The sequence below is a fragment of the Rhincodon typus genome, chromosome 21 (assembly GCF_021869965.1).
Source record: "Rhincodon typus isolate 14 chromosome 21, sRhiTyp1.1, whole genome shotgun sequence".
Classification (NCBI taxonomy): domain Eukaryota; kingdom Metazoa; phylum Chordata; class Chondrichthyes; order Orectolobiformes; family Rhincodontidae; genus Rhincodon; species Rhincodon typus.
The window spans coordinates 9649455-9721543 of NC_063352.1; positions in this window are offsets into that span (position 1 = coordinate 9649455).

Below are 72089 nucleotides of genomic sequence, written 5' to 3' on the forward strand. Positions count from 1 at the left end.
TTAAACTATGTCCTCTAGCTTTACTACTTTCACAGTTTGATTCAGGATAGTACTACAAAGAAAGAAACTTGTGTGACGATACAGAGGATATGGGAAGAATTTTAAATGTTTATTTTTGTCTTCGTATTCATAAAGGAAAGGAATGATATAGATATAGTAATCCATGAGGAGCAGTGTGAAATATTGGACAAAATAATCATAATGAGAGATGAACAGTAAGAGGAGTTGGATTCCTTGAAAGTGGATAGGTTGCCAGGCCCAGATAGATTTTTCCCTAGGACTGTGAAGGAGTCAAAGAGGAAATAGCAGATTAGGATTATTTTTCCAAACTTCACTAGACACAAGTGAGGTGCTGGAAGGTTAGAGGAATGCAAATGTGGCCCTGTTGCTTAAGCACAGTACAAAGGAAATGCCAAACAATTATAGGCCAGTTGGTCTTACTATAGTGGTGGGCAAATTGTTAGAATCAATTCTGACAGATTGAATAAACTGTCATTGATAAAGGCTTGGACTAGTCAGGGATAGTCAGCATGGCTTTGTTAAAGAAAGGTCATGCCTTAACAAATTTGATTTAATACTTTGAGGAAGGGATAAGGAGGATCAATGAGGGTAGTGCAGTGGATGTTGTCTACATGGAGTTTAGTAAGGCATTGACAATGTCCCACATGGCAGACTGGTCAAAAAAAGTCATAGCCATAGGATACAGGGTTAAATGTTGAATTGGATGCAAAACTGGATTAATAACAGGAAACAAAGGATAATGGTCAATGGCTGCCTTTGCAAATGGAAAATTTTTTCATGTGGTGTTCCACACAGCTCAGAGCTGGGACCCCTGTTGTTTGTTTTATACGTTAATAATTTGGACTTGAACATGGGGGACACAATTGGGAAATTTGCAACAACATAAAAAATGGCTGTGTAGTGGATAGTGTAGAGGATAGCTGTAAGTTCCAAAATGATACAGATAGCTTGGTGGAATGGGCAGAAAAGTGGTAGGTGGAGTTCCACTCTAATGAGTGTGATGTTATGCATTTAGGGAGGTTAAACAGTAAAAGGGAATACACAATAAATGGAAATATGCTAAGAGGGGTAGATGAAGTGAGAGATCTTGGTGTTCAAATGCCCAGGTCCCGAAATGTAGCCGTACAGGTAGATTACATTGTAACTAAGGCATATGGAATGCTCTCCTTCATTGGTAGAGATATAGAATACAAAAGTAGGGATATCATGATGAAATTGTATAAGACACTGGTGAGGCCATAACTTGAATATTGTGTGCTGTTAAACCAGATTTTTAGACTTAGCTTTAGAATTTGCTATTTAAATTATAAATTTAACTCAGAAAACCCACATTTTGCGAACTGAAAAATCAAAATCCTAAACTCACAACAAAATATATTAAGAATATATAAAGCACATAGTCTACCTTACATCCTGCTTACCAAGAATTCATCCAATCTGCTTTAAAACTATTCAAAAACTCTGCTTCCACCATCTTTCGTGGAAGAGAGTCCCAGTCACTTGTAACCCTGGTGAGAGAAGAAGTCACATAATTTCTGTTTTGAATGGGCAAAGCCAATTCTTAAGCAGTAATCTCCAGTTTTAGGTTTCATTCCCTGCAAATCCAGTCTGTTGAGATCCCTCAGGATTTCATATGTTTTAATCAAGTTACCTCTGAATTTTCTAAACACCAATAGATATAACCCTGGCTTGTTCAACCTTTCCTGTTAAGGTAGCCTGGCCACTCTATGTATTCAGCTGGTAAGTTCCTCTGAACTGCTTTCAATGATCATTCCTTGAATTAGCTGATGAATACTAAGCACAGTTCTCCAGATATGCTCTTGTTATAATTCATTCACAGGATGAGGGTGTTACTGCTTAGACAGCATTTATTGCCCAGAGAGCAGTTAAAAGCCAACCACATTGTTGCAGGTCTAGAGTCACATGTAGGTCAGACGGCAGATTTCCTTCCCTAGGCACCATTAGTGAGCCAGATGGGTTTCTCCCAACAAAGGTTTCATGGTCATCATTAGATTCTTAATTCTAGATTTTTTATTCAATTCAAATTCCACCATCTGCCATAGCAAGATTTGAACCCACGTCCCCAGGAAATGACCTGGGTGTCTGCATTAATAGTCCAACAACAATACCACAAGGCCATCACCAGTGCCCTGTACAACAGAAGCATAATCTTTTGTCTTCAGTTCCCCTCACAATAAAAGATAGAATTTGATTAACTTTCCTAATGAATTGCTGAAGCTGTATGCTAGCCATTTGCAATTCAGATTTGTCCAATCACTTAACCTTTCTATATATTTTTGTTGCCTCATTATCTTCTCTTCATAGCTTATTTTGCCACTCATATTTTATATTGGTAAACGATGGGATCTTCTTCTGCTTCATCTAGGTAATTTGTATAAATTGCGAACATAGAGTCATGGAGTCTTGGAGATGTACAGCATGGAAACAGACCCTTTGTTCCAACTCATCCATGCCAACCAGATATCCTAAATTCATCTAGTCCCATTTGTCAGCATTTGGCCCATATCCCTCTAAATCCATCCTAGTCATTTACCCATCCAGATGCCTTTTAAATGTTGTAATTGTACCAGCCTCCACCACTTCTTCTGGCAGCTCATTTCATAAACACACCACCCTCCGCATGAAAAAGTTGCCCCTTGGATCCCTTTTGTATCTTTCTCCTCTCACCTTAAACTGATGCTCTCTAGGTTTATACTCCCCTACCCTGAGGTACAGACCTTTGCTATTCACCCTATCCATGCCCCTCAAGATTTTATAAACCTCCATAAGGTCAGCCCCTCAGCCTCTGACAATCCAGGGAAAATAGCCCCAGCCTATTCAACCTCTTCCTATAGCTCAAACCCTCCAAACCTGGCAACAGCCTTGTAAATCTTTTTTGCACCCTTTCAAGTTTCACAACATCTTTCCTATAGCAGGGAGACCAGAATTGAATGCAGTATTCTAAAACTGGCCTAGCAAGTGTATAGCCAGATGAGGTGCCAGCACTGATTCTAATGACAAACCTGTTCTATATTTTTCTGTTTTCTGTTAGCTGGCCAGTCTTCAATCCATGCTAAAATGCTAATTCCCTCCAACATGAGCTTTTAATTTGCATGATAACTTCTGATTTGACACTTTATCAAATGCTGTCTGAAAATGTAAATATAGTATGTTGATATTTCTCCCTGGCAGAATCACAGAATTGTTAAGGTGCAGAAACAGGCCATTCAGCCCATTGTGCCTCTACCATCTCTTCAATTCAACATCATTGCCTACACTAATCCTCTGTTCTTTCCCCATTCACTTGCATACTATTTCGATCCGAGTATCCAATGCCCTCTTGAATGCCCCAGTTGAACGTGCCTCCATCGTATTTATCCACAGCACACGTTACCTCCTCAAAGAACTGCAATAATTTGGTGAAATGTGATTTTCCTTTCACCAAACCATGTTGACTCAGCCTGATAACTTTGAGCTTATCTAAGTACCGAGCTATAAATTCTCCAATAGGAGCTTCTAGCATTTTCCCTGCTGAGCTTCCTTCTCCCCACCTGCTGCTGGGCAGAGAGCAGCAAGCAAACGGGAAGCAGTCCTTAATTAGTCCAATAAAGTTGCCCATTTAAATGCATCATGTGGGAAAAGATCAAACATGATGGCCCTTGGCCTCTTTAGCACCCTCACAAAATCAGGCAGAGTTTAGAGGCAGGCAGAGATATGGCAGGATGGCTGCCTGTGGAATTTAACAGGCATTTTAATCCTCTGCATGAAAATGTTGCCCCTTATATCTCTTTTGTATCTTTCCCCTCTCATCTTAAACCAATGCCCTCTAATTTTGCACTCCCCTACCCTGGAGTAATAATCTGACCAACACTTATGCTTTGATTTTTCATCCAAACCTACATTTGGTCATCCTCTGACAAATCCGATTGATATACTTTTGTCTCCAAACAATCTGATTCAATTTTCCTGTCCTCATTAAGAACACAGTTTGAGCAACTGCTAGTTTGTTACACTCTGCTGGATTCATACAAAACCTTAAATCTATAGTGCAGAATACAATGGATTCATCACAAAGGGCATTGCTCAGGAATTTGTCAGACCATAGATCATGTATAGTCATTGTTCAGCTTCTGAAAGTAATTTTATATAACAGGAATCTCAAGATTTTATCGACTACTTCCATTTGTAATAGAAGAAAGAAAGTTGAACTGTTTGGCAGCTCATCAATAAAAATGTATGCTATGTAATTACTCAATGCCAATTTGCTTGACATAATGTTCTGTGACACAAATTAATATTGAACGACACAACATAAAATGGATTTCAGAAGTGAGATTGACCTTAGTTTGTGAGTTGAATACATTCTTTGCTCTGCTCAATATTTATATTCTGTTTCCACTATCGGAGTGCAACTTATGTGTTTAATGAAGTTTGCATTATCTAACATTTGCCTCTCATGATAACTATTATGATCACAGAGAGGGTATCAATCAGTCACTTATGTTGTGGAGTCATAGAGATGTACAGCACGGAAACAGATCCTTCAGTCCCGACTCATCCATGCTGACCAGATATCATAAGACATAAGACATAAGAACTAGGAGCAGGAATAGGCCGTCTGGCCCTTCGAGCCTGCTCCGCCATTCAATAAGATCATGGCTGATCCTTTTGTGGACTCAGATCCACTTACACGCGTTCTCACCGTATCCCTTAATTCCTTTATTGTTCAAAAAAAATCTACCTTTTTTTTAAAAGCGTTTACTGAAGTAGCGTCAACTACTTCACTGGGCAAGGAATTCCATAGATTAACAACCCTCTGGGTGAAGAAATTCCTTCTCAGTTCAGTCCTAAATCTGCTCCCTCTAATCTTGAGGCTATGCCCTCTTGTCCTAGCTTCACCTGCCAGTGGAACCATCCTCTCTACTTCTATCTTATCTATTCCCTTCATAATTTTATATGTTTCTGTAAGATCGCCCCTCAATCTTCTGAATTCCAATGAATATAATCCCAATCTACTCAGTCTCTCCTCATAAGCCAACTCCCTCAACTCCGGAATCAACCTAGTGAACCTCTTTTGCACCCCCTCCGGTGCCAGTACATCCTTTCTCAAGTAAGGAGACCAAAACTGCACACAGTACTCCAGGTGTGGCCTCACCAGCACCTTGTACAGCTGCAACATAACCTCTCTGCTTTTTATTTCAATCCCTTTAGCAATGTAGGACAAAATTCCATTTGCCTTCCTAATTACTTGTTGTACCTGCAGACCTACCTTCTGTGATTCATGCACAAGGACACCCAGGTCCCTCTGCATAGCAGCATGCTGCAACTTTTTACCATTCAAGTAATAATCCTTTTCACTATTACTCCTACCAAAATGTATAATTTCACATTTATTTACATTGTATTCCATCTGCCAGACCTTTGCCCACTCACTCAATGTATCTATGTTCCTCTGCAAAGTCCTCTGCACACTTTGCTTTGCCACTCATCTTAGTGTCATCTGCAAACTTTGACACCCTACACGTGGTCCCCAACTCCAAATCATCTATATAAATTGTAAATAATTGCGGTCCCAACACCGATCCCTGAGGCACACCACTAGTCACTGACTGCCAGCTTGAATAGCACTCATTTATCCCCACTCTTTGCTTCCTGTTAGTCAACCAATCCTCTATCCATGCTAATACTTTACCCTTAATGCCATGCATCCTTATCTTATGCAGTAGCCTCTTGTGCGGCACCTTGTCAAAGGCCTTTTGGAAGTCTAGGTACACCACATCCACTGGGTCCCCATTGTCCACCTCGCTCGTAATGTCTTCATAGAATTCCAGAAGATTTGTCAAGCATGACCTGCCCTTCATGAACCCATGCTGCGTCTGCCCAACGGGACAATTTCTATCAAGATGCCTTGCTATTTCTTCCTTGATAATAGACTCAAGCATCTTTCCCACTACAGAGGTTAAGCTAACTGGTCTATAATTCCCCTTCTTTTGTCTACTTCCCTTTTTAAACAGTGGCGTCACATTTGCTGTTTTCCATTCTGCTGGGACTGCCCCAGAGTCCAGCGAATTTTGGAAAATTACTGCCAGTGCACCTGCTATTTCTCCCACCATCTCTTTTAGTACCCTGGGATGCATTCCATCAGGGCCAGGAGACTTATCAATCCTTAGCTCCATTAGCTTGCCCAACACTACCTCTTCCGTTATCATGATTGTTTCCAGGTCCTCACCTACCTTTGTCTCTTTGTCTATTACTGGCATGTTATTAGTGTCCTCCACTGTGAAGACCGATACAAAATACCTGTTCAATGCCTCGGCCATTTCATCATATCCCATAACTAAATTCCCCTTCTCATGCTCTAAAGGGCCAACGTTTACTTTAGCCACTCTTCTTCGTTTTATATATTTATAGAAACTTTTCCTATCTGTCTTTATACTCTGTGCTAGTTTTTTCTCATGTTCTATCTTACTTTCCTTATAGCTCTTTTTGTGGCTTTCTGTTGACCTTTAAAGTTTTCCCAATCTTCTAGTTTCATGCTGTTTTTGGCCACTTTGTATGCCTTCTCTTTCAATTTGATAGCCTCCCTTATTTCTTTAGACACCCATGGCAGATTACCCCTTTTCTTACGGTCCTTCCTTTTCATTGAAATATACTTTTGCTGAGCACTTTGAAAGATTGCTTTGAAAGTCCTCCACTGCTCGTCAACTGTCCCACCATAAAATCTTTGTTTCCAGCTTACTTTAGCCAAGTCCTCCCTCATTCTATTGTAGTTCCCCTTGTTCAAGCACAGGACCCTTGTATTGGATTTTATCTTCATACTCTCCATCTGTATTCTAAATTCAACCATACTGTGATCACTCCTTCCAAGAGGATCCCTAACTATGAGGTCATTAATTATTCCTGTCTCATTACACAGGACCAGGTCTAGGATAGCTTGCTCCCACGTTGGTTCCATTACATACTGTTCAAGAAAACTATCACGGATACACTCAATGAACTCCTCCTCAAGGCCACCCTGACTGAGCTGGTTCGACCAATCTACATGTAGTTTAAAATCCCCCATGATAATTGCCGTACCATTTTTACAGGCTTTAGTTATTTCTTTGTTTATTGCCCGCCCCAATGTGATGTTATTATTTGGTGGCCTATAGACTATGCCTATCAGTGACTTTTTCCTCTTAGAATTTCTAATTTCCACCCAAATGGATTCAACCTCATTCTCCATAGAACCTATATCATCTCTCAGCACCGCCCTGATGGCGTCCTTGAATATCAGAGCTCCACCACCTCCCTTACCTTCCTGTCTGTCCTTCCGAATAGTCTGGTACCCTTGGATATTTAACTCCCAGTCGTGACCATCCTGTAACCATGTCTCCGTAATGGCTACCAAATCATATTCATTCGCAATTATTTGTGCCGTTAACACATCAACCTTGTTACGAATGCTACGAGCATTCAGGTAAAGTGCCTTTATGCTAGCTTTCTTACCCTCATGATTTCCAACATCTCTAATAATATCTCCTGAGTTATCCTTCCTTTTTGCTTCTTTCATAGTCTGCCTTGAACTTAAACCCTCCTGCACACATGCTAACCTGCTGCTTACCTTTTTATTTACCATCATACTCCCTGTTGTTTTCCCTTTCCCTTCCCCCCCAACTCACTAGTTGAAAGTCCTAGTGACCACCCTATTTATCCTTTTCGCAAGAACACTGGTTCCAGATCGGTTCAGGTGGAGACCGTCCCATCGGTACAGATCCCTCCGGTTCCAAAACTGATGCCGATGCCCCATGAAATGGAACCCCTCTTTCCCACACCACTCCCTTAGCAACGTGTTTACTTCCCTAATTTTCTTATCCCTCAGCCAATTTGCACGTGGCTCGGGCAGTAATCCGGAGATTATGACCCTCGAGGACCTGTTCCTTAATTTCGTTCCTAGTGCTTGATAATCCCCAAACAGGTCCTCCATCCTAGCCTTGCCTATGTTGTTAGTCCCAGCGTGGACCACAACAACTGGATCCTCCCCCTCCCGCTCCAATATCCTTTCAAGCCGGTCAGAGATGTCCTGCACGCTGGCACCGGGCAGGCAACACACCAGGACTCCCGATCCGGCTTGCAAAGGATACTATCTATCCCCCTAACGATAGAATCCCCTATAACTACCACTTGTCTATTTGCTCCCCCCTCTTGAATGGCCTTCTGCACCATGGTGCCGCAGTGATCTGGCTCATCCTCCCCGCAGCCCTTTTCCTCATCCACACAGGGAGCAAGTATCTCGTACCTGTTGGATAAGGTCAAAAGCTGAGCCGCTGCCCAAATATATTCCCGGCAGCCCCCTGGTCCTCGCTGTCGCCTCTCTCTCTGCTGCTGGAAAATGAAGGCCGCTAACGCTCGAGGTAAGTCCTTTTAAGAGGGAAAGCTTACCTTCCCGGCAGCCCCCTGGTCCTCACTGTCACCTCTCTCTCTGCTGCTGGAAAAATATCCTAAATAAATCTAGCCCCATTTGCCAGCATTTGGCCCATATCCCTCTAAACCCTTCCTATTCATATACCCATCCAGATGCCTTCTAAATGTTGTCATTGTACCAGCCTCCACCACTTCCTCTGGCAGCTCATTCCATACACGCACCACCCTCTGTGTGAAAATTTCCGGCAAGTTGGCAGCAGGGTAAGTTGCTCCGTTCAGAGCTGCCCTCTGCTCGTCAGTTCCCTTTCTCTTTCTTTCTTTGTCCGTCATTTTTTTTTCCCTCCCTTCTCTCTCCCTCTGTGATAGTTCTATCCCCTCCACCCCTTTTAATGACCTACCTAAGGAGTCGGCAAGGAGCCTGGTCACAACAGGGAATCAATGTGGCGGGAGCTGAACACGCGGGTTATGTCCGACAGCGACAGTGGCGGATCAAGAGTGGGTCGGTGAGAGTGTGCCGGTGAGAGTGCGCCGGTGAGAGTGGGTCGGTGAGAGCGGGCTATTGAGGCAGCCCAGAGCAGGATGTTAGCAGCACCATGGCGAGGGTTGGAAAGACCGGAGTGGGACAATGGCATTGGAAAGGAAAGTAGACTCTCTTAAGTTATCTTTTCTTTTCTTATGCTAAGTTAATGTGAATGGCGCCATGTATGTACGGCAAAGTTACACACTGTTCACTGCATTTTTATATTGAATACATGTGACAATAAATGATTTAATTCAATTCAAAAAGTTGCCCTGTAGGTCCCTTTTACATCTTTCCCCCTTACCTTAAACCTATGCCCTCTTGTTTTGGACTCCCCTACTCAGTGGAAAAGAGGTTGGCAATTCACTCTATCCATGCCCCTAATGATTTTATAAACCTCTATGAGGTCACCCCTCAGCCTCCGACACTGCAGGGAAAATAGCCCCAGCCTATTCAGCGTCTCCTTACAGTTCAAACCCTCCAACCCTGGCAACATCCTTGTAAATCTTTTCTGAAACCTTTCAAGTTTCACAATTTCCTTCCTGCATCAGGAAGACCAGAATTGCATGCAGTATTCCAAAAGTGGTCTAACCAATGCCCTGTACAGCTGCAACATGACCTCCCAACTCCTATACTCAATGCACTGACCAATAAAGGCAAGCATACCAAACACCTTCTTCAGTATCCTATCTACCTGCAACTCCACTTTCAAGGAAATATGAACCTACATTCCAAGGTCTCTTTGTTCAGCAACACTCCCGAGGACCTTGCCATTAAGTGTATAAGTCCTGCCCTGATTTGCTTTTCCAAAATGCAGCGCTCACATTTAGCTAAATTAAACTCTACCTGCCACTCCTTAGCCCATTGGCCCATCTGATCAAGGTGCCATTGTACTCTGAGGTAACCTTCTTCACTGTCCACTACACCTCCAACTTTGGTGTTATCTGCAAACTTATCTCCTTCTGTAGATGGCTGTAGAATAAAATCCTACAGGAATTGTGAAGGAAGGCAGATGAAATTATGCAATTAGGTGCGATAGTTTCCTCTACTGTTCAAACACTTCCCTAACTTTTTTTTAACTTGAATTCTTAAATCACATCAGATAAGTGGCACTCGGCAAAAAAAATTCACATTTCACTGAAACTGAACAATACTTTTAAGCGTGTTTCCCATCATTACAGGTTAAAATCTTTGATTTGATTTGATTTATTATTGTCAGGTGTTCCGGAGTACAGTGAAAAGTGTTGTTCTTACGTGCTTTTCAGGCAGATTGTACTATCCAAGTGCATCAAGGTAACAGAATACAGTGCAGGATACAATGTTACAGCTGCCAAGGAGATACAGATGAGAGAGGTCAACATTAGTATTAAAGAGGTCCTTTCAAAAGTCTGATAACAGTGGAGAAGCAGCTGTTCTTGCATCTGTTCGTATGTGTACGCAAACTTTCATATCTTCAGCCTGATGGTAGAGGTGGAAGAGAGTATAACCGACGTGGGAGGGGTACAGAAATTTCTGACGTATGTGCTTATGCAAGTCTAGGTGTTGTTGTTAGAGATTCCTTATTTATTTCTTGTGATGTGCTTTTGCAGTCTTTGCAAGTAGGTTTGGTACGGAAATGATGCTGACAATGTGATTCTGGGTAAGTTGCTGACTAGTTCTATAGTTACAAGGGAAAATATGTTTAGAGCTGGTCCATTGATGAGCAACTGGGTCAACATTGTGGTAAGGGGTAACTGGTACTGTGCAGCCTGATTGGCATTCAATGCTTCATTTTAGAAACGTGAAGTCTCATTTCCTCAGAAATAAAAGTAGTACGGAAATGTTTAATTGGATAAAAATTACACCATTTGTTTTCTGCCCTTCTCAATATTTATTTTGCTTTCCTCATGCTATTTATATCTCATTTACATTTCTAACTTTATGCTTCCTTGTTGAAACTTTGCATACGGCATGGTGGCTCAGTGGTTAGTGTCGTTGCCTTATAGTGGCAGGGATTCTAGTTTGATTCCAAATTTGATTTGGGTGACAGTCTGTGTGGAGTTTGCATGTTCTCTTTGTGTCTGCATGGGTTTCCTCTGGTTGCTCTGATTTTCTCCCAGTGTCCAAAGATGTGCAGGTTAAATGAATTGGCCATGCCAAATTGCCCATATCATCTAAGGATGTACAGTCTAGCTGGGTCAGCCATGGTAAATGCAGGGTACCAGGGATAGGGTAGTGGGGTGGGATGCTCTTTGGGGGGTTAGCATGACTGGATGGTCTGAATGGCCTGCTTCCATACTGGAGGCATTCTATGATTGAGTGAGGATCCTTCATTCTGATTAGTTGAAGTGACTTGCGATATTTTTCTTAGCTCAGCAAATTCACTGTTCCCCTGTGGGGTGTACTTTGCAGAAACACATTAGAATGGGGCAAATCCCAGCTCTAGCATGTATGGAAAGTTGTCTTCATCAGGAACAGTGAGTGCTATTCACTCCCAATGACTACAAAAGGTGAGCCGATGAGATTTTTAGTACATTACACACCAAGTTGAGAAAGGTGCAGGTAGTTTATTCAACAGTGTTTGTAAATGTAGTACAAACTGGATTTTAATCCGATACAGCTGAGAAAACATGTTGCAAAGATCCAGATCAACTTTTATTGTTACCTCATCAACTTTCATGCATTTATAGTTACCTTAATTTCATTGAAACAAATGAACTGCGAGAAGTACACTTTGTTCTGTCAGTGTTTTTATGGAGTGCCTTGGTTGTTCGTTGCCGTTATTGCTGCTTTGGGATTTGGTAATTGGCTCCTGACGATCTGTAGTCTTTGTGTAAATAGTAAAATAATAGTAGTCGCTTTCCTTTCCACAAATCTTTGATTAACATTCGGATCTATGTTAAACCTGTCTCTCAAAAGTTATTAATAAAGGTTATTTGACCAAAAGATATTTGTCCAAAGGCTTTTTTAACTAAATTTGGAAGGGCTTCAAAGTAAGAGCAGGAATTTGGACAAGAAGTATTTAATTGGTGATAAGCATTGATGCTTACGGTTTTGCTTTTGAAATAAATGAATGGTTTTCTGGGCCCCTGTTTTGTTTAAGTAGACTCTGTAAATAGTCTTTGTTGGTTTTGCTGTTCATTCAATAAATGGGCTTTGCTGAAAAATTAACTGTTCACTGTGAGTCCTGTTCTCTGAGCTTTTTCCAGCTCATTCACTGATCTGGTAGTGTCAATAGGAACTCTGCAAAATGGATGTTAGGTCCCATATTTGAAGAAGCACAACAACTAATTACTAAGGGATAGATTCCTCAAGAGTCATAGAATCCCTGCAGTGTGGAAACAGGCCATTCAGCCCATCAAATCCACCCCAACAAGCATTCCACACAGATCTATTCCCCCCTGTATTTCCCACATCCAATTCATCTAGGCTGCACACTATGGGCAATTTAAGCATGGCCAATCTACATAGTCTGAAGATGTTTGGGCTGTGGGAGAAAGCCACACAGACATGAGGAGAATGCGTAAACTCCACCCAGACAGTCGCCCAAGGGTAGAATTGAAACTGGGTCCCTGGTCCTACAAGGCAGCAAGGCTAACCACTGAGCCCTGCGTCTAGGTAACTTTCTTCACTTCCACAGTACGTTATGTGAAGGCCATCTGGCAGGATGCGTATTTGAACTTCCTGCCCACAATGATGTTTGTAGGAGGGGAGGCTTGTTCCTTGAAACAAGGGAAAATGCATAGAACTGAGGATTCTTCATGCAATATTTTCCACTTGTTTCCATTTGCTATCTCCACTAAATAAATCCATAAAAGCTATCTTGTGACACATTTTGAACAAGGATGAGCAGAGAAGCATTGAATCTGATTCATAATTACACATCATAGCTGGATTTTATTCAGTAAAAATAATGATGTTTTGAAGTTTCAAGACAATGTATGACACAGTTTGACGACAATATATCCCTCGTGATTTTTAAATATTTTTCAACAGATATTGCAGTTTAGAAACAGACTAAAATGTAATATTAATGAATTTGCCCATGTGTCAAAACCCCGCTAATGTGGTGAAAGTAGTGCTAATGTAGACGTATAGGAAGGATGTAATTCCCAGGGTCTTTATATGATTGCTGTCACATCTCTGTTCCCTAATCAAACTAGGCCACATGACTTGTTACAACTTCAACACTCACACAAAGGAAGGATCTTCTTCTGCTCTTCACAGATATGCAAGTCAACTTGGCATTGAAAATGAAACTGGAGAGAAACATATCATAAGCAGATGATCCAACATTGCCCACTTTACACTATTGCCAGAAGTCAAAATGATCCCGCACAATGTGCCTTCTCAAAATAGGGTATATATACGGTTTCAAAATTGGGTTAAATTTGAATTTGTCCTGCTGTGTCACTTTGGATAAATTTAGATTTGAAATTTGCCTTGCTGCAGCCTGTGCCGAATGATGAAAATTTGCAAGTTCTCATGTAACAAGTGATTTAAACACACACCCTGTGATGAAACGAGGATTTCTTTTTGAAAAAAGCAGCAAGAGGAGGCCATTTGGCCCTTCAAGCCTGCTGCACCATTCCATATGATCATGGCTGATTGTCCACCTCTCTACCCTCTTCCAGTTTCTGCCCGTTCCCTTTGACCCATTTAGCTTGAAGAACTATATTTATACCATTCTTGAAGTATTCAAAATTTTGGCCTTTCTGTGGCAGAGAATTCCACAGGTTCAGCACTCTTTGGGTGAAGAAATTTATCTTCATTCTAAATGTCTACCCTGTTTCTTCAACTGATGGTCATTGGGAAAATCCTTTCTGTGTTTGCATGGTCTAGTCCTGTTTTACTTGTAAAGGTTTCTGCAAGACTCCCCCCTCATTCTTCTAATCTCCGGTGAATTAGACCTAACCGATCCAATGTCTCTTCACAGGTCACTCCTATTCCCATTCTTTATTCCAGGTGGGTGAGATGTTGGTGTGACAAGTAGGCAGGGTGTTGGAATGGCAGGATAAGGTGGTGCATAAGTGGGTGAGAGTGTAGGGTAGATTAGAGAATGGGGAGACAACACAGTGTGCAGCTGGAGGAACACAGTAGGCCAGGCAGCATCAGAGGAGCAGGAGAGTCGACATTTCGGGCCTGGACCTGATGAAGGATCTAGGCCCGAAACATCGACTCTCCTGCTCTTCTGATGCTGCCTGGCCTGCTGTGTTCCTCCAGCACCACACTGTATTGACTTTGACTCCAGCATCTGCAGTTCTTGCTATCTTCTACAGAATGGGGAGCTTGGCTTCATGGGTTTTGGAAAAATTGAGTATGAGAGGGACAGAGTGGGATTGAGGGGTGGGGGTCAGGAATGGAAATTGGGTCAGGTGTGGGGGAGGTTTGGGAGGTTCAGCAGGTGTCATAATTGTTCAACATCCAGAAAGGGATCAAGGGAGTTGGGACTCATCTTGGGCAGTGGGGGGAGGCGCTGTGGGGAGGGTGGGAGAAGTTGACCTAGGCTTGGCAGGGTGAGCGGGCAGTGCTCGGGTGTCTGTGGGGTCTTGATAAAGACATTTAGTGATAAGTCGGAATGGGATTTAATAGCTGTGGGAAGTTCAGTACAGATTCCAGCATCTGCAGCCATTTGCTCCTGGAAGGACAGCACCTCATTTTCTGCTTGAGAACCCTGCAGTCTTCTGGGCTTAACATCAAGTTCAACAATTTTAGGGCTTCAGTACCTTTTCCCACACTTTCCGTCTTGGCATTACGTAGGCTGCTACCACACACTACCCATTGCCAGTTTTCGTTCTAGATTTCCAGCATCCGTTGTCCTTTTGGCTGGAATTTCTGCTGTATCAGAAAAGAGACCACTTTTTTCTCAGTTTAAAACTCACCTGCCCTTTTAAACTTGAACTTGTGCTTTGTAGTTTACAGTTTCCAATATGTGCTGGTTTTTAATAGGATGTGGTTGGGTGCTATTCATTAATGAAGGAGTATTGATTTTAAATATATGTTTCAAACAGAATGTCAGATTGGGCTGGGTGACATTTTGTGCAGCAGTATTATCAGAACAAGAACGATCTATGATCTTTTTTTACAAAGTTATTGACTGACATGCTTTTATTATAGAGCAGACCCACACTCCTGCCTCATGAAATGACATTCTGTTGATGTTTTTGCAGAAAGCATCGATCCACTGGAAAAAAATGAGAAACTTCCAAAAGTTTTCTCTGTAACACCATGTGCTGGACGGACTTTGATTTGGACTGGAGAAGAAAGATTAGGCTGGCATGATGGCTCAGTTGTTAGCACTGCTACCTCATAGCAACAGGGGCACAGGTTCAATTCTATCCTCAGTCCATAGCATGAAGTTTACATATTCTTCCCATGTCTGTGTGGGTTTCCTCCAGGTGCCCCAGTTTCCTCCCACAGTCCAAAGATGTGCAGGTTAAGTGGATTGGCCATGCTAAATTGTCTGTAGAGTTCAGAGATGTGCTAGATTGATTAGCCATGCTAAATGTGCTGGGATGGGGGCCTGGGTCTGGATGGGATGCTCTTCAGAGGGTCAATGTGGAATTGATAGGCACAATGGCCTCTTTCTACAATGTAGGGATTCAATAATTCTGACACAGTGAATGGCTGGTTCTGGTGGAGGCATCAGAGATATTCTTACACTTCCCCTATTTGAATGATCTGATTTTTGAGCTCTTTTCAAAGTCTGACTAATTAACCAAGAGTGCATAATCCATCCAAACAAACCTTAATACTATGTAATAATATTCAGCAAGTTATTCTCACTGAAGTGCCACATCCACTGATAACAGTGATTTTGGTTGGCTGTTTTTTGTTTCTGAAGCAATAATTTTTTTCCCAAGTTCTTCCATTTTGGGGAAATGTACATTTATGATTTGCTTTACAGACCTCAGGAGTTTTTATTTATTTATTTATTTATTGGATGTAGGCACTATTGGTAGACCAGAATTTATGGTCCCATTCCTAATTGCCCAATGGGTAGTTAAGAGCCAACCACATTGTTGTGGAATACGATGTAGCTCAGATGGATAAGGATGGACAACTCCCTTCCCTAAAGGGAACTAGATGGGTTTTTAACCAAAATCATAACTATGTTTGCCATTAGCCAGCATTTTTAAAAGATTTTTTTTTTAAAATTCAAGTTTCACCATCTGCAATGGTGAGATTCGAACCCATGTTGAAACTTCTCAGATTTTCAGATGAATCACTGTTCCAGGTGGTCAGTTTCCTCTTTTCAGGGCTAGAGGGCTGGGCATCTCCAGCCTGCTATCAGAGGGATGGTTGTGGGTGTTGTCAGTCACTTAAGCTCCATTGAGTAGACATGGTGGAACCCATGGTTTCAAAGCTTGCATTTCTTGCAAAGAGAAAGAGAGAAAGGAAACTGACCTTCTAAGTTTCAAAGGAAGTTAAGAGTGAAACTGAGATTGGAAAGAAAAGATTCTGGGGAGACTGAAATTGGTTGAAACCAGTAAAATGATGTAGTGTACAGATGATGATCTAGCCCAGGCTGAGGTCATACCCAGAAGTTGAGAACAGGGAAATGTACAGTTGCTGTATCTGTTTCCATTATCTGACAATGACAATGGTGAGATGATGCCGTCCAGATTATTGTAAGCAACATTGAGAAAGTTCTGCAGACATGTGCCACTTTTGGTGCAGACCATGCAGTGGTGGAAGTGAGGTTGGTTATGCAATATATAAAAACTGAAAGAAGGGTCACCGGACTCGAAACGTTAACTCTGACTTCTCTTCACAGATGCTGTCAGACCTGTTGAGCTTTTCCAACAACTTCTGTTTTTGGTTATATATTACTTTGACTGGGGATCAGGCTAAATCCTTGAAGAAGAAAAGAATCAAATTCTTTATGTGGAAGACAGTTTTGAAGGATTTTGTGGCTGATATTCTCATCACATATGTTGAGTGAAATGCCCAGTCTATTCATAACATCTGTCGTATTTGTATCTGCCACTTAATGTACAACTTACAGTTTATAATCAACCATTATTTGCCTGTTAATTCATGTGTTAACTGATGTAATGCAGAGTTTTAGAGTATTGGTGATTAACCAAGATAGTACATTAATTAGAGTTTGCTTTGTCTAACTGTAATTTAATGAAAATTCCTTCTTTTTAAATCATGGAATCTTGAGCTTACTTCTTTTGGTAATAATTAAAATTATAGATTTCTTTATTGTACTTATCTTGACTGAGCTCAAAACAGGTAAGTGGATAAAATTGGAACTCTGGAGTTGTGAAAATGGGGGAAAGTTCTTGTTTCTCTATATTGTTGCAATTACTTGCCAGGCACATAGAATCATGGAAACAGACCCTTTGGTCCGACCCGTCCATGCCAACCAGATATCCTAAATAATCTTGTCCCATTTGCCAGCATGTGGCCCATATCCCTCTAAACCCTTCCTATTCGTATACACATCCAGATGCCTTTTAAATGTTGTAATTGTACCAGCCTTCACCACTTCCTCTGGCATCTTGTTCCATACATGCACCACCCTCTGCGTGAGAAAGTTGCCCCTTAGGTCTCTTTTAAATCTTTCCCCTCTCACTTTAAACCTATGCCCTCTGGTTCTGGACTCCTAATATTGTGTCCTATCTCAATTTTACTTTGTGTCATAAGTAAAACTGAAATGTGAAAGATAGAGGTTTGCATTTATATATCATCTTCTGTGACCTCACGATGTGTCGAACTGTTTTCCAACCAATGAAGTATTTTTAAAAGTGTAATCACTGTTATAGTTTAGGAAACAGGGCTGTCAATTAGCTCCTACAACCAATGGGGGCGGCACGGTGCCTCAGTGGTTAGCACTGCTGCCTCATAGTGCCAGGAACCTGGGTTCAATTCCACCCTCGGGTGACTGTCTGTGTGGAGTTTGCACATTCTCCCCATGTCTGCATGGGTTTCCTCCCACAGTCCAACAATGTGCAGGGTAGGTGGATTGGCCATGCTAAATTGCCCACAGTGTTCAGGGATGTGTAGATGGGTGACAGGGAAAAGGGTAATGGTTCTTGGTGGGGTGCTCTGAGTGTCAGTGTGGACTTGTTGGGCTGAAGGGCCTGTTTCCACACTGCAGGGATTCTATGGAACTTGATAATTGCTTTATCTAGTGCTTTAAGCCAATTCTGCTAATTACACATGGAGATTCGCCAATGGTGTCAGTTCAGTTCCTGTACCATGAAGTTCCCACCATCTCAATTCTGCCCCTTGCCAGAGGCGTGGAGGCCCTCAGGCTAAACTAATTACCAGTCTTCTCTCTTTCTCAAATGAGTGGGCAGTCCTATGGTCTGGTAGATGATGGCAACTTTACCTTTCATGGAGACATTGGTCTGGAGTATCCCTGGACTATGGGTACATATAAATGCACTGTCCCTGAGGCTACTGTCTCCTTATCTCTAAATTAGGCTCTTCAACTCCTTGTGTACTGAAACACTCCTTTATTTGCATTGCTTTATGGCAGGTCATAGAGTCATAGGGATGTACAGCACAGAAACAGATCTTTTGGTCTAACTTGTCAATGCCTACCAGATATCCTAAACTGATCTAATCCCATTTGCCAGCGTTTGGCCCATATCCCTCTAAATTCTTCCTATTCGTGTACTGTGAAAAAGTTACCCCTTCGGTCCCTTTTAAATCTTTCCCTCTCACCTTAAACCCATGCCCTCTACTTTTGGACTCCCCTATCCTGGGGAAAATACCTTGGCTATTCACCCTATCTATGCCCCTCATGATTTTATAGACTTCTGTCTTCACAAGCTCATTCTCTTTATGTCAAAGATGTGTCATCAGTTTCATCACACTGAATTCTATAAATCTCTCTGTACCAATATAACCTGTTTTAGTGATGTTGACTGTGGTATAAATATTGGACGGATCTATGGGGATAATGCCTTGTTCTTCCTCAAAGTAGTGCTCTTAAAATGTTTACATCCAATAGGATGGACAAAGCCTTAGTTTAATGTTTATCAAAAGATTGCACCTCTGCCAGTGCAGCACTCCCTCAGTACTAACCTAAAGTATCAGTCCAGGTTCATTGTTTGAGGAAGCTTAAATAATGTCTTCGCATGATGCAAGATTTACAAGTCAATTGCAACAATAATGATTACTTAATGCACCTTCCAGAATAAAAGATCAGCTTCCAATGCTGAAACTTAGTGCACTTCAGAATGCAGAAAAATCCACCAAAACATGTAAAAACGTTAACATTTTTATGGATAAAGTGTCCCCAGGGACTCCCTTAGGAAATACCCGCAGCGCTAAATGTCTAAATTGTTTTCCAGGGGAGTGATGAAATATGGAAGTGATTTGCAGGTACAACAGGCAGGGAACAGAGAGATACACACCACGTGCAGACAGATGGACTTAGTTTAGAATGGCATCATGAACAGCATGGAAATGGTGGGCCGAAGGATCCATTCCTGTACTGTACTGTTCTATGCTCAATTTTCCATTTTCTATTAGTAAAGTAAGAACTTGGGAATGATATCAGAAACAATGAGTGATTGAAAGCTATGGGAAGGACCTTATTGGAGTCTAGCTGGACAATCAAAGGAATTGGTTTATCTAATCCAGATTTGTCTTGAGAAATTAAAAGTCAAAACCATAGCCTAGGACCTGAGATTAGCCTTTCAGCTCCTCAAGCCTGCTACTTAATTAGAATGTGGCTGATCTGTATCTCCACTTCCTTTTGCCCTCTTTACTTTCCCACTTGACTGGTTTTGGAACGTTTTAGTCTCTGCTCTTAGAAGGTAAGAGTTCCTCTGAAGTCTGGTCGATTTGGAATTGCAGGGGGACCTTGTAAACTGTTCCCAGGCATGGTTCCTTGAGTTAGAAATGAGGAGAAGCTGGAAGATTAGCCCTCAAATTCCTCACTATCTCCTTCAAGTTGTATCTGAGAAAAAATGGGGTAGAATCTGGGTTCTACACCCAATTTCCTCTTATCTCCATCTTTGTGATCTGGGTAGGGATTTCAACACAAGTGTCACCATTTCATATTGACAATTTTAATCAAAGTCAACCATGTCTAAGTGCAAATGATGTTTGACAAAGAGGTATGATGAATAGTTCAATGTAGAGAAATATACCTGCAAAACAATCTAGCTGAAGCATATTTTGCAACATTGCTGAGACGGATCCCTGGGCAAGGCTCCCCATTTTCTTGTATGGAATGAGGTCCCCCAAATCATCAGACTCCTGGGTCAGGAGGGTTCAACTTGCTCCCCTTTGTTATTCACTCACCCTCCCTCGGTTGGTCACAATAAGGTTAATTTACAAAGGACCCCTTCCCTTGTGGATACATCTCCCCCAGAAAAAATGAATTTAAGAGGAGCCAAATTAATTTAGCTTTCTTGAATCAATAAATAAGTGAAGTAATAATTCTACACTCATATAACAGACAGATTTGAGTTGAGAGGTGAGTCGGAAAAAAAAACAAGTTATAACAGATATACAGCCCAGTCTCTGGGTTTATGAAGAGTAAACAATTATATGGTAATCCTGATGATACCAGTAGCAATGATATTAGTAGGAGACCTGACAGAAAAACAGAAATTGCTGGAAAGGCTCAGCAGGTGGGACAGCATCTATGGCCAGTGACTCTTCTTCAGAGCTTGGTGACTAGGAAAGACTTTGGTAGGAGAGCTGTTGAGTTCAAGGTGCTTGGCTTTGCAGGTCAGTGGAAAAGACCTTTGTCCTGTTTCCTTTCGATTGCAGTCCTACATACTTTTTGGCTTCCATCAAAGAGAAAGAATTACTTTCTTCTTCCCTTCAGTGCAAGGATGACTGGGTGTTTTCTCAGTCATGTCCCTCCTAGCACTCACCCTCAACTACTAGCACACACAGATTCTGGTTAAAACTGGCTTCTATTCTCTCTTCGTGCTCATTATTGAAAGGGGAAAACACAAACATATTTCTCATCCAGGCTGCTGTTGTTGCTCCTATTGTGCTCACAGTCTGAGATAAGTTCCTGGAGATTATAATTCAGTTGGCAGTACATTTCTGCTTTGAAGTACTTCTCTTTGAAGCTTTCTTGACACTCATCAGGTGTGACAGTCTATGTGCTCATTTAAGGCTGAGGAAAATTCACACACCCCTTGCAGACAATCACTGAATGGTATTGCTCAGAGCATATCACAGTTATTTTGGCTGTGCATCCTCTTTTCTTTAAAATAAAAGTATTGTTATTAAAAGTTCAATATCTGTAGGTGATCCAGGATTATGATCTGTGGTCATGACAGCAGAAACTACAAAATGACCAGGGCAAGTGTGTTCAATGCACATGAATAGTAACATAGACAACCAGATCAGAAACTTATAGGCATGAATGAGTGGATAGTTGACAATGGGTAGACAACGGCAAGAAGTGAAAACACCATGGTCGGATCTCAGGAGTTACTTGATCAGTCCAATGATTCCTGATGGGAAAAGAATGAGTGGTCTGTAAAATAAACCACATGACAGTGAGCTAGTAATAGCAATAACCTTTGGGGCACTGTGGTTACATTTAAACATCATCCTTATGGATCATTTAAAGAATGGAAATCCATTTTGAGTGGCATTATGGCAGTGTTTTAAAAAAAAATGCTTATTCCTAGCTTTGAGTTGACGTTGATAAGCTCTTTCTTCTGTGGAGATAGCACTGACCTGGAAAATTCATGGTGAGGGAGGATTTTAAATTATGCCCATGGAATCATAATAACATATAGTGCTCTGCAAGTGTAATCCAGTAAATCCCACTGCAAATATTTTCCCTTCAATACCTTTTGCAAGCCATGATTGAATCTACCTCCAGTACCTTGTCAGCTGGTGCATTCTGGATCATAATCACTTGCTGCACAAAACAAAAAGATTTTCCCTTCAAGTGGCCTTTGATTCTTTTGTCTTAACTGTGTGCCCTCTGATTCTAAAGGTCTCTCTCTATCTTTATCTAGATCGTTAAAGGTTTTGAACACCTCGAACAAATCTCCCCCCATCTTCTCTGCTCAAAGGAGAACAACAACAATTTCTCAATCTGCTCACATGGTTGAAGTCCCGTATCCCTGGAGCCACATTTTCCTTCACTATCTCTCAGGCTTTGCAGTGTTTTTGAAAGATTTACCATACAATTGAATACAAGCTGCATATGTTCAACCTGCCCTCATAATTTAACCTTTAGACCCTTGCATCGTTTAGGTGAATGCACTCTCTAATGGGATTTGATATGGAAACTTAGAGAGGGAAAAAATACAGTAAACAGTAATAGTTGGAAATGAACAAATCGCCCTTCCTTTTGAACCATAAAGGACAATTCAAATTATAACGTAGGTGCAGGAGCAAATTACTCTGGATGCTGGAATCACAGTGTAAACTGAAGAAATAACATCTCATCTTCAGATTAGGCTCTTTACAACCTTCTGGACTTAATATTGAGTTCAACACCTTCAAGTTGTGAAACCGCTCCCATTCCTTCCCTTTCTTTTACTTGTTACATTGTCTGTCACTATGTCCTCTCTTCCCTCTCCCTACCTCAGTGGGACTGTCTGTTCTATCCAGTCTAGCAGTTAGACACACAAATTGTTCTGCTATTCTCACATTCTAATCACTTCATCTGAACTGTCAACATCACTTCTCCCCCAGGACTCCAACCTTCTCACCCACACCCTCACCCCCACTATTGCATAAATGCTGTCCCCTCCACATTTCACATCAGCTCTGATGAAGAGTCATCTAGATTTGAAACGTTAGCTTGCTTTCTCTCCATGGATGCTGCCTGACCCACTGTGATCGCCAGCATTTTGTGTTTTCAGCATTATGGAGGTGCCTTTAATTTAATTTCAGACGTTCAGCATTTCCCACAAGAGGAGTAGAATGATTGAGTGGGCAAAACTAGAATGTAACCCACTAGAGAGCAACTAAATGATATATTAAGTGATTCTTCAATGTCATATCATTGCAGTACTGTGTTTCTCCATTGTTATACCCATCCAACTGCTCTGATCCATACCTTTTTGAACCATTGTATGTAAGTAGCTGCATTCCATTTCAGTAACACTGAAGGCATGACCTGCATCCAATTGACTGCCCAATAATGGCTGAAGCAAGTTGAACCTAATGGTACTGACATTAGGCACATTTTAGTATCTGCCTTTATTGTGCTTTCAGTATTCTGACTTCTAAAACAGTCCAAGGTTGAAATGCTCAATTAATCTTTTAGCCCTGTCTCTCTGAACTCTTTCAGCAAGCACTGCTGAGTCAGCCACCTCGGCCATGAATAATGGAGTTTTAGGTCATTGAGTAATTCCACTCACAGAATCTTTCAAACGCAGCATTTCTGAAGATGTTTTTCATTGGATTATGACCTGTGGCTCCATGTCTGTAAATGTGTGTGCAAGTTCTATAATCTGAAGCAAAGTGTCTTCAATTTTAAAGTACTACATTGAGCTGTGTGTAACTCAGGCCATTCCAAAACTCCCAGGCTACTTCTAAACCTATCAAGACCTATTAACGCTGAAACCTGGCATCAATGATCTTGTGCCAATGGTTGGGAGTGATTAAGTAGGAAATGTACAGGAACCAGCAGTGTGTATGTGTGGAGAAGCTTATGGGGCTAAGAGAAGAAAAATAACAAGTTATATAAAGTAAAAATTTTAAATAAAAATGAAAACGCACATTCGATCCAGTTTCAAAACAATCTGGCACCATGTCCTTTCATTTTGTTAAGGCTACTCCATTTTGGGGATTCTAATGAATGGGGCATACCTCATGCACATCACAACTGTGTAATGGACAATGAACATTTGATTTGATGTGATTTGATTTATTCTAGACACATGTACCTAAGTACAGTGAAAAGCTTTATTTGTGAGCAGTACAGGCAGATCATAGCAAACAAGGACATACAGTTCATGGGGTGCTTAGACAGAGCGAGGCATATAGGTTACATTGCACGGTAGGTGCACAAAGCAAAATCAACATTAACAAGATTAACATTATTTGAAGTTAGAGATTCCATTCATCAGCCTAATAACGGCAGGAATTGTACTTGAACCTGTTTGTTTAAGCTGTAACTTCTGCCTGACAGAAGACATTGTAGGACAGCATTACCAGGGTGGGATGGGTCTTTGATGTTGGCAGCTTTTCCGCAGCAACGGGAAATGTAAATAGAGTCCATGGGTGGGAGGTTGGCTTCCGTGATAGTCTGGGCTGTCTATACAACTTTCGGTATTTTCTTACAGTCCTGGACAGAGCAGTTGCCGTTATGTACCCAGATAGTATGCTTTCTATGATGCATCTGTAATGTTAAAGTACTAAAATCAAATTGAAGATTGTGGAAAGAACAGGTCAAAAGAACACAGCCATTTCTATCAAATGATGAAGGGGGTGAGACTGCTTAAAAGGATTGTTTTCAGTAAAGAGACAGTTAATGACTTAAATCTTCCATTTGTTTTGTTTAAGATGGACATAATGGTAATGTCACAAAATCATTAATCTAGTTCCACAGAAATTAGGAGCAGTATCACATAGGAAATATGACTTAGAAGTAGGAAAACTAGAAGAAACTTTTAAGATCATGTCTGCATAGATTTGTGTATCTGACAAGACAGGGAGCCAATTGATGCTAAATATGTAATGATCATGATTGTATTTTTAATTTCAATAGAATGTGGGAGTCTCAGGGAAAGACAGTATTTATTGCTTCCCCAGTACATTGCCATTGAACTGAATGGCTTACTAGGCCGTTTGAGGATGCTGTTCACAGTCTACCAGATTGTTGTGGGTCTGAGGTTATGTGTAGGCCAGACCAAGTAAAGACAGCGTGCTTCTTTCCTGAAAGAGAAGTTGTGAACCAGATAGGTTTCTATACCAATTCACAGTGAGTATGTAGTCAGCTTTTAGGCTAGCCTTTTGTTCTGGATTTTTATTGAGATTAAATTTCACCATGGTGGGATTTGAATTCATGTGTCCAAAGCATTGGAGGCTGGAGTTCTTGATTACTAGTCCAGTAATATTGCCACTACGCTGCCAATACCCTCATCCTTAATGTCCATTAAGGAGATTGAGCTGCCAGTGCACTGCAATCTGCTTTCACAATGGATGGTTCATATAACAGCCCCTGCAGGGCTTCAAATTCAACAAATTATACCCAGGTTCCAAAGAGAAAAACAGTAACCTATTCAATGCACTCTGCATGCAGCTCTAAACATCCATCTTGTTTCACAAGAAGCAATAGCCTAGTGGTATTATCACCAGACTGTTAATCCAGAGGCCCAGGCAATGTTCTGGAGACCCAGTTTGAATCCCACCATGGCAGATGGTGGAAATTGAATTCAACAAAACAAAACCTGGAACGGAGAATTGCCCATTGTCGGAAAAACCCTTCTGATTCACTAATGTCTGGCCTATGTTTGACTCTAGGCCCACGGCAGGGTGGTTGACTCTTAATTAGGGATGGTCTTCTGGTCTAGCCAACGACATCCTCATCTTGTGAATGAAAAAAAAACTGCAGGGTTTCAGCTCTGTCCTGGTGAGTGAGTTGCAGGCTGTGTCTGAGATGAACAATGATCAGTCTCTTCCCCCATCCTTCATGTTCCCTTTGCAGCTGCTATCACTGCAACCTTAATGACCTGTTGGTCTTGCCTCCATTCTGTTTACTTCCAGTCCCTTTATATAATTGTTAATAAGACCACAAATGTAAGAGCAGAAGTAGGCTATTCAGCCCATTGAACCTTCTCTGTCATTCAATGAGATCATAGCTGATCAGATAATTCTCAACTCTACCTTTCTGCTTTATCCCAATCACCATTGGTTCCCTCGCTGATTAAAAATCTGTCTATCTCTGCCTTGAATATACTTAACGACAGCTGTTTGCAGTAAAGAATTTCACTGATTTACTATCCTCTGAGAGAAAAAAATCATCCTCATCTCTATTTTATATAAGCAACCCCTTGCTCTGAGTTTATGACCTCTTAACTTAGACTCTCGCATGAGCGGAAACAAACTCCACATCTATTCTGTCAAGGCCCCTAAAAATCTTAAATGTTTCTCATTCTCCTAAACTCTAATGAATACAAGCATAACCTGCATAACCTTTCCTCATTAGACAAAACCTAACCCTAACCCTAAACCTTCCATTGCAGGGATCAGTCTAGTGAACTTTCTCTGGGCTGCCTCCAATGCCAGCATATTTTTCCTTAAATAAGGGTCCCAAAACTTTTCATAGTTGTCTGACTCATGCATTCATTAAAGCAAGACCTCCCTATTTGTATGCATCATTCCCTTTAAACATAGGCTAACATTTCGTTGACCTTCCCTATTACCTGCCAAACTTGGAAGCTAGTTTTTTTGTCATTTTAAAGCATGGGGATGCACAAATTCCTCTGTACGGTAGCTTTCTGCAGTCTTTCTCCATTTAAATAATATTCAGCTTCTCTATCCCCTTTGGCCAAAGTTTATAACCTTGCATTTTCCTACTTAGTATTCAATCTGTTGAGCTTTTGTCCCCTTGCTTAAACCTGTCTGACAGCCTCCAGGTCAGAGTAAAATGAGTGACTGTGAAGAAAATAAGCTAAAAGCCAAAAGATGTGGGTGTAGATGCATGAGGGTGTTTGCCTCTGTGTCCAAATTCAGAAGCATCCCTGACCTACAAAATAATGCTGTGAAATGGAGTGTATTAGTTGCTCTGAAAGAAGTGACGACATTGTGGCGAGGCTGGTAGTGTAATGATGTCCACTGGGAGGAAGGAAGAGGATAATGTCTATGGAGCACAGAGGGAGCTGCAGGTAATGGTGGAGAGGCCGGAGAATCCAGTGCTGTTGGGTAACCACCCTGCTGTCTGGAATTGGTGCAATTTAGTTTCTCAGGGAAAGGAGGGGAGAATTGGGAGCTGCATAGAAATGTGATGAGATTAGCTAACAACGAGATGCAAATGCATGGAAATAAGGTAGTTGCTGCTTGTTAGCGAGATTCAGAACTCAATACTTAAAGCCTAAGGTGAAAAAATGGAATTCTTCTTCTTAGCTTCAGAGAACTGATTTGTTCGTTCTTGCTATGTTCTCCTGACTTTCCCACCTTAGCCCATGCTGCTCCAAGTAGCAATGTATTTCATGCCATGAGACTGGCATTCATTGTCACAAAAGCCCTTCTGATCTACAGATACTCTCAATGGAAAGAAATCCATGTGACTCCTGGCAATGTGTTAGGCACTAAAATGGTCCAGTAAGACACTCAGTTCAAAGGCTACGATTAGAAACAAAAGCAGAAATTGCTGGTAAAGCTGAGCAGTTCTTGGAGAGAAATCAGAGTTCACGTTTCAGCTCCAGTGACCCTTCCTCAGAACTGGATCTCTCCAATTAGAGATGGACAATAAGTGCTGGCTTTAATTACCACATGCCATGAAAGAACACATATGAAAACTAAAACGTTACTGAGTAAAGGCACTGCCTGATATAACACAGAGCACGTTAACATCAGTTTCAATTAACGGTTTACATGATATCGCTCTTTTAAGCCTCTGATTCCTGGTCAAAAATCGACTGCTGCAACAATAAGCAATTTCCACCTTTGGGACTTTTTTGCAGTTTCAGTTTTCAGAGGTGGTTTAATTAAATTTTTAAAAGTAATAATGAAAATGTTCATTGAATGGAAAGAAAAAGGTTGTTTCCTCTGCCTGTGGACTCGGTGATGAGTAGTAGTGAATTTAAAATTATTACTAAGAGAGAAAAGAAATCCCTTCTGGGAAGACGCTTATTGAAACATTGAATATTGTTCCTCATTTGAGTCAGAGACCATTGCAATGTTTTAAGGAAAAGTCAGATGTCCATTTAAAAAGAGAAAAATACTAGAGTGGAGGGGCAGGAGCAGGGCGGCGTAATTGGTTTTGGATTGATTTAGGAAACAACAGGCACAGTCACAAACTGATAGTTAGAGCACACCATTATTTCCTCCAGACCTCTCACTTTATTTCCTTTGGAGTAATTGGCTAAGACACAGACTTTGTAACGATTATTTAAGAAGCTGCCATGTTGAAGTCTGTGGACACACTGTTATGAGGGAATTCAAGGTATTGGTTTATAACATGGTCTGAGTCAGCCTAATTAGAACAAACAGAGCCTTTACTTTCCTAAGTTTCCCTTTAGACTGTGCATTTGAGTGAAGAAAACATTTGTTTGCTTGCTGGGAATTCCTAACCTGGTGAGTTATACTACTTTAGGAAAAATGAAGTATGGCTAATTTTGAGTGCTATGAATCATGAACTGAAAATTAATGAATTACATCTATTTAATGATAATGACATAGGTTCTGTCCACCTTTCTTGGGTTTGTACTTATACTACAAATTCTAACTGGCTAGTTGGTGACAAATGACTAAAGAAACTGGTCAAAGATACTATTGTTAGTTGCTTAATTTGCAGCTTGAAATACTATTATTCAGTTTATAATATAACCTTGCAGGAAAGAGTTCCTCTCTTTTCCCGTAGAAATGCATTCAATGGCTTTCTTTGAAAAGTTAATTGTATTCTTTCATTATAAGTGATATGGATTTTTATTGAACAGATGATTTATGCAGTGCGTGCTGAAGGTTGGTGCTCATAAGAATGCTGTTACAGTGTTATACTTTTGTATTTCAGAATACCCTTTAAACTTACTTCTCCAGATTTGATTGAGGGAGATGGTTATCATCAGTACAATGGCCCAATAGTAGGATAAAGAAATGACAATTGAGCAATTATGTTTACGCTCTAAATTTGAGTGGCCACTTTACTATGGCCAAGTACCAACAACTATATCCCTGTTCATCTTACTTAACCTGATAGCTCATCTAGTATTGAGCAGTCATCTATCTACCCGCAGTGACAGGTAGTTCTAAACATGTTTTACTGTTTATGAATTATTTACTAAAACATGGAGAGTTATTCTGATATGTCACAGCTTATTCTCAAGAGTTTTGCTGATATCTTTACATTGCACTTGGTTATAAAGGATAGTAGTCAATTACAATGGGAAAGAAACAACTCTAATTTTCATAGAGACGAGTGTAGGGACTACAGGCTGAGCTCGCCCTGACTGTCTGACACTGTGGCATTTTAACTGATACTTTCGGTTAACGAATTAACTATGAGGTAGTGTGTGGCAAGAGGTCACAGGTATGTTTGAGTTTAATGCTTGGCCATAGGAGGGGCAAGAAGAAAATGGCAGAGTCAACATTTACTTGTGGCTCTTAAAATAAGTCACCATCATTCACTCCAAAACCTGGCCAATGTTATTCCTATTTTAGGAGTTGACTGCAATGCTAAATGCATTTCTTGATTATGTCAGAAAGGTTAATTGGAAAATGGCAGTTGTACTCTGATTGAAGCTAACTTATATTTTGATAAGTCGGAAGAATAATTGAGGGCAAGTATCAAGAACCTGGTGAGGACCTGAACTGAATAATGCATGAGCCATGTGAATGAACTACAATGTTTAGTTTGATCACTGAATTCTCATTTTGTCAGACGTTCACCATATTTTTGAATTAAAGTCAAAACCTGTATGAACATGTAAAACACATTCAAATATCAAAGGGGCAAAAGGTTTATCGAGCAGAGCAATTTGCATTTTGAAAATTATATTGTATCAGAAATAGAGTAGCTAGTGTGAATTGATGGCCAATTTCATATCATTGGAAAGTGTGTCAAATGAACAGAGCAATGTGAAGTTGTGTCAGTATTATTACAAATCCCTGTCACTGACCACTGCTCAAATTCGAGGAAGTTAATCTAAGGGACGTCACTACCTGCTGAAACATTGCATCCAGGTAACTCTCCCCCTCCCTGATGTGTCACAGTGTTCAAAGCTCAGACTCCAGCTCATCAACTCTGAACCAGAATTCCTCAAGTAACCAGCACTTGCTACAGGTGTGGTCTCTACAAACCACAATGGGATCCAGCATCTCCCACATCATACAGACTGGCCCGACATCTATATTTTAGTTGGAGATAGTAGGAACTGCAGATGCTGGAGAATCCGAGACAACAAGGTGCAGGGCTGGATGAACACAGCAGGCCAAGCAGCATCATAGGAGCAGAGAGGCTTGCCAAGCAGCATCATAGGAGCAGAGAGGCTGCCAAGCAGCATCATAGGAGCAGAGAGGCTGCCAAGCAGCATCATAGGAGCAGAGAGGCTCCTATGATGCTGCTTGGCCTGCTGTGTTCATCCAGCCCTGCACCTTGTTGTCTCTATATTTTAGTTACTTAGTTCTTAATTTGATATCTGAAGAATTCCTACTGGTCTTTTAGTTTATACCCTGTAAATATTTCTCCTATTTATCTTCAATCTGAAATAACCAATAACAAATAGTCAAATTAGTAGCTATCACTAAACAATGAAGTAACCGTTTATCTGTGATGTTGTTCTTTCTTTTATGCTGCTTCCCCAATCCTGAGGTTCAATTTATCCTGATAAAAAATACTTGTAAGCTATGATCCAAAAGAAACAAAGAAAAAGCACCTCTTCTCCTCTGTGCCAAATTCCCATGCTGCCTCCAAATTTTCTGAAATATATTCTCATTCAGACTGCGTCTCAGTCTGCATGTGATCTCTCCTTCCTGACTCTGTAAAGCTTGCTGATAAACCCATATGCTGTGCATTCAGAGTGAGGGTGAGAGTGAGAAGTTAGATATTTGCCCAAGGCAATTTGCAACATGCCGTCGGCGAATTGTAAATTTAACACAGGCATCACAATGTTGAAGTTAGCAGTAATGACGTTACAGAAGGTTAATGCCGGCTGAAGAGGAATCAGTATTTATACAACTTTCACACAACATCACTTTTTCATCTGTCATATCAGTGTAATGGTGCTCTGTTCTGAATGCGGTGAGTCGTAGAGCATTTGATGTGGGTCTAGGATGAGCACTGCAGGCACTTCCAACTCGATGATGTTGGGTGCTCACTCAGCCCAGCATGACTCCTTCACCAAGTTGCTGTATGAGCTGAGTCTGAATGTGGAAGGATGGTGGAGACGTGTTCCTCATTCTCAGGCTGCAGTATGTCTCCCCAGACGGTGAAGTGTACTGAGCCCTTCATCTGCAGGGTACGCCACCAAAGACTGTTCTGAAAGGGCTGTGTCAGAACAGTGAAGAATTCATCAACAGGAAGGGGTTCAATTCCATTAATATCCAGGTAATGCGTGATCACTGTTACCACTTCCTGGAGGTGTGTGCCCATTACCCTGGCACCTGCCACCATTCCTACATCTGGGAGAACTAGTACCTGGTGTGATTGAGGGTTTAGGTGCTGTACAAGGCTAATTACTGGGGGGCAAGGGCCACCCACTATGACCATAGCTCCCAACACCATTGCACAGCCCCCCTGAGTGACACAGAGCACAGACACAATGCTGCCTGTGCTCAAGCAGGGCCAGGCTGGAGCAGACCATGGGGCTGTTGAAGATGTGGTTCCACTGCTGGGCCTGGCCTGGAAGGACTTTCCAGTACAGTTCAGACGGTGTGAGCTGCTTCATCCTGGTGTGTTGTGCTCTACGCATTTGGGGCAGCAATGAGACACCATGCTGAATGCAGAGGAACTGGGGGAATGGGAACAGCCTTCTGAGGAAAAGGACAAGGGCAGTGGGGAGGAGGAAGCTGGTGTTGTCCTGGACAGCTCAGCTGTATTGGGGGCTACTAACCAGACAGAACCTCATTGACAGCCGTTTCCAATCGAGGAGAGCTGGGTGCATCACAGACTGTAAAATAGTCATTGGTCATGATGCCACAATCTGGTTTGCGTTGTGGGGGTGAACATCAGCCTCAGTTGGCTTTGTTAGTGTTCACTTTTATTTTCTGTAAATAAATAAATGAACGCTCATGTTTGAATTGGTTTGATTGTTTCCATGTTGGTGATGTTTCCGTACTGGACAATGACAAGCTGCAGGTTTACAGTGGGCATTGGGGACAGAGTAGCACTGACTTGGAGGGGGGTGTTCGAATGGGGTACAGCTACAGATGGGTGAAGTGTGTGGCGCGGTGGTTAAACAGCGACAGAGTGAGAGAATGGGAGGGTTGTAAGTTTGAAGGACTATCAGCCTTGGCAGCTCTGTGCCAAGGACAGCATGCCTTTAGGGCCATGATATTGTTGGATGAAGGGCATCGCCAGATTGCCAATGCTCCTCCGAGTGCACAGCAGTCTATATCAAAAATAGCGCGGGCACAAACAATTCCACCTTTTGCTAGATATCCGCTGAGTGACAAGTTGTCCTGGGAATTGTAGAGGGTAAGATGGGAATGGAATCCACCTTTATAGATGCCATAAGGATGAGGTGGATAGTTAATATAATGTGTTTTGTAAAATATAATAAGAAAACACACTAGGCCTCAGACCAAAAAAAAAACTTCTAAAAAACTCAACGCAACTCAGACGTATATTTCATCCTGATTTCCCACTCATGCTGGTTTACACACGCCAACTGTATGATAGTGAGGCCAGTATAGTGGATCAGTTGGCTTGGTAATAAACTCAGTCTCCTCTGAGTTACTTTTCAAATTAAGGAGGGCAGATTTTTGATTTCAGTGCCGCCCATCAATTATTTAATGGGGAATGAGTGAAATGTTCACCACCAATTTGTAATGGATAAAGCACACATTCTGCACATCTCCTTCATTTACAGCTAGAAATTGCTAATGCATTGGAAAACAACTCTACGTCATATTTAAGTTGCAACAACCTGTTTCAGGTGAGACAACAGCTTGAACATTCACAGGACCCATCTCCCCCGAATACTGTATTGAGTGGACCTTCAGTGTCAATATAGTATTCCTTCCCACCCCTCAGAATTCAAGTGCCAATTGAGTTCTTCAGATGGGGCTTGAGTGGTCAGAAATTTAAAAAAAATCTACTTTTGTGTCTTTTAAAGCTGGTAACGCTGATTCACATTTCCAGGGGAAATGTAACCCTCAGGATATTTATATGAAGCCAGAATTTCATGAACATTTTATCTAAATCACTATCTCATTGCATTTAAACTTTATTACAGTTATGTCATGAATAATGTAGCAGACCTAGACACAAAGTTTAAGTGTGGTGACCAAATATGTGCTCTTAGGAACAGTGTACCATCCAACCACAGAGTAAAGAAAACCCTAGCTATCCTGAATCCCTTTATACTTGAGATACACAATTCTATTCAGAATTCCTATTTCTGTGCAAATTGAGGGTCAAACAATAATAGACCATTAATAGAGCATAGAGCATTAATAGAGTTTTCTGAAGAAGGATCTAGGCTCGAAACGTCAGCCTTCCTGCTCCTCTGATGCTGCTTGGCCTGCTGTGTTCATCCAGCTCTACACCTTGTTATCTCTATGAATAGAGCTTTTTTTTTGCTTTTAAAAGTAGTGTTTACTGAGTCCATTGGCAAGCAGAAGGTAGCCCTTGCACTGATTCATATGCCCTTCATATTGCATTTTTGCTTCGAAAGGTTCAGGAACATTTATGAGCGCAGATGTTTGGCTTATCATGATGAGTTGTGACAATAAAACGGATCCTTCACATCTCTGAACCATGCCAACAGAGTCCTAAAACAAGTCAGGCTGATCTGACGTGCTGCGTTCTAATTTCTGTCTCCGGCAATACTTTCGAGTTTTGTGTCAAGCTTGCACGTTGCTCTGACATCACCATGAACTTAATCATTTCACCACATCCAATTTACATGTATATTTTTCCTGTGCTCAAAGCCAACTGTGTTCTCTAGAGAGCAGCGTGGAAGTGCAGTGAGAGACCATTAGTTAATATGGGCCTAGACTACTTGCTTCCAAGCAACCCTTTATTTTCTTCCTTCAATTACTTACTTGTAAATATTTAACATACTTGGTGGTTATTCTTTGCAGCTTTAGAGAGGTGGCTGGATGAAATGGAGTGAAATGAGAGCTCTACTGAAACATAATTACTTCTGTGCCCTTCATTTGCTCTAAAAGGAGAATTAATCATTGCAGAAGGCTATCTTTTTATCCTGATTGGAAATAGTGCTTCAAAAATGTTTACTAAATACAGAGCTCCATCTGGCAATGCGGCAGTACATTGTTTTGCCATCACAGTGACTCTAGCGAGTGAAATCTTGTACGCTATCCTGTGGTGGGTTTGGTAACAGGGGTGGGTAAGGCGGGGGTATTTCATCTGGTGTGAAGGTGGGTGGTGGGTAGCCCTGCTAATATGCTGCCTCTGCCTGGGGTAGGCCTTGAAGGCTGTTCACAAGCCTTGCCACTGCCCATCGAGGCCCTTTCTAATAGCCGCCAATCAATGCCCTGCCCCTTGTTATTATTGAGGGCAGTGGGTTGTCAGTCTCCACCTAGTTAGCAGCTCTTAGCTAGTGGCTCATCTGCATCAAAGAAAGGCCCTTGATCCTTGGGGAAGGCCCACTGCTAGGCTAGGCCTCAGCAACACCAGAAGAAATAGGGTTTCACAAAGGGGTAAGGTGAAGGTGTACCCCAACCCCTCATTCTTCACAAGATTCTACCTGTGTGTATGCCATAGCTGGTAGAAACTGTTATGCATTGCTCCCCTATTTTTCAGTCATGAACCAACTCCATGGGTGCCCATTTGATAGTGAGACATGGTGCGCTCGATCTGCACAAGGGTAAGTGCCATTCCCACACTTATGAGGATCATTTGTTTAGGTGCCCATAAGTGAGTCACAGAGAGGCCTAACGCCTCGTGATGGACCCTTGTGTAAATTTGGCCCCTGAGGGCCACGGGGCCTGCACGTTCACAATTATTTAAGCCTCCATATTCTCATTAGTGTGGAATATAGTATTAATGTTGTTTTAAAATTATATTTCCTGTGGAGTCTGGAGTGCTCTTCCATTGTTGGATAAGTTGTTAATTTTGAATCTGAGGTAGGTAAATTTTTGTTAAGCAAAGGCATTAAGGGTTATGGAGTCAGGCCACAGGTCAGCCATGATCTTGTTGAATGGCAGAACATGCTTGATGGGCTGAATGGCCTAGTCCTGTTCCTATATAAACTTTTGCTGTACTTACCAATAGGTATTTTATATTGTCCCGCACCATGTTCTGACTTACGAATGGACTCAAGCCAGAGCCCATTCACAATGCAGGGCCTGCCTGTATATGAGAATCTATTACAAGCTTATAAGGCACTTTAAAACTGAGATGTGCTTTCTCATTTATACAACTTCATTATTGGGCTCTTGCGGTACGATGTTAATGTCCCTACCTCTCGACCAGAAGCCACACCCAAGTCCCACCTGCCATGGACATATGTCAGAACACATCTGCGCAGGTTGATTCTGAGGAAGGGTCACCGGAGCTGAAACGTTAACTCTGTTTTCTCCTTCACAGATGCTACCAGACCTGCTGAGCTTTTCCCGGCAACTTTGTTTATGTTCCCAATAACAGGGAAACCAGCTAACCAATAGTGTGAAGCATTAGGACATGCAGATAAGGTTAAATGTTTTCGTCATTCAGTTGATGAAGAAATAAATGATTAATAGAATACCTGGAGAACTCCCTGATCTTTGAAAAGTGGCTCCATCGATAATGCAATATGCAATGCACACTTTAAACTATTAATCCAGATTATGTGCACAATTCTGCTGTGGGAGTTGAACCCACAACTTTTGAATTAGAAAACAGAAGAGGAACAATAGCTCAATTTTCAAATGGGCACCTTACAGCTTTCATGACTCAACATTGAGTTTAATCATTTTAGAGTCTGAACACCTCATTCCATGTCCCTTACCCATTCCCACACCACAGGCTCTGTCATGAGATGGACTGCTTTCAGCACAGCCAATCCATTTTCACCCACTCATATGCCCCAGTATCACCTATCTAGCTTCTCCTCTTCAACAGGAACAGAAATAGCTGGAGAAACTCAGCAGGTCTGGCAGCATCTGTGTAGAGAAAACAGAAGTAATGTTTTGTGTTCAATGGCCCTTCTTTAGAACTTGCTTCTCTTCTTCTCTAGCTTACTATCATCAATCTCCCTTGTCTGCCTACCTTCTTTTCTTCCTCTCTCTCTCTCTCTGTGCTCTGTCTCAGTCCTTCTGCTCACTCCTTTCCCCCCTGTCCCTTCCCCATCCTCATCATAAATACTGCATTTTCCTAGATGATATCAATTCTGAAGAAGGGTCACTGGACTTGTGATATTAACTCTGTTTTCTCTGCACAGACAGTGAAGTACATTGAGTTTCTCCAGCAATTTCTGTTTTTGTTATTTTCAGATCTCCAACAGCCACAGTTTTTTGTTTCATTGTAAAAGAGTTCTCCAATTAGTTCGAGCAGCACATGACAGAAACAGAACTTTAACAGTAGAAAAGAAAACTAGAGCCAGAAAAGTTCTGAAATATGAACTGGTTTGTAGAATGGGCTATTTTCCATCTCTCTTGTACTCTGGCCTATTTTTATACCTATATTTTTCATTTACAACTTCAATCATTAAACGGAAGGACATCAGTGTTCTTGATGAAGGGGCTAAAGCTTGTGTGATTCTAAATAAACCTGTTGGACTATAAGCTGGTGTCCTGTGACCTCTGACTTTGTCCACCCCAGCCCAACACTGGCACCTCCACATCATCAGTGTTCTTGGCATTTTAACTGTTAGCTCAGTGTAATTTGCAATCATTCCCTCTGGAGGTGGCGGAAATAGCAGCTAATGATCCTTTGGATAATCAGTTCCCATCTGTGAATGGAGATGCCTGGTCAACGGAAGCAACCACTTTCTCAATAAAATTAGTATCACTGCTCAATGAATCCAACTGCCCAAAACTTGATAGATCTTTTAAATTACACCCTTGTATGGGATCACGTTTGTAAGTCAGACATTCATAAATTGGGGACCCCAAGTACTTTAAAATGCCTTGGGGGATGTGGATAGTTATTGACTTTTGAGGACACTGGTCCTGATTGAAGGAAAGGAAGAGTTTTTCCTGTTCCTTAACAAGAAACAGTACAAGAACTGATCAGCACAGAAACGCAAAGCTCTACCTGGATACTAGCCCTAGCCCCTTAGCTAGCCCCCTGTTGTAGCCCCCCTACCCCACACACCAGGCCTTGTTATCACATAGCCTGCCATTACACATCCCCTGTTGTTAGTCACTAACAGTCTCCATTAACAACTATTCACCCTCCCAGCCGGATTGTTATCAACTTCTTTGTCTGTCCAACCGTTCTCTTTCTTTGGGCTGTATCCTATCGTTTACTCCCTATCACAGACCCTTCCCTATTTTCTGCATATAAACCGACGTTTCCCCAGCTACTATCAGTTCTGAGGAAGGGTCGCTGGACCCGAAACGTTAACTGTGATTTTTTTCTTCACAGATGCTGCCAGACCTGCTGAGTTTTCCCAGCTGCTTCTGTTTTTCTACCTGGGTACTGTTTGCTAAACTAACACCCAAGTGGATGATGTTGAAACCTTTGTTAATGAACAATTTAAGAGAAGCTGACGCTAGTGTTCAAAGCCAGTAGTGGTGACCTAGACCAATGATATCTGTGTGCTTGTTGCAGAGTGTACAGCAAATGATCATTTGATTTTCTTTTATTGCAGCAGGTGTGACATTTGTCTCATTTGGTTTGTTCCCAAGATCACCTTAGATACCCAAATTCCTCACAAGGCGTTTCACAATCAGCAATCCAATACAAGTTACATTAATGAGATAGATCTTATTATAAAATCTGTTGGTGTACCCGGGATAACAGCTCTGTTTCCTCCTAGATCATAAGATGTTCTGTCTTTCTGCTCCCAAGTCCTTACAACATCATCACACTGAGTAAAGCTCAATGCAGAATTCAGCATTAACCCATCCAAGACCGTGACCTGTTGCAACAGTTAAGTCTGGACTGAAATGTGGTGATGGGAAGCCTCAGCTGGGAATTTGGGTTCAGAGGGATCTGGAGATGATTGGAGGTCAGGAAGGATTGAGGAATTGCACAGAGTCTGATCTTAGGGAAGCCTAAAGATTCCTTGTGGAGGCAGGGTCTGAGACACACTCCAGTTCCTCGTGGCTCACAAAATAGGTTTGACGCAAACACATTGCTTAGACTTCTTTTGACCTCTGCTAGATGACACAGGCCTCCCCATCTTGGTGTTGATATGGTGTTGAATTTCCGTTGGTAATTCCACGTCAATGAGTTCCCCCACCTGCATTTAGCAGGAGCCTTGTTAATGGGTTGAGTCACTATTATTAAAAGCAAAACAGCTGAGAGTGAGGCAGACTGGAGCTAAAATATTGGAAGTTTAATTCCACACCAATCCCAACACATGTGTTGCTTGCACATGTGGGCAGATGAAGGGAAGAGGGTTTGGGAGGCAAGTAAATCTATTAAATAGGTGGAAAGGAAGCCATTGCTTTGATCATTGTGCATGGACTTTGGACTGAGTTGACATTGATAAAGTCCAAAGATGTGTGCGTTAGGTGGATTGTCCATGCTAAATTGCCCATAGTGTCCAGGGGTGTGCAGGCTAGGAGGATTAGCCATGGGAAATGCAGAGTTACAGGGATAGGAGAGGCAGGTGGGTCTGGATGGGATACTCTTTGGAGGGTTGGTGTGGACTCAATGGGCTGAATGGCCTACTTCCATTTTGTAGGGATTCTATGATTTTAAGATATTCTGAATTTAATGATCATTTAGGTATAAATAAAATCCAATATTTATTCATAAAAACAATTGAATGGAACAAGGAACTTATTTGGTGTTACTATAAGAGACTGTTTCCACCTCTGAATTTGGATTGATGCAATGTTTATTTCTTCCCCCTGAATACTGACTCATTGCTTCTCCATTTGTTCAAAGTCGCTTGCTTCAATCCAACGTGTGCCTCTCCATCTCGGTGACATTTCAAGATTAGGTGCCACAATGCATTGATTCGAATTGACCTTATAAAGATTTCATTCTATAATACTCCTCAGCTAATAAAAACTTTATCGGCCATCTGATTCTGTTTTAATCAATCATTGTAATGCAGTTAAATAACAAAGTACAAAAGAATGCTTCACTAATAGGACTTTTATTTATTGTTTTAAGTAAAGCATTGTTGGAAATGGTCTCTGTTTCAATTGCATCTGTGGAGCTGACCACAATATGCTCTGGGCACTTTTATACTTGGCTGGAGCTTAAATGTGGATTTTATATGTTATTTTCCAGAGAGCTTTTCACTCAACTGCTTGCTTTTTATTGCCTTAATGCACAGCCTTCAATCCCCTCTCGGTTTTTCATCTTTAATTAGTTCACCAGAGTAGAGATGCTTTGTGATCTGGAAGCAGGTGTTCCAGAGATCCTTGAGGTTCAGTCCTCAGGGATGGGATGGGATTGTCACTCTTGTGGATTTTTGGGAAGGGGTTGTGGTACTACTGGTTCTATAACAAAACTAACTCAAAAGTCATATTTTTATTTGATGGGGAAGAACCATTTTGTTGTCTAGGCTCGATGCCTACATTGCTGTAGTGGATGGTTTGTGGGAGAGGTCCTTAGATCCGTAATTTGCACATTCTCTGGCTAAATGCGAATGTTTAGCACGCAGTTTACATCCAAACGGACAGATGTACAAACCTATAAACCTGGCATCTTTTCCAGTGCAGTCATTTTGCGAAGAAACTCCAGCTCCATATTCAGTAACTCTCTTTGTGAGTCAAATTTATCTTGAATTTGAATTAACCCATCCAACATTACACTTGCTGTATTCTGGCAGTTGCTTCACAACCTCTTGGGTTTAAAAAGTTAAAGGATTTCAAGCATGAAACCAGAGTTCAAGAGGTCCAGGCGTGTCTATAGGACTGTTCTTGGTAATGTGAGGAAATCTCACCTGTGTCTTAGGCGTGATTGTCGGTGGGAGGTCAGGCATCAACTAAATAGGAAGAATTTTATAAAACAAAAACAGATCATTTGGCTCAACAGATCTGTGTGTCTCTGCTTGTGCCCCTCAAGAGCCTTCTGCAACCCTTTTTCATCTCGTCCTCAAACAAACCCCTCCATTGTTTTGGCTTGAATGCATCAACACCATTTTGCTCAACACTTCTGTGTAGTAGAATCATAGAATCCCTGCAGTGCAGATAGAGGCCATTTGCCCCATTAAGTCTACAACATCCCTCTGAAGATCATCCCACCCAGACCCCAACCACTCCCCCGAACCCCAGAATCCCACATTTGCCATGGTTATTCCACCTAACCTACATATTCCTGGAGACTACGGGCAATTTTGCATGGTCAATCTATCTAATGTGCACATCTGTGGACTGTGGGAGGAAACCAGACCACCTGGAGGAAGCCCATGGAGACATGGGGAGAACTTGCAAACCCCACACAGCGAGTCACCCGAGGTTAGAATTGAACCCAGTTCCCTGGTGCCGTGAGGCAGCAGTGCTAACCACTGAGACACAGAATGGCCCAATGGGGAAAGCTCTATGTTCTATCCACTCTCTAGTCCAAGAGCACCCTTCAAGAGTTCCATTTTGGATTTATTAATGACTGAATTACTTTTAGGGCCCATGGATTTGCTCTGAAACTGTTAAGCTCCCAGATGAGGAAGAATGAACTGGCTCCCCTTCTTTTTTCACCTACCCCCTTGGTTGGGTGCATCATGGTTGATTTTTGAAAGGTTCCCATTCTCGTGTGGATAGCTTTGTCTCAGACCCAATACACTTATATTTTAGAAAGGAGCCAATTTCATCAGGCTTTCTTAAATTAGAGCAAAGTCTGAGTTTATTGTATTGATTGTCACTCTTGGGACATAAGATTTATTGGCTGGGCCAACATTCATAGCCCATCTCTAGTTGCCCTTCAGAAGGTGGTGGTGAGCTGCCTTCTTGAACCGCTGCGGTCCACCTGCTGTGGGTTGACCCACAATGCCCTTGGGGAGGGAATTCCAGGATTTTGACCCAGTGACAATGAAGGAACAGCGATATATTTCCAAGTCGGGATAGAAGGGAATTTGTAGGTGGTGTTGTTCCCATGTACCTGCTGCCCTTATCCTTTAGAATTTATAATTATAATTAGAATTAGCTTTATTGTCACTCAAATGAGTACAGTGAAAAGTCACGCTTACAGTGCCATCTTAGGTACGAAGGTCCCTAGGTACAGCTTCTTTGGTTACAGTTCTTAGAAAAATAGAGAAATTCAAAATTCGGCATTGCAGATTTTAGGAATGAATTATAAAATGGAGGAAAAAATATGTTCAGAACACTGATCATCCAACCCAATCCAAGCTGGCACCTGGCCTCTCGTCCACACTGGGTCTTGTCTCCAGACTGCACTTGGCTTCACCTCAGGGTTCATGAGTCTGGGAGATCACTTTGGAACCACCTCAAGACCGGAAGTTCACGCTGACACCATGCCAGGCCTGGAGACCATCACGTATGACCAGAAGACCACCATGACACTCCTGGATGGAAGTGGTTGTGGGTTTGGAAAGTGCTGTCTTTGGTGTGTTTCTCCAGTGCATCGTGTATATATTACATTGAGAGGAAATATCAAATCAACACACATACACACAGATTAGAAAGATAATGTGAGTCCAAAAACATTTGAGTTAAAAAGAAAAAAATATACAAATCAATCTCTGAATTGTTTGTGAAGAGCAGTTAGTTTAGAATTGCATCTGTTGCAGTAAAGGTTACCAATAGTATTGATGTCAATAGGTGAACAATCAGTTTCATGATCCTTAGTTTTGCAAACTGGTTGGGATTCTGTCATTCTGATGTTTTTTGACTTAAATTGAATTTCATCATTCTGGGCGAGGGAGAGTCCTTTGTTGTCCTGTTTCCCTTTTAACTGGTTTGCAGCACTCTGAGGTATAGAAGTTCTTTACCTAGGGGATATTCCTTGGATTGTGGCCTTCACAGCATGCTAACACCCAAACTCAGGCTGCTATTCAGGAGAGCGTTCAATCCCACTAGTTCACTCCAGTAGGGTCTTTCTAGGTTTGTGTCCTTGTGTATTCTTCCAAGAGAAAAGCACAAAATATGTCTGATGTTTGTGACATAATCTGCAGGATGTAGCTTGCTGTTGACCAGGGCTTATAAACCCCTTGTTATCTTTGTATTCACAAGAGATCACAGTCAATTTGATTTGAAGTTTCCTTGACACCTTTAGATGTCCCATTAGTCCCACAGAGAAATTTTTTTGTTTTTCAGCTGCAGTTACCTTCTCTGTAGCATTCCTCTTTTACAACAACACATTTTGGAAGTAAAAGTCACTTCAGCCTTCTGATCTGTGGTCATGACAGCAGTCTTACGGAATTAAAAACAAGCCATTGAATTTGTTAGCGTTGGAACTTCTAATCCAAATGCAGATTCCCTTGGACAATGAATGCTATTGAAAATTCCTTCAGAAGGGTACTTTGCATGTAGTTAGCCTGTCAGCTAGTCTTTTAGCTGATGTAACATTTTCTTTACATTAGTAAGAAATATTCTTGTCTTTAATGGAACGCACTGGGATATTTATGCGTGGACCTGGCAATAATGTCAAGAACTTTGAAATACTTGACCTCGTGCAACAGATTACAGAAATGGAGATTTCAGGGTTCTATTAAAATGCCAGTCTTTTTGAAGGAACAGATTAAAGAAATAATACAATGCTGACACATGACTGTATCCTTTTTACTTAATGATGTGGAAAAGTTGTTACATAACATCCTTCGTGAAAGACAATATCAAATTTTAAATTGCAGCAAACTTCAAGTAATTTCTTCACTGCTGCTTAAAGGCAGAGTATTGTCTAAGATCCTCAGAACTGGCAAGGCTGAGAGATTGGTTGCTCCACTACTGAAGCCATTAATATTCTCAGGGGTTAGATTAACCGAATCAGACATTTTGCAGATGTTTATTAAGAGCTTCCTCTTAAAGTTCACGAGCACCTTATGGCACAAGGCCATGTTTCAAATTGCCCATGACCAGAATGAGCAATTACATTGCAAAGTCAACTGGAAGCATTTCCGATTTCAACCCAAATTGATGAAGAGTTTAATCCTGCACTGTGCTGAATTTCCCTGGCTCAGCTCGTAGTGCAGACATGCCATTTAATGTTTGCAAGGATCATGAAGAATTCACCACTATTTACAGAGAACAATTAAAAGGTACTCGTCTTAGGAAGGAGTTTTACGCTCATGAACTTAAATTAAAGAAAATATCAGTAACTAAAGGTATGACAGTAATGTTTAAGCCAATACATTTACGCATCAGCCGAAAGAGACGATGAGACTGGGGGAAATCTGAGTCATTGTGACTGACAATATGAAGGATTCAGATAAAGTTGAGAGTGGCCTCAGCTTTAATGCAGGCTGATTATGATATATCTAACTCACCTTTCACACATGTCATGATTAATTGCTATTTTTTGATAGAACAATGCAGTTTTTTAATGTTGTCTATGCACTCATTCTCATCGAACCCAACAGGTTTGAGAACATTCCTTTCTATTAACTGCACATTGCAGAAATGTCAAATGCAGGCCTAAAAGCTGGGCGACGCTGCTTCTATCAGGATAAAAACCAAAAGAACTGCGGATGCTGTAAATCAGGAATGAAAACAGAAGTTGCTGGTAAAGCTCAGCAGGTCTGGCAGTATCTGTGAAAAAAATCAGAGTTGATGTTTCGGGTCCAGTGACCCTTCCTCAGAAGCCTTCACCTGACGAAGGAGCAGCGCTCCAAAAGCTTGTGAGTTCAAATAAACCTGTTGGACTATAACCTCGTGATGTGTGAGTCCTGACCTTGTCCACTCCAGTCCAACACCAGCACCTCCACATCACAATTATATAGAGCAGAGTAAATTTCTGTTTGAGGTGGTTTGCTGCAATTAATCTTCCATTTGTCTTTGTTTTAGGTCAATGTAGTGATAATGGTAGAGCATATGTGTCCACCATAAAGTGTCTACAAGACGTCTCATTGTTCTTAGGTAATAAGAAATTTTATTCAATGATAGTATTAAGTGCAACAAATGATCAGGACCCTAGGGAGCTGCTACAGATCCATCTGCTCCCTTCAAAAGCTAGAGGCAAGCTTCTTGTTCCCATTCACTGACTGTGCCTGACATCAGTAGAATGAATGGAAGTAGCAATACCATTAACCCCTTCAGAGCCAGTTCTCAAACAACAACAAAATCTGCTGTAAGAAGATCAGTAACTGTGAAGATTTGGTGGGCCTTACGGGCAATGTGCTCAGCCCATTGTGCAAAAGAACGACTGGGCCAGGCTGCATAGGTAGTTATAGCACTAGTGGAGGATGGAATAGAAGTGGAATCTTATTTCTGATTGCTCAGGCTAACAGATTGGTACATGGGTACATACGGTGAAATACACTCCTCAACCAGCATGGTATATATTATGCGCATAATCACCAAAACCATCTGAAATGCTTTTGATAGATTCATTGCCATCAATCCTTCTTCTTGCTATAAGTTAGACGTATCAAATGGAGAAGGATGCCTACAAAAAGCCTTTAGCAGAAAGAGGGGGGAGGGGATTCAATCTTGTTAAATAGTGAAAATTATTAGTAGCTATTTGCATAACATCTGAGATACATGTTAGTAGTTAGGGCTGTTTTCTCTAGAATTTAGGAGGTTAAGAAATTTAGGTGTGATCTGATTGAAGTCTTCAAGATATTAACAGAAGAGACAGGGTAGATAAAGATACATTGTTTCCACAGGCTGGGGATTTGAGAACTAAGGGACATAGTCTGAGAATTAGGGCCAGACCAGGGAGATTTCAGGAAGCACTTCTACACACAAAACGTGGTAGACGTTTGGAACTTCCTTCCACAAATGGCAGTGGATGCTAGATCAGTTGTTAATTTTAAATCTGAGATAAATAATTTTTTTGTTAAGCGAAGGTATTAAGGGACACGTGCCACAGGTAAGTGAATGGAATTAGGTCACAGCACAGCCATGATTTAATTGATTGGTGGAACAGATTTGAGAGCTGAATAGCTCACTTCTGTTCCTATGCTCCTGTGTTCACAGGAGACTATCAAGCTCTAATGAAGAGTAAATATGCCTTACTGTTACCTACATAGCGTTTTGCACTGACAACAGATATTATAACATTGCTTAGAGACTGCAAGTGAACGAGTTTGACACACTGCTCAGCTCATCCCAGCCAGATGTGAAGATATTATCTCATTATATCAGTTAACTCTTTCAGGTGCTAACTGCTCATAGTTATCAAACTGGGCACGTTCAATGATTGGTGACTTGCACCATTGACCATATTAGAAACAGGTTTGATATTCCTTGAAACAAAAGCAGAGAAACTCTGGTAACATCTGTGGACAGAGAAAGAGAGTTAACATATGACTCTTCCTTAGAATTTCCAGCCGTACTGGACTCAAAACGTTCACTCTGTTTCTTTTTCCAAAGTTGCTGCCAACTCCTGTTGAGTTTTTCCAGTACTTTCTGTTTAGTTTTCAGATTTCCAGCATCTGTAGAATTTTGTTTTTGATTGAAATTTCTTGAGTCCAGTCTGTAGGCTACAGTCTGTCTATCTAATGTGAGTGAACCCATAATCACATGGTATATTGCAAATTTTTATTTAGAGTGGGATGGTTTTTCAACTTTGTGCTTAAAAGAATGGACTGAATCTTTGTAGCTTACTTTTGTGCGGCTTTCATATTTACTGACGTGAGCATACATTGTAGTACGTACAATGTGGAAATGATATACAAGCGACTGATGGTTGCCCGAATAGAAGCAGTTGTTATGGAGTGAGAAACAGAACTTGTGTTAATCATTGGGAAAGCATCGAGTTGAAATGTTGTCTTACATCTGCCGGAGTTTCAAAATATTTTATTCTCATGATGGGTTCACTCAACGTATGCCCCCTTGTCTTGTTAGCCCTTCCAGAGTGCATCATCCCATATGGACACTGTACACATGGACAAAGTCTGCATGCACCCACTTATCCTTATCTGGCCATGGCGTACACTCAAAGAGGTTGATAAGAACTTTATTACATTTGATAATGATGAATATACCACGATACAGAAAGTGAATGAACTAGGTGTTCACTGTAATAACTGCCTTCACCTCCTCAATACTTCCCTTCTGAGAGATTGTGATGTGTGCTTTTGTCTGCGAAAATCCATGTGATAACCTATTAAACAGTGAAGCAGCTTTGTTTCTTTCCTTAATCAACAGACACTTCTGGTTATGCAACACTGAACACAAACAAAATCGAGAGCGTTGTTTTTATTTGGAATCAAGTTATGCCTTTGCAAGAGTATAGTGTTCTAAGTAAACGTTCCTTAATCCACATTGGTAACAGTTCAATAAGGATATTCAGTTTTGTCAGTTCAGCTGTTTATGCTTTTTGTTTGAGGTCTGCGTACGTCTGATCTGAAATGAAGAAGATGATCCTACCACAATGAACATAAGGAGAAGTAGGAAGTGTATATTGCTGCAGTATGATAAATATTTATGATACGCTTGTTGACTAGATCCAATAACACGATACCCCACTGCTTTTATTCATACTATCTGTTTTCCCACTGGGGTTCCAAAATATCATTATGATTAACATCACAGTTGGATATAAAGATGTGCATTCAATCATAAAGTGCTAAGATCTATCCTTCCAAATCGTGGAATCACAGAACAATCAAATTCTATGGAACAGAAGGAGACTATTTGGCCCATTTATGCCTGCCCTAGCTCTTTCAAAGAGCTGTCAAAGTATTTTATGCTATTAATGTTAATTCCATACCCCAGACTCAGGGATCAAAGCAAAGAGTTTTTCGTTTTTTAACTCTGTCAAACACATTTTAATTTTGAACGCCTCTATAAATTTCCAATTAACCTCCTCTCTGATTAAGGAGAAAAATTTCAGCATTTTTACTCTCCACGCATGATTGAAATCTCTCATCCTAGTACAATTCTAATATCTGCTCAGTCAGATGAATATAAAAGATCACACATCACTGTTCAAAAACAAATACTGAGGATAATGGTTATCCTTTAACCAATATCTCTGATATGGCTTTTTGTGTATGTGTGCTTCCCAATATATTAGCTCACGTAACATGCAGCACACTGATTGACTTCTTATTGAGGTAGAGATTTAATCAATTTAATTTGGAGTGCTGTAAATGCTTCTGGTCACCTTGGCTCTGTGATGCCTGTTATAATGTGGAAACCATAGCAGTCAACTTGCACACAGTAAGAGCCCATATACAGCAATTTGACAATAACTAAAGATCATTCCTTTATTTGCAGAGATTATTATTGAATAAATTTCAGGCCAATATTATTGAGATGGATAAAGTTTACAAACAACACTAACTATTTACACTGCAATATACATTACAGGCTTATATCTTATTGGATTCTGTATTTACTGATGATTAAAATACGTTGCACACACATGATTGAATGAACTGACATCACTGACTACATTGACTTCAAAAGACCAAAGATGAGGAGGGTCCATTTATGGTGAAATTGTGCAAATATCTCTTTTGAAGGTCAACTGTATCTCTGGTCTGGTATTTATTCAATAACAATCTCTGCAAAAAAAGGGAATGATCTTTGGGTATAGTCAAATTGCTGCTTGTGGGCTCTTGCTGCGTGGAAGTTGACTGCAACATTTTCTACGTTATAACAGACACCACAGAGCCAACGTGACCAGAAGCATTTACAGCTGCCTGCAAGATTACAGCACTCCAAATTAAATCAATTAAATCTCTATCAGCACCACTGTCCCCATCCCAGCTATTATCTACCCAAGTCTTTTCTCTCTTCAGATTTTCTTGCAAATATTGTCTCTTTAACCACTGTGTGCTGTGCAAATATGCTTTCTGCTGACTTTATAAAAGGTTCTGTGATACTGTGGGTTTTGTGGCACATTTGTCAATGCGCCTCTGTCATTATTAATGTTTTGTAGAGTAACCATATTTTTCATCGCCAGGCAATAAACAGATAATAACAAACTGCTCAATGCTCTTCTCCAGCAACAGCTAATAAAAGTGCAAATTATTTCCATAAACGTGCCCATTATAAGCTGATTTGTGATTTACAGGGATGGCACTAGTGCAAAGAGATTACCCATGCCCTCAATCTAACCCCATTCCATAGCCCACCCATCCCAGCAATTTAATTGTGATGCTGCTCAATTTCAAATTGTCAACTTGACCAACTTTTCCTGACTTTGGAAATTGTTCCCCTTCTACCACTCATCTTGATCATATTTGTCAATTAAATCTGTTCATAGATGCTGATAGAATTCCCACTTAACACTAAACAGTGTTACTACATTTACAGAAATGATAATAAGCCAAAATATGATTACATTTATTTCATTTTTACATACCAACCTAAGAATGCTACTTAAGGCAACCAAGAAACTTCATATGAAATCAAATTCAAGTACTTTATCCATTAAGGCACAAGGTTTTGAGAACTCACACTTTATCTATTAAGCTTTAGTGATGTTTTAATGCTTTAGTTCCAGCTGTATATTAGTCATAGCAGTTAGTTCCGATTCAGTACATTTAGGATAAATAAGTTCTCACCAAGATGCATGCTTTCTGCAATTGGATTTTTTACAAGATTCAGATACTGATACAGATGCTTATAGATGTCGGTGATAGTGACATGAAGCAGTCATTCCATAAAATCAAATTAATGCTCATCATTTGAAATGTTGGCTTGTGGCTTTCACTTATGTGATGCAGATACAAACACACACCTCATTTGGAAGACATTATACTAAATGGTTCGAACAAACACAATTAGAATTTGCAAAACAAATGAAATCTGGGCAAAGATTTAGCAGATGATTGTTCAAAGATGATGCCCTTTATTAATATTTTAGATAAAGTAACCCATTGCTTCCTTCATCTCAAGCTCCAGCTATAGATTCCCGAATTTGTGAATTGGAACCAAAGCCCAGCAAGTGGATTTGGTCAAAAGGCTCAATGATGATTTTTTTTTAAGTTTAAGAGCTTTCAGATTAGCAGAGGATTAAGCTTTATTGTACAGAGTGGACTTGATTCATTCAGTTCTCCTTGTTGTGGAAAAATAGAAAATTCTAGTCAAGTTTTGAGGATTCACAACGGTCTGGATTTTATGGTCCTAATCATGGTGAGTGTGTTGGTGGAAGCTCAGAGTGTGCTCATGAAATCTTTGCTGTACATGTTGTCATGTATGCCCAGCTTGGTGCTATGCAAGCTAAAATATAGCTGCAGATTTTTTTTCTTTCATGGTAAGTGGGCATCGCTGACTGGACCAGCATTTATTGTTTATTCCTAATTTGAGGGAAATTTGAGGGAATTGCCTGCTGGGGCAGCTTGTATTTCCCTATAAAAATCTGGCAACATGAGAAACAGTGGTGCAGTGATAATGTCACAGGATAAGTGATCCAATACCCCAGGTGACTGTGTTGGGGATATGGGTTCACATCTCATCATGGCAGATAATGAAATTCACATTCAATAAAATCTGGAAGATACATGGTGTAAAAATCCATCTGGCTCATTAATATCCTGTAGGGAAAAGAATCGGGTGGCTCTGTACCCAGAACAACATGGTTGACTCTTTACTGCTCAAATGTTTAATATTTTGATGCAGACGTATTATGAGCAAGCGAGATCATCATGAAACAAAATTCAGATTATACGTCTATTTCTGGATTTGAGAAATAATGACACTTTTAACTGAGCACAGTGATGTTGTGTGAAAGCTAAGGAATTCAGAACTGTACCATCTCCAGAACTTTAAAATATACTATGTGAAATAACTCCATGAAGACCAATATCTCATCACCAAGTCACCATTTGTTTACAAGTGCATAGTATATGACACTGACCCAGCTAGCTCAAAGCTGGCTCCTAAAGTGAATAGAACCCCTGATACTCCTGTTTATATCTGTCAGCCAGGGCTCCCTGATTGGACCAGATTAATAGCCCCAATTAGGAAACTCATATTCTATAAGGTCCACCTGACAGACCTCATTCTAATCATTACACTACATAAAAAACCTTAGATCAGAATGCATGGCCATATCATTTTATCCCATTATAAATTCTCGTATCCATATTACAATGGAAGTTTTTAATGTAAACCTGTCTCTACAATGCATCAACAACAGTTTCAGTATTAGAATTAATTGAAAATTTCTTAAAAGCTAGTAACAACAATTAGAGACTCTCACCAACATTTTGGAAATATCAGATTAACTTTTCCAATGAGATAGATCAGTTCAGGTTGATTTGTTAAAACTGGATCAACTCGGTTCAACTTGTAAGCTGAATAAAAAAGAATACCCTTGCTTTGATATGTTGGGGAAATATGTTTCTGTTTTTGATTGCTACCATAAGATGCTCCTTTTGCCAGTTCAATACAATATTTCAATTGGTTTCATGGTGCATGGAAACAAGGTAAATGTGAATGAACAATAATATTAATTTAAGCACTGTAGCATGTCAAAACATTATAATTAAAGTTGCACACTAGGATTTTACAGAAAGCTCAATGAAGCTGAAGATTTAGGTTTCACAATAGTAATTATTCTCCAATACTGATGATCTGGATGAATGGGCAATGCAACTCAGATTTCCTCATTAGAAAATTAAATTAAATTAAATTTAAAAGGAAATATTTGAAATTGTGAACTGAACTTGGAAAGGCAGAAGCTAAATGATTCTTCGCCCCAACCAAAGATAGAGTCTTCATTCTAATTCACTGAATCTATGACCTGGAATTTGATCAGAGCTCGTTCTACTCCAGTGTCCCGACTTTGCCAGAAATGCAGATGAATAGAGTATTCACTGTCCTACTGGCAAGGTTACATAGACAGAGTGCAAACAGACCAATGGCTGTATATGTACAATGTACGTTGAGTCACGAATGTATTGAAAGGGAAACTAGACAGTATAAGCAAAAGGAGGAACTGATGAAGGAAAAATAAAGAGTGTAGGTTTTCTGTAATCACAAAATGCATACCAACAGCTAAGATGTGAACATGTAATAATCTTTTTGAATGATATAATCATATGCATTAGATTGAATATGATCAGATGATATAGTCACTGGGGAGGTAATGGCCTACTGGTATTATCGCTGGACATTAATCCAGAAACTCAGCTAATATTCTGGGGATAATATTGTGTGGTGCTGGAGGAACACAGTAGGCCAGGCAGCATCAGAGGAGCAGGAAAGTTGACGTTTTGGGTCAGGACCCTTCTTCAGATTTTCTGAGGAAATGTTAGCTTTCAAACGTGAAAAATTGAGGCAGAAATTCAGGTTTGTGACAAATGAGGAGCCAGAAATGGCCAGTTTTGGATGTGTGCATCTTCCATGAATGCACAAATAAACACTTAATAAAGAAACCTGAGTTTTGTTTGATGTAGGAGGAGATAAAGGGTTAAGACTCCCCCTTTCAGTATGAAATACTTTGCCTCCATACACAACAAATAAATAAACACAACGAATATGAATTCAATGTTTGATAAAAGAACACAATAATTTGTTCAGGGGTACAGCAATGAGACAAATAGTATAACAATCAATATCTCTGATGTTAAAGCATATTAAGTGACCCAACTCTCTGACTTTAAATTTAGCACTTCCCCACCTGTCTTGACTGCTGCATACTCATGCCACATGACCTACCCCATGCAGATCATGTGTTATGTCTTGGTACCCAGGTAGTTCTCCTAAAATGTGATAGTTGCACTCTTGTGTGACCTCACGCTATAGAGAATTGCATTATGGGGAAATCACTGGAGAAAATCGCTATACCTGTGCAACAGAAATTTTGCGTTATCCAAACAGCGTCCACTATTCATCAATCACGTTCCAGCCAATTTGCATTAACGAAACACGTGTTATAGCAGGACTACCTGTATTGTGACCTTTCAGTCAATAGCTTAAAGTTTTAAAAAGAAACAGACTATTTAAATAGGAATCTGCAAGCCTTGCAGCTTTGGGTATTTCAGCTCAACTGTCTCAAACAAATAACTCAATGAATGTGGATGTTGACAGCCATCAGGTACTCTCTCTTTGATTAAGGATGGTGCAACAACAAGAGAGCTATATCACTCCATTTTGCTCATCTTCTCATAGACAAAATATACATCAAAGCTTAATGTATGTTAAATGAATCCCACTGACCTTTCATTGTTTGATGATGGTGTGTCTCATCCAAACCAGCCTGTGTCTAAGTTAGGGGGGGCAAGTGACAACACAGGACCTATCAAAGTGTCCCAGTTTTCTTTGGAAAAGAGACTTCAAAGCTGTTACTGAAAGTTATGTTTCTTCCTTGAAATCTCAAAATCCCATTGATTGGTTGCAGACTCTGATGCCACCAGAATACACTTGTCCCCTAAGAGGTGGAGTCTGACTTTAAGTAGTGCAGGCTAACTTTACATGATGCTCACTTTGTATAAACATGGGCTTCTTGTGAAATGGGTAAAGTGTTTCAGGCAGTCAGCAATTGTCTGCCTGCCACAGTCAGGGAGATGAGAAGGTAGCGCATTGTTTGTGTGCTGTCTGCATTGCTTTGATAAACATATCCAGAACCCAATTTCAGCGGTTATCAATATTGGACCCTATAACTGTAGAGTGAAGAGGAGTATACTTTTATGATATCTAGTGAGAAAGTGCATTGTAACATTAGCTCGTGTGGAACTGAAGACCTGAAGAAGGATTTTAGGAGCCACCCCTTTAAACTACTGCTGCCCATCTGTTGTAGGCACACCTATTAGATAGGAAATTCTAGATCTTTAAATCAGTGGCATTGAAGGAATGGCAACATATTTCCAATTAAGGATGGTCTGTGTCTTAGAGGGGAACGTGCAAATGGTAATGTTCCATATATCTGTTGCCTTTGTCTTTGTGGATGTCATGCGCTTGCAAGTTGCTGTCAGAGGGGCTTTGGTGAGTTGCTACAGTGCAGCTTATAAATGGTACATATTATTACGACTGTGGGAGGTTCTGAGTCTGTAGAACACTGGGTAAGATATCCTTTCTTACCAGCACCTTCAAGTAGTTAATTATAATAAAGCCAATAAAACACCCTTATATGAATGTCTTACATATGGCAATAACTTAACAGGGAAGCTTTGAGGACCTTGCTATAATCTAACTGGAGGACTGGTCCTGAAAATTCCCCCTTTGTAATAGTGGTAAACTACCCCTCACTCCAGCTTTAAGATTTGCTGGTGTGACTCACTCATTAAACTGGACCCATGTTCTTCAAAATTTGTAAGAATGATTCATGCATACTAAACCTTTTCTAATTTTATTTATTGTCGCAGATGTTGTATTAGATTTGAGGAAGTTTCACTCTGCATTTTTCAAAAATTCTTTCATATGGTGAGGCATTACTGGCCCAAATGTCTTTATCCTTATAGGGTTGGCTGTGCCATTTCAAAAGACAGTCCATTACATTTCTGCCCATCTGAAGTCACATAGACACCAGACCGGGACATTATTAAACTCATGGGCTTTTACAACAATTATTGACTGAGATTAATTGTCAATTCCAGATTTTTAATTACTTTAAATATCACCAGCTGTGGTAAGATTTGAACCCACATCCCTGAAGTATTAATGTGGGACACTGAATTATAAACTCACTAACATTGCCACTATGCCAGCATCACTTCATTTAGCACCTGACTGGGGATTCACTGATATTGAGACTTGAGATGGTATTTTCAGGACTCCTTCACCATCAGCAGTGCACCCTCAATATTTCAACTACTGACTCGCTATCCTAACGTTAGCAAAGGACCTTCAGAAGACATCATTCTCAGACTCCGATGTAAAACACTTCAGTTTTGCAACATCAGCATCTCCATCATGAAAACATTGTGCTGCTTAATTTGTTCTTAGAGAGCAATGAAGGACATTTTATATTGAATCATAAAATGTATAGGCCTACAAAATTATTTTGCATCTTCATATGGTATACTGATCTCCATATAATTAATGGGCTTGTCATACTGCTGAAGTGTTATTGAGTGAGTTGATTTATATTGCATACATTAGCAGGTAAATGAAGATCATGAATATGCTTATAACACAAATTTAAGATATTTTATCTCTTGAGTGACTGTAGGAGGATAAATGTTCCTGGAGAATCACATCTTTACTGCTTTGAAAAGGTGAACTATTGCAGTGATGAAAATAGGTTGACATAGCTGAATGTTCCTGGTCCAACAGGGACAGTTTGGGAAGGGGACAAGGTGCAAAGTGGCAAAATGGCACATGCAGATGATCTACCTGATGTTCTCCTGCCTCTACGTGCTTTCGGGTATCCAAGTAAACCTGATATGGATGCATCAAAAGGCATTTCACTGAAACTCACTGGTGAGCTGTGAAGTGTTTGTGCGTGCGTGCGTCTTGTTGAAATGAAGTGTCAAGAAAGGCAAGTGATTCTGAACAGTGGAAATCTTAAGCACTTGTCCATGGATTGTGAGCATTGTTGACATGTCCAGCATTCTTAACCTCTCTCAAGTAAAGAGTTGGGAGCCTCCCTCTTGAAGTGCTGCAATCCATATCGTGTAGACACTCCCAAAATGCTGTTAAGCAGGAAGTTTGAAGATTTTGACTCAACAACAGTGAAGAAGCTCTTTATCCTTTTAGGTGGTAGGGGATGTGGGTGCAAAAGGTATTGTTGTAGGAACCTTGGTGCATTGCTGCAATGCATCGTGCATACAGTACATACTGCTGCCACCATACATCAATGGTGGATAAGCAAATATTGATGGGGGTTCACGAATGGTATGAAACCTCTTGAATGTTGTTGGAACTGCACTCACCTAGGCAACCCTGCAGTTTTCATCACATACTTAACTTGTGCCTTGGCTCGTTTTAAATGATAGTTTTAACTGAAACAAAGATCTTGATTAAAACTTTAAGAAAAAGACTGTCAATTTGCATTACTATGTGGTCACATCCTATTTCATTAGGAGCGAGTCAAACGATCTGTGGAAACATTAACAGAGACAGTAAACCATTGAGAAATGTTGAAGACTTTATTTCCTGTGCTATTTACAAAGCATTGAAGACAGACACCTGAGATTCAACAGTTGGAACCAGTTCTAAACACCTGAGAGCAGAAAAATAAGGCTAAGGCATGTTGTGTAGATATGAGCCAATCAAAGCAAACGTTTACAATTATATAATAGATTTTTGAACCGCTGATGGCTGCCATAGGGCCATAGAAAAGCCAGCATAGAAAACAGGAGCAGGAGTAGGCCATTCAGGCCTTTGAGCCTGCTCTGCCATTCATGGCTATTCATCCAAGTTTTCCGTGTGTACTTGAATGTACTTGCAAAATGTGCCAACAGGTGTAAGGAAAATAAGCTCGCTCTCTCTCACTCTGTGTGTGTCTGAGATAGTACCCTGTTTGCTGAGTTTTGTTGTGCCTCCATTTATCAAAGGAAACAGAGAATTATATACAGAGAGTTCAATATCTACAGCAGCACTTCTGGAAGAAAAAGTACAACCCAATCACAACTATAAACTCAGCTAAGAACTGAAGCCTCTGGATCAAAACCAATGGCCTGTCATTTACATTTCTTCTTGAATCGTAACTTGTCCAAAGTTCGTCTCTTTCACTCTGTAACTTGCTTGGTGGTGTGTGTGTGTGTGTGTGTGTGTACATCAGAATGCATTTTAAGAATTGCTAACTTTTTAAAAAGTATTTTTCCCGGGTGGCTTCAGCACAATAAAACTAATCCCATGTGCATTAAACTCAAGAAAGCCTCTCTTTGTCTCAGTTCTTTCACAGGGTTAGCACTGCTGCCTCACAGCACCAGGGACCAGGTTCAGTTCCACCCTCGAGTAACTGTCTGTGCGGAGTTTGCACATTCTCCCCATGTCTGCGTGGGTTTCCTCCAGGTGCTCCGGTTTCCTCCCACAGTCCAAAGATGTGCAGGTTAGGTGGATTGGCCATGCTAAAATGTCCAGGGAGTGCAGGCTGTGTGGATGAGCCATGCGAAATGCAGGGTTACAGGGATAGGGTGGGGGGATGTGGGTCTGGATGGGATGCTCTTTGAAGGGTCGGTGTGGACTTGATGGGCTGAATGGCCTGCTTCCACACTGTAAGGATTCTATAATTCAATCAGGCTGTCAATGATTAAGTGCACATATTAAATTGGCAATACACTTTTTTCTAAATTTAAAGCTCTGCTACAACTAACTGAGGACCAGAAAACCAGAAGAGTCATTTCACATCTCCTCCCCCCCTCTCTGTAGTTCCAAACTGCAACATGCATGTAAAAGTGTATGTTGCCATAGCAACATGGAACCCAGGGCACATGGTAACACAGCACCACCGAAATGGATGATTAATTTAAACTCAATCCAGATTTATCGACATTACCAGTGTAATTTACACCCAACTATCAAAGTAATTTGACTGATTCTTCCACTAACTTACTGTGATAGATAATAATTTAGTTCAAATTGAACTAATGGCTGCTTTATATTTGTTGCAAGCAGAAAGTAAAATCAGGACTTTGCCTGTACAGGGGTGAAAATTTGCCTTGGTGATTCAAGCTATTAAAATATGAGCTGGTACTGAATATTGCTGACCCATACAATGCGGGCTGCTATAACTAAGTTGAGCCTTTTGCACTTAGTTTTCTAATCTGGTGTCTGTAAAATCAGTTTGTAACTCCAGGCTGATTTTACACACACCAGAACAGCTGTTTCCATTCCACTGATTTGACAGAGCGTTTCATATACGAGCAGGTATGAAAAGGGCTTGAGCGAATTCTTGCTGGATATTACCCTATCTGAGCTGTACAGACAATGGTTTCGAACCAATCTCCAGACTGTTTTGCTGCATCAATCCATCAGCTAGTGGTTGATCCAAAACTTGCCCCCTGAAGTGGCCAGGTCATCGAAATGCAATAAGGGATAAGCAATAAATCTTGGTCTTTTTCTATCAAAAGTTCTTTATGAACACAACATTATGAATACACTTTAAAACGCAGTTCAGCACCGGCTCACTGTCATCTCAGGTACTTCTTTTTCAATCAGGTACTTGGCTACACAAACTAGATTGATATTCCTCATGCAGTACTTGGGGAGTGCTGGTCTGTCAGGGGTGCTGTCTTACAGATATACATTAACTGTTGCCCTGTTTCTAGAGTTAATGAGTTAATTTACTTTAGGAATAGCTACTGAATATGTGCATGAGATACCATCATAGTGACAGCAAATTGCACTGGGTGGCTCATGGTTCAGTGGTTAGTGCTGCTAACTCACAGTGCTAGGGACCTGGGTTCAATCCCAGTCGTGGGTGACTGTTTGTATGGAGTTTGCATATTCTCCCAAGGTCTGTAGGAGTTTCATCACACAGTCTAAAGATGTGAAAGTTAGGTGGATTGGCCATGGGAAATGCAGAGTTATAGGGCAGGAGTTGGGTTTTGGAGGGATGCGGTGGGCCAAATGGCCTGAATCAATACTGTAGGCATGCTCTGGAGCTTGAGTCTCTAGGGATCCAAGTATAATGTTGTCACTTAACATCCCTTGCATCTGCACCTTGTTGTCTCAGATTCTCCAGCATCTGCAGTTCCTACTATCCCTTGCATTTAGCATTTTTTTAACTAAAGCCTGTCAATGTTTACTTGCAAGAGTGCAGGCAATATAATTTTACATGGTAGCGGTGGTGACCAGATCCATGGAACTGGAGGAGCACCTGAAGGGAAGCCCAGAGACAGCACTGTGCTAAAGCTGAAACAAGGAGCCAGCCCAGCAATCCAAACACAGAAATGGGACAAATGCTGGTAGAGAAGCTCAGTGGTGACTGGATAAAGTGAGCAATAGATGTCAAGCCCCACCTTGGCGTCGAGCCGTGGAGAAGTACAGCCCAAGGAAGAGTTCACAAATGTACAGGACAATGCCGATAACAGAGTAAGCAGAAAAGTATTGGGAAAGAAATTAATTAACCACAGGGTGCAAATTACTACAGTAAATCTGAAACATAACGAGGACTGCACAAGACAGGAGTCATAATGGATTTCCTGCCAACTGAAGATACAAATTCATGGGAAATTAAATTGATTTTCCATCCATTGTGCTATGTAGCAACAACCTCCAAATCCAATCCCAGAAGCTGGTTTCTTCATCAACAACTAAGCTCTTCTACTTTCTAATGGAGTTCTAGAAATCTTCTAATCTTCAGGAAAATTGTCACCTCATTCCATCCCTTCACTTAACTTCCTGGTCAACATGAAAAAAAAATCCTACATGACCTCTGAGAGAGCTGCAAATGTTGGAGATTAAGCAAAAAACAAATGTTTCTGTACAAGGAGGGGAAGAAATGGGAGGAAAGAGTTGAATGTTTGTGGTTAAATGTTAGTGGATGAAAGGAAGAACTTATGTGAGATGTGGAGCAATATTAGGAATGTTTATCTACATTTAAAGATGACGTGGCAAGAACTGAAAGATTTTCAAATTTTTGGACATACTTTGGATGGAAAAGAATACTTTCCACTTGATTTCTTGAAAATTAAGCAACAGTTAGTCATCTGTTATCTTTTGTTTTGCTGGAAATCAATTGACTTTGGAGAAGCAGCTAAGCAAAGCTTTCAAGGAGATAAGATATTGATTTGATTATTAGGAAAATGTAGCTTTGGGAAGATTAGAGACCCACCCACCATTCCTGCAGAGACTTAGTATTTTCTGTTCTGTGAGTAACTATGTGAGGGATTAGGGGGGACATACTTTTAATTCTGGATCCATAGAAGCAAATAGTCATACAGTCATACAGCACGAAACAGACTCTTCAGTCCAACCAGTCCATGCCAAACTAAACTAGTCCCACCTGTCTGCTCCTGGCCCATATCCCTCCAAACCTTTGTATTCACACACTTATCTAAGTGTCCTTTAAATGTTGCAATTGTGCCCACATCCACCACTTCCTCAGGGTGTTCATTCCACATGCGAATCACCCTCTGTCAAAAAATTTGCTCTTAATGTCTTTTTAAAATCTCTCTCCTCTCACCTTAAAAATATACCCCCTTGTCTTGAAATCCTCCATCCTAGGGAAAAGACACCTATCATTAACCCTATCTCACCCCCTCATGATTTTACAAACGTCTATAATGTTAGACATTAAACAGTGGTCGCTTTAAAATTTGTTTTGTTTGTAGAATCCCTACTGTGCAGATAGGGGCTATTTGGCCCATCAAGTCTGTACTGGCCCTCCAAAGAGCATCCCATCTATACCCTCTGTAGCCTCACAGTTATCTTTACCAATCCACGTGACCTGTACATCTTTGGACTGGGAGGAAACCGGAGCACCCAGTAGACACCCATGTAGACAAGGGGAGAATGTGCACATTCCACACAGACAGTCGCCCAAGGCTGGAATCAAACTGGGTCCCTTGCACTATTTAGCAGAGTGCTAACCACTGAGCAATCACGCAGTTTACAATGAACAGATTATTTGAGTTCTTTGAAGTCGAAGTAAACAATGTCAACTGCTCTTTTGAAAGATCATTCTGAACAAAGAGACTAGACTCCCCAAAATGCTGATTCATAGGGTGAGATATACATTGGGAGTGGACCATTGCCCGAGGGCACAGCCTTAGAGTAAAGGGAAAACCCTATAGAACAGAGATGAGGAGAAACTTCTTCAGCCAGGGGATGGTGAATCTATGGAATTCACTGCCACTGAAGGCTGTGGAGGCCAGGTCATTGAGTATGTTTAAGACAGAGATAGATAGGTTCTTGATTGTTAAGGGGATCAAAGGTTACGGGGAGAAGGCAGGAAAATGGGGTTGAGAAATTTATCAGCCATGATTGAATGACAGAGCAGGCTTGATGGGCTGAATGGCCTAGTTTCTGCCCCATGTCTTATGGTCTATAGAATCAAAAAAACATGGCTTGCAGCCAAGCTTACAGAATGATTCAGGTGAAATGAGATCTGTAAATAACTGTAACATGGTCGACATTTTTGTCCTGGAATGGGACCTTGATGGGTAGTTGGTAGGGAACATCACTGGTTGAACTTTGAAAACTTTAGACGTGTGTTTCTGTTTCACGTTTTCATAACCTGCTCCATTTGCCAGAATTGAGTTCAGCCATAGGCCACCCTTAGGCCTCTTTAAAACTTGCAGTGTTTGTCACAAGAAGTTCTCTGTCAGGAATTCCCATTTTTCTAATGTTGCAAACAAACATTATCCACACACACAATTGTTCAGTTATATTTGTGATGTATTTGGGATTACTGGCAATGAAGAATCTGGTTAACTGCTTAAGAAGGCAAAAATGAGCGTTAGTTTAAATATGTTTGTGATTTTATTTGATCTCCATTGTATGAGATATTAAATTTATGAACTACAAAAGTTCAAAGGTGCCTATCAGTTTGATGGACAGATACTGCTCACAAGTCTATAGAGGTGACCTTTCATATTTACTCTAATGGATGAAAATATATTGCAGCTATTTAATATTCATCTTCTCGGGCTGTCCATTCAAGTTGAGGAAAAGTTACTTCCACCATGGTCCAATGGGTTTCTGAGATGGCTGATTAAGTTATGCTCAGAAAACCCTGGCATATTGCAGGGCAACTGGTCATTGAAGGGTTGCATGGGTGAGTTGTTTGATAGTCTGGTGCTTCAACTTCACTTTTGCACATTTCTGATGAAGTCTGCCAAGGTGTTCGGTGCCTCCCCAGATCAGCCTTCTCTGTATTGGCTTGCAACCAGCTGGAATTCCTGTCAGTTGGCAGGGTATGTTCGATGTCTTCAGGGTGCTTCGAGGACAGCTCTAAGCATTTCCTCCTGGGGGTCCCCTGCTGCGACCAAATTCTGTGCAGAGCCGTTGCTTTGGGAATCTACTGCCTGGCAGCATGCAACATGACCTGCCCAGCAGAACTAGGTTTTGATTAGCACTTTGAGTTAATTGGGAAGAGGATGCTGTTGTTGACTGACAACACTGTCAAGCACTCAAGACTGTAACTGAAGACATAATACAGAGTGACCATTAAAATTATTTGAAGCTGCAGCCAATAAGCATAATTCAAACAATTAATAGAAATTTAAAGCCTAACATACCCTTTGTGTATAAAAGTTTATGGTAAAGAGAACGATGTATGTAAAACATGAAATACTGAAGATCTGTGAAATCATATCCAGTAAAATGTAATGGCACAAACCAAATACATTTCATATGTTAAACAGGATGGAGAGTTGGTTGTGAGTTTGAGTTCGGTTTACATTGTATTCCCAGAGTGAAACCATGATCATCGTATTATACTGTTCAAGTCATCTTGATTTGCATGCAAAAGTTTGAAAAGCACAACAGGATTGGAAATCATTTTTGTTTAAAATGTGACTAAAGATCAGTTTGCACAAAGAGACAGTAGCCTGTTATTTTGTTCAGATTATATTAGAGTATCATGTCAGTGATTTGCAGGAGGGAGAAATTGGATCATATAACTTTTCTTTATTAGATTTTCTTAACCCCAGTAAACACTGCTCCCCTCAAAACTCCTCCAGCCTTGCCGTTTGGTCTCACCATCAACAATGTGAGGTTGTCTGGGTAGGTATTGGCCAGAAAACCAAGCAATGTTCCTCTGGTCTTCAAAAATGTTGCCACTGGATCTCCTCTGTTCACCTCAGAGGGGTTTTGATTGAACATCTCAACCAAAATGCAGCACCTCCATCAATACCACGTTCCCTCTTTACTGCATCGGTACCTCAGTCTAGGTTTGATCATAACACCCTTGAGGCTTGAGCCAATGTCCTTCTATGTTGCTCAGTAAATCACAGTTGCTACCAATCACTGTTGACCTGCTAGGAGTGAAATAGGGGAGGCATATAGTATAGATGACCAATCCATTTCTCACAAAAGCCCAAAGCTTAAAATGACTACCACTGCATGTTACTCTGAAGCAATAACAACATTAATTTGACTGGTGTTGATTAGCATGCACCATGTTCATTTTTTGGGATTTTTTTTAATAGAATAGAATCCCTACAGTGTGGAAACAGGCCCTTTGGCCCAGAAGTCCACACCGACCCTCAGAGCATCCCACCCAGACCGATCCCCCTATAACCTACCTAATCTACACATCCCTGAACACTACGGGCAATTTAGCATGGCCAATCCACCTAGTCTGCACATCTTTGGACGGTGGGAGGAAACCGGAGCACCTGAAGGAAACCCACACAGACACGGGGAGAATGTGCAAACTCCACACAGGCAGTTGCCCGAGGGTGGAATCAAACCCAGGTCCCTGGGGCTGTGAGGTAGCAATGTTGACCACTGTGACACCATGCTGCTCTTTGATATGAACCTTCTGTGATATTTTTATCACAGTGATCTGTTTAACGTCTGTTTGATGGTTTAATTGAAGAGTCATAGAGTCATAGATTTACATAGTATGAAAACAGACCCTTCAGTCCAAGTTGTCCATGCTGACCAAGTTTCCCAAACTAAACCAGTCCCATTTCCCTATATTTGGGTCATATCCCTCTAAACCTTTCTTATTTATGTATTTGTTCAAATGTCTTCTGTCTTCTAAATGTTGCAACTGCATCTGTATCTACCACTTCCTCTGGCAGCTTATTCCATGCACGCACCACTTTCTGTATGAAAAAGTTGCCCCTTAGATCCCTCTTAAATCTCTCCCCTCTCACCTTAAACCTACACCCTCTAGTTTTGAACTCCCCTACCCTGAGAAAAAGACGTTTGCTATTCACTTTCTCCGTGCCCCTCATGATTTTATAAACCTCTATAAGGTCACCCCTCAGCCTCTGATGCTCCGGGGAAAATAGCCCCAGCCTATTCAGCCTCTCCTTATAACTTAAGCCCTCTAGCCCCGGTAACATCCTTGTCAATAAGTGGGATTGTGAATGTAGCCTACAGCTATCTACTCATAGCGACGGTGAGGTGCCTCATTAAAGTGCAGAAGAACCCTAGCCAGTCCATTATTTTGCTTACTCATATAACAAAGCTTTCAGATCTCTTCAATGCAGCTTAATAGTGTACTCAAGATGCCCTGGAGAATTTAGTTGAAAATATTTTGGGTACCACAGCTCCAACAGAATGTTAATCAGTCAAATTTGATTTTGACTGGCAGTATCAAAATAGAATGTGATGTAAATTGAAGGAGTAGTCTGTAATTCCCAGATGATATGCATTGCTTCCTGTTTAAAATATCACTCTGAGGAAACTATATTGATCAAAAAAGTCCATAGAGGTTTAGTACAGAGATCTGTGTTAACTTACGGCTGCCACAAAATAATTCCACCATCTTCCTTCCTTCCTTGTAACTCCTCTATTACAAATGTATCAATACTTCAGAGGACCACTGTCAGCAAACAATTCCTACGCTGCATTGGTCATGTTAAGTGCTTCAGATATTAAAGTTTTGTGCTCATAGATTAAACATCCATGTCGAGATATACAGATGACTCATCCACACCTGAAACCAAAGCAGACTCTGAAGAATACTCCATTATCTTATCTGTAGGACGTAAATGAGGAAGGGGGTGGACAGCATTGGGAGGCAAAACAGTGGCTAAGAGAGATAATGTAATTGCACGGATTGCTCAGAGGACATTTACTTTATTTACAGAATCCCTCAGTATAACACTTTCATTAAACCTAGACGACAGAATGTTACATATCTCAATAGATTCTCCTCGCCCATTTCTACTTGCATGCTTCAGGATGGTAACAGACATTCCTAAATCTATGTGTGGGGATAGGTGCTGATAGTCACATCAGGTTGTCTTTCTGCCTAGTGTGTCATCATGTTCGTTTACCACCTGCCATTCTCCCCTGCTTGACTCAGAAGTGGGAGGTGTGAGTGAGCTTGCCTCTGACTCAGAAAGTTGTGGGTTCAAGTCCTGCTCTGGAGTTACAGCACATAATGTAGGATGTCAATTCATTACAGTGGTGTATTATTTGAACCAATTCCATTGTTGAGATATGATTTAAGGAATCCCACAGAATTATTATATTTTACCAAACAAAATCTGGGAGTTCTATGGTGTCATGGTGAATTTTAATCCCTTAACTAATGTTGTGATTAAAAGATTTACTCTCCATTGAGTTTACTTGCTATTTGTGAACAGACTGTTCATATGTTTGTCTCATAATGATCACTGCACTTCAAGAGCAAATAATTAATTTTGAAGCTCTTAAGGATATTCTATTTTAAAGTGGATATTCTTTAGACTTCATATTGCTTCTAGATGTGTTGAATGGCAAGAATGTAGCATCAATTTCAAGCCGAGTTGATTTGTCATTCTAATGAAATGTTAATTGCATGGAAGGTCCCTTGCTATAACTGGCAGATGTTGACATTTTCTCTCGTTAGATAGAAACATAAAAAACAAATATTCGGGTTTACATACGCAGCCATAACCTCAGGGAGTCCCAACGACTTTGAAATCAATAAAGTCCTTTGCAGTCTACTCTTTGCTACAATGTGGAAATTGTGGCCTCAACTCCACCTACCAGCCCCCTCTCCATAATTCTTCAACCCACTACTCACTAACAACCTGTCTATCTCCTCCTTTAAGAGATAACAAGATGTAGAGCTGGATGAACGCAGCAGGCCAAACAGCATCAGAGGAGCAGGAAGGCTGACGTTTTGGGCCTAGACCCTTCTTCAGAATTTCTGAAGAAGGGTCTCGGCCCGAAATGCTGCTTGGCCTGCTGTGTTCATCCAGCTCTACACCTTGTTATCTCAGATGCTCCAGCATCTGCAGTTCCTACTATCTCTATCACCTCCTTTAACTTACTTCCCTATTCTTCTGACCGAAATGGGTAACCTCACACTTATCCACGTTCAACTTTAGCTGCCACATTTTGGACAATTCACTTAACCAATTTGTATCCATTTGTAAATTCTTATTTATTCATTGCAAATAACTTTAGTGCCTTCTGCAAATTTGGCTAAAGTTACTTTCTAATCCCACATCCAAATCATTAATAGAGGTTATTAATATGGTTGGAGCCTGAGGACTGAATCCTGTGGCATCCCATTGGTTATATCTTGCCAAGCTATTTATGAGCATGATCTTTCACAAAGCCCTTGTACATGATTAGGCTCACAGTGACTGCTGGTCAAAATACTACGATTGTGACATAGACTACAAGCCAAGCACTACCAGGGTCACATCTGATGTTCTAAGCTGTCCAACTAGCCTGTCAAAAACCTCAGACATCTCTCATTTAAATGTAGTCCTTCTGGACATTGACATAGAAGACATTCTGCTCATAGCTCCCCAAAATGCATAAGTTCAATGTGGCAAACATTGAAGCGGAAAACATCCAATGATCCTTGAACAACAGGAATGACGAAAGACAGTGACTGGCAGATGGCCAGAGTCATTCCAGGATGTTCCAGAGTGCCATTTGCTCCTACAAAAATGAACTCATGATAGCTCATGGAGTCATCTTTAAGGGAAGACAAGTGTGATATTCTATCTACACACTGGGATTGCTTGAAGTAGCAAATTGGCCAGACAGCGACGGTGTACTGGTTAAGAATCTGGCAAAATATCAAAAATGCCATGAGAGCACATGAGTCCTGCCAAAGCTTCATGCCCGGCAGCCAGAAAAAGCCCATTGACAGGTTGTTAGTGAGTAGTGGGTTGAAGAATTATGGAGAGGGGGCTGGTAGGTGGAGTCGAGGCCACAATTTCCACATTGTAGCAAAGAGTAGACTGCAAAGGACTTTATTGATTTCAAAGTCGTTGGGACTCCCTGAGGCTATGGCTGCGTATGTAAACCCGAATATTTGTTTTTTTGTTTCGTATGCCCACACAGCCATGAACCAGACTAGCAGCTCCTTCAGCATACACCAAGATGGTTTTGTAACATGCAGTAACAGATCACTTTATCAAATTACCTAATATCTGTAAATGTTTGATATATCTGTTGTAATCATTACAGACACAGAGTTCAATCTTTCATCTGTTTAGAACACTGTTGGTGTTTGTTTTCCAACAATAGACTCCAATACAGATAAGCCCTTTAAGGCAATGCGTGTGATGTTGGGAGTCCATTCTGTCAATTGACTTTATTACCCCAGATTCTATGGAAAAGTAGAAACATGGTTTGAACTGCAAAATATTTAATCAAAACCTGCTGACAAAGTGACAGGCTGGACAGTCTGGGATTGTTTTCCAGACAGCAGGCGAGATTGATAGGAGAATGATTGAAATGAGTAAAATTGCAAGGGTAGACAGAAAGAAACGTTTTTGCTTGGTAGAGGGATCAATGACCAAGGGGCATAGATTTCAGGCCAGAAGCAGAATGTTTAGAGGAGACGTGAGGAAAAAGTTTTCACTCGGAGGGTGGTGGGAATCTGAATCACACTTCCTGTAAAGATGGTGGAGACAGAAACCCTTAGAGCATTGAAGAAGTATTTAGATCTGCACTTGTGATGCTAAAGCATACAAGGCTATGGGCTAAGAGCTGGAAAATGGGATTTGAATAGTTAGATGGTTATTTTTGACCGGTATAGGCATCATGGGCTAAAGGGTTTTTTCTGTGCAGTAGACTTCTATAACTTTGCGACTCTAAAGCATGATCTACACAGACACTTATTGCATTGTAGAATAATAATGGTCAGTGCAACCATTCCCTTACCTGCAGAATTGCTATTTGACAGAAAACTGCGGATAACTTTCCCCACCCATCATTTGCCGTAACTCATAGGATGATTCCTTGATTGGAAAACAAGGGAAGATGAAAGATATAGTGTGGAGCTGGAGGAATGCAGCAAGTCAGGCAGCTTCAGAGAAGTAGGAAAGTCAATATTTCTGAAGAAGAGTCCTGACCCGAAATGTCGACTTTCCTGCTCCTCTTATGCTGCCTGGTCTGCTGTGTTCATCCAGCTCCACACTGTGTTATCTCAGACTCCAGCATCTGCAGTTTTTGCTGTCTCAGAGTGACTTATAACCTCACTGCGAAGCCTCTTCCAAAGATGCCCACCTTGAAGAAGTTATCCTCTTCCCTCCGGAAAGACCTCAGTGGATCTCTCTCCCACTGCAACCCTCTGGTAATCTCCTCCATCCTGAAGATCTTTGACCACAGACTAAAACAAACCTGGTACTACAGCCATGTCTCCTTTCTCAGTACCTGCCCATGCAGCTGGATCGTCCCCAGTGGACTCCAAACAACGTTCAGACCATCCCAATTTGGCCCAATCCGTGACAACTGCTACCTACAGTACACACAGAGCCTCCAGAAATGGTTTTCTCTGCAGTTCCTCAGCTGCACACTCACATCTATGTTGCCAGCATCTCCTCACACTACAGTCAGCTCAGAGCCTCTCTCTCCCAGACTTGCAAGGGACCTCTACTGTTTTCCTTTCTATGCAGGATCCACGCCATCAATCAAAGCTTTTTCTCCTCCCTATTGGGCATCAGCTCAGCTCTAAAGAAGGGTCCCAACCTGAAATGCTGACTTTTCTTCTCCTAAGATGTTGCCTGACCTGCTATGTTCCTCCAGCTCCACACTGTATCAATCTGGACACCAGCATCTGCAGTTTTTGCTATCTCCAAAGATGAAAAGATGGCACTCAGGTAACAGATTACCCAACCCGAACATCGTGAGGCACTATCCAAACTCCTTGATTAGATTATAATCCTGTAATCAATTCCAGCTATCGATTATAATCTAGGCCAGGGCTTCCTAAAGTGAGGTCCAAGACCTCGAGAGGGGTCGACACCTGAAATTGTGGAGTCATAGAGTTACACAGCATGGCAAGTGGACCTTCAGCCCATTGTGGTCGTGACATTCATCAAGCTTTCCCAGCACTTGTGTGCTATGGTGTTTCATGTGCTTATCTAGATACTTCATAAATGTTGTATTTGTTTCTGCCTCTACTCCCCTTTCAGACAGTGAATTCTAGATGCCCACCAGCTATTGAGTTAAAAAGGTCTTCATTAAACTCCCACTAATCCTTCTTACTCTTACCTTAAATCTATTGCTTCTGGTTATTGACTTCTTTACTAAGAGGAAATGTTCCTTTCTACCTTCCCTATCTGTGCCACTCATAGCTTTGTAAACTTCAATCAGTTCCCTCCTCAGCCATCTTTGCTCTAAGGAAAACAGCCCTAGTCCATCCTCATAGCTCAATTGCTCCAGCCCAATGAACATCCTAGTGAATCTGCTCTACAGAGTGAAATCTGCACCTACATTGGCCATCCTGGAATTCTGGACTGAGTTTTAATAGCTATACAGTTGTCCAACCCCACTGGTCTCTTAGTTCTTACTGAAGGTTGTAACAATTTTAACACTGCAAAATGGGGTCAGAGAGGGAAAATGTTTGGGAAATGCTTTGGGACTGCACAGTGATCTTCACATTGATCTTCAAATGCACAGTTGTGTTTGAATATTGTTAGTAACCGAATGAACCAACATTTCAAGATGGCAAGTCCAATGCATTCTGTAGTTGTCTACACAGTGAGCTGGGAGGGAGTAGATATTTTTCATTTTCAGCAGGAGAGGAAAAGAGATAGTTGTGGTTCAGTCGCCGATCATCCACATATCCTATTTCCCTGAGAGCAAAACAATCAAGTGGGATTTACAAAATGTAGAAGATCCACAAATCCCAATTCTCTGCTTGAGCCTGATGGCTTCTGTTTTGGTTATTCAATTTCTGCTCTCATGAATGATCCTGAGACTCAATAAATGTACGTGCCTTACATTATAATCCTTGCATTTAGTGGATGCATTTTTGGAGCAATATCCACACTTTTAAGATTTTTAATTCCAAATTACATTGAGGTATGGCAAGAATACAGATAAAGTGAGTTACTTGGTATGTTTGTGTGGAATATTCACAGTCAGTCTCCCTTTGGGAAGCCCTGGCATAGACGACAATTGATGGCTGGAAGTGATTGTAAAGCTGTAATCTAAACAAGAAGCTTGGGTTGTCCCCACAAACAATGAACATAATGCTTAGGCTGTTTATAGCTGTCATCTAAACCGCAGGAGAGATTCCTATTTTGAAGTAATTCCAAAAAATGTTGTTTTATCACTGTTTTGCATCAAAAATATCCTTTATCTGCAGGTTGATGGTCTGTACAATCACCAATAATTCTGATGAAAGGGTTATCAATCTGAAACTTAACCCAACTTCTCTCACCTCAGTTTCTGCCTGACAGAAATGAAACGAAGAACTGCAGATATTGGAGATCTGAAACAAAGACAGAAATTGCTGGAGAAACCCAGCAGGTCTGGCAGCATCTGTGATTCTTCACTGGACTCGAAACGTTAACTCTGCTTTCTTCCCACAGATGCTGCCAAACCTGTTGAATTTCTCCAGCAATTTCTATTTTTGTTTCTACTTTCCAACATGTTCCATTTCTATTTCAGATTTCTAGCATTAGCAATATTTTACTTGTGCTTCATGGATTGGAATTAGCTGATGATGCAACTAATTGTACAGTAATTGGTTGCTTAACACGGGAGTGAGAACCATTTTGCTAAGAAGCTGGAATTAAATCATCGACTCTTGTGGGCTGTCATTCTCTGATTGGCTGAGGCATGAAATTTACACTTAAAGTTTGGACTACTGCATATTAGAATAGAAAGAAAAAGCATTATTTCCCAATGAGAAAGAATTTAAATGAATCAAACTTTGGAAATGTTTTTCCAAATGCATGGCTGGAAGATTTAAGTTTTAGCGAACACAGTTTTGATTAGTGCTATCTTTTCCATGAAAAAGACACATCATGGATCAGAGTAGATCAACTGAAGTATCTTGAAATATGCCAGTGATACAGTAGTTGTCCATCTCATCAGGAATAGGCAAATAGGCTGCAGACATTAGTAGAGAAGTTTGTAAAATGGTGCATTAACAATGCCCTTAAACAGAAAGGTGGAGTTGAGGCTGAGGTAAGATCAGCCATGAACTCATTAAATGGGAGCAGGCTTGAGGGCAGAATTGCCTACTCCTGCTCCTAGTTCTCATGGACCTAAGACGAAATAATTCGTAATAGACTTCAGGAAAATGTCTGTTAATGATATTGTTCTTATCAAGATCCATGATATGGTCACAAAAATGATTATCTTCAATTACCAAGGTCTCAAAATGAAGGATAATTGAATTGAAATAAGCAATGTCTAAGTGTGGTGGCCATGGGTTATACAAACTAGACTTTTTCAGATCATTAAAATCTTTCCAAGTGGATTCTACAATCATGAAACTCTTTTCTGCAGTTGAAACTCCGAGTGCTTTATTTTTTGAATGCCTTGCCTGGTATTGTTGGCACAATACTTCAGTGCTACCAAAAGAATGAAGTTTGAAAATTTCATAAGTAGCTTTTCCTTGATGCAAATGAGCACATTTGGAGCTTGGTGAAAAGCTGAGAGGCAGTTCTGGTTGGGTGAGGCTAGCTGCCGGTGAAGAGCTGGCGACGTGGTTGTGAATGGGTACCGGGGTGCAGTTTTGGAGTCCAGGTAACCGTTGTCCTCAGATAGGTGTGTGAGCAATTGTTGAGATCCTTGGTGATGAAGTGGTTTTGGAGAAGGCCAGATTAACAAAAATGGAGAATTGTAATCCCTTGTGTAAATTAATAAAATTGGATGATCTGTTGTATCATTAATGTCTGGAGGATGTTGCTGAGAAACCCAGTGATTGCATTTACTATTGATGTGTGCTGTCGTATATTTGATTGCTATCTATCAAGCATATCAACCACATGTTTATTCTGGGTGTTGGGAATAACTTGCTCATGTATTATAGATTGCATTACTGTTCTAACATTGCAGAGTAATGTTTGGTGCTGTTTGTGTGAAACTATAGAATCTTAAGGCTTTATTTGTTTAGTAAGTCCTCAGATTTCATGCATTGTCTACCTTAAAAATAAAATTTACTAGTCCCTAGACAGATTAAATTTGATGGCTAGGTCCAGGATTGTAAAACAGACTATGGGTGCAGAGCTTGTGAACCAAGACTGGAAGGATATTCGATAGCTGACCTTCGGTTGTAAAATGCTTTAAGTGTCTTTTTTATTCTTCATTTATGGGATTGTGGGCATTGCTGGTTAGAACAACACTTATTGCTCATTCCTAATCGCCCGGAGGGTGGTTAAGAGTCAAGCACGTTGCTGTGCATCTGGAGTCACGTGTAGACTAAATCAGCTAAGGACAGTAATTTCTTTCCCTAAAGGGCATGAGTGAACTGGACGCGTTATTCCTTTCACAATTGTCAATGGATTCACAACCACCATTAGCTTCATAATTCCAGATTTTTGTTGTTGACATCAAAGTCCACCATCTGCCATGGGAACGCTGATCCCAGTTTAGCAATAAAAACACTTGGCCATCACCTCCCCTCCTTTGAAAGGGTTAATGCTGAGGATCGCATTAAGCATCTCCCAGTATGAGCACATTAAGCATCTCCCAATGTCAAATGGATTTGGATGAGGGAACAGCTTTAAGATCCTGAAGAGGTGACACCCAATATTGAGGTCTCCTTCATACCCTGGGCTGAATCACACTTTCTCAGTGTCAATTTCATGGAGTTCCATGGAGGGTTTCTCTCTGTGAGACCCAGCCAATTTCCTCGCACTATTGGCCCAAACTTGCCTCATTAATTACCCATCCTCACCCTATAGTGGTTCAATTCTGGATCGATCCTGTCACTTGCCATAGCCAAAAGAACTTGCCCACTGCTGAGATGTTCCAGATTGGACCTGGCACGATCTTTTAAAGGCCTGTGGCACACCCAAACAAACACTGTCAGTCCAGAGGTGTCCTGACTGATTTGTGACATTTACCCCGGATGTGGAAGACAAGGGGAATTTGCCACCCGCTTGTTGAAGGGCACCTGAAGATCCTGGTTGACAGGATGGCACAGAGGAGAGTTCTCGGTAGTCTAGCAGAGGAGTGGATGAGACCCTACCATGCCCAGCCTGGGACAGTGCAGTCTCAGCCAACTGGAGGAATAGCCAGCAATGTAGAAAGAAAATCAGTGTCCTTCTCCCCTGTACGTGCCACCATCTTCTCTCCAATGACTCACTGTATCCCTGCTCTGCCCGTACCTCTCATCAAGGCTCATGTTACACCACCGTCACATGTGACATTTTCCCTCACTTGTTCTCACCCCCTCACCCCCAAAAACCCTGCCTGGTCATTGCACTCATTCGGGACACCCCACCAACTTTACCCCACCTGTACCAGCATTAACAGCTGTACGACCCACTTCCCTCTCCCCTAGTACCTCCGCCTCTCTTTCCAGGAAGGAAAG